The sequence below is a fragment of the Amblyraja radiata genome, chromosome 40 (genome assembly GCF_010909765.2).
Source record: "Amblyraja radiata isolate CabotCenter1 chromosome 40, sAmbRad1.1.pri, whole genome shotgun sequence".
Lineage (NCBI taxonomy): Eukaryota > Metazoa > Chordata > Chondrichthyes > Rajiformes > Rajidae > Amblyraja > Amblyraja radiata.
The window spans coordinates 6432476-6504564 of record NC_045995.1 but is presented as its reverse complement, the minus strand read 5'-3'; the positions used below and the strand labels follow the sequence as shown (position 1 = coordinate 6504564).

The window sequence follows — 72089 nt, the reverse complement described above, 5'->3', positions numbered from 1 at the left end:
ACCGCAGTGACCCAGAGATGGAGAGCAGGAGGAGGTCCACGATCCTACTCTTCACCATATCTGGCAGTTTCATTATTCTGTGGTTATTGTCTGTTGTCGATTTCCTTTATTACACAATTGGCGGAACTGATCCCGGTCATTACAACTATTCCGAATACATATTTTCACATTGCGGAGCCATGTTGACGGCTTTAAGTTGCTGCACCAATACGTTTATTTATGGGGTTACTCAGTCGAAGTTCAGGGAGCAGCTGATCAACGGAGCGAAGTATCCGTTCACCTTAATGAAGCAATTGATAAATAAACCATCCAACTAAACAACCAGAATTGCCTTGTTATTCGAAGGCGTAGCGGCGGGGAGAGTAACTAACGAATTGAATTGAATTCAATTCAATATTGATTCCATGTCATTTGAACCTCAGTGAGGCTCAAACGAAACTCCGTTTCTACAGCCATACAAACAAAACAAATCCTACAAGACACACATACAATTCACTTCACACCAATATCCATCACAGTGAATCTCCTCCTTACTGTGATGGAAGGCTAAGTCTGTTCTAACCGGGATCAAACCCGCAGGGAAAGACAGGTATTCAGGAAACCAGCCGCTCGGCCCACCTAACTGCTGCCGGCCATCAAATGTGCAACTTTAACTAATCCTACACAATTCCAGTTACCTCTTCCAATGTTCCATCAATGCTCCACCGGCCATCCTACTCCGATTCACCCGCTCATATCGGTATTGCCGACATTTGACATTGCCGACATTTGACAGCGTCCGGCGCGTTCGCGATAAAAAAATATATATGAAAACTGATAAACGGGAGCCACCCAATAGGTGAACATGAACCCAAGGAGAACATCCAACCTTCATGCAGACGGCACCGGTGGTGAGAGTTACTGGAACGTGTTATCTTCTCCCCATAATTCACAAACAGAACTACCATGGCAGACCCATTGTTTCTGCCAGCTTCGGCCCCACTGAATTCATTTCCACACACCTGATCCATTTCCTCCCGACCTATGTCCCAGACGCCACACACGTCGTTCGTCTCTACAATTCCTTCCGTTTTCGATGCCCTCACTCCCTCATCTATGAACATTCAGTCACTCTGCACCTTCTTACCACAGCAGGAATGCCTTAAACCCATCTGATTCTTCCTCCACCGCAGAACAAGTCAATGTCCCTCTACCTGCAATTTCCTCCACCTGGTGGGGCTGGTCTTTAATATCCACAATATATCCTTCCACTACTCCCACTTCCTCCAAATCCAGGGCGTGGGACCCAGCACTCGCATGGGCCCCAGCTATGCTTGCCTCTTTGTTTGGTTTTACGAACAGTCGGTGTTCAAGGCCCTATCCCCTATCTCCAGCCCCACTACATTGACGACTGAATCGGGGATACCTCCTGCTCCCATGCTCGCGGACTTCATAACATCACCACAATTTCCATCGTGAACTCGAATTTATTTGGACCATCCCCGACGTCTCCTTTCCGTTTCTTGATCTCACCGCCTCCATCACATAAGATAAACTATCGCTGAACATCTATTGTAAACATACTGACTCCCACAACTATTTCGCCTGCACTTCTTCCCATCCTGACTCTATACCATTCACAATCAGCACCGCGCTCGCGCCCTTCCCACTCATCCCTTGATTACGCCATCCCCAAGAGCTCTATCTAACTCTCTCTTGAAAGCATCCAGAGAACTGGCCTCCACTGCCTTCCGAGGCAGAGAATTCCACAGATTCACAATTCTCCGGGTGAAAAGGCGATTCATCATATCCGTTGTAAACGGCTTACACCTTATTATTAAAACGTGGTCCTGGTTCGGAATTCCCCAACATTGGGAACATGTTTCCTGCCTCTTGTGTGTCCAATCCCTTAATAATCTTATTGTTTTCAATAAGACCCCCCTCATCCTTCTAAATTCCAGTGTATACAAGTGCAGACGCTCCATTCTTTCAACATATGGCAGTTCCGCCATCCCGGGAATTAACCTCGTGAACCTACGCTGCACTCCATCAATAGCAAGAATGTCCTTTCGCAAATTCGGAGACCAAAACTGCGCACAATACTCCAGGCGTGGTCCCACTAGGGCCCTGTACAACTACAGCTTGACCTCTTTGCTCCAATACTCAACTCCTGTTGCTATGAAGGCCAACAGCTTTCTTCACAGCCTGCTGTACCCGCGTGCTTACTTTCAGTGACTGATGAACAAGGACACCCAGATCTCGTTCTACTTCCCCTTTACCTTAATTGACACCATTCAGATTCGAATCTGCCTTCCTGTTCTTGCCACCAAAGCGGATAGCCTCACATTTATCCACATTAAACTGCATCGGCCATGCGTCTGCCCACTCACCCAACCTGTCCAAGTCACCGTGCATCCTCATAGCATTCCGCTCACAGCTCACACTGCCACCCAGCTTTGTGTCATCTGCAAATTTGCGAATGTTACTTTTAATCCCTTCATCTAATTCATTAATGTATATTGTAAATAGCTGCAGTACCAGCACTGAGCTTTGCGGTATCCCACTATTCACTGCCTGCCATTCTGCAAAGGGACCCGTTAACCCCTACACTTTGTATCCTGTCTGCCAACCAATTTTCTATCCATGCCAGTACCCTACCCCCAATAAAATGTGCTCTAATGTTGCCCACTAATCTCCTATGTGGGACCCTATCAAAGGTTTTCTGAAAGTCAAGGTACACTACATCCACTGGCTCTCCCGTGTTCATTTTCCTAGTTACATCCTCATTAATTCTGGAAGATTAGTCAATCTTGATTTCCCCTTCGTAAATCCATGCTGATTCGGACCATTCCTGTTACAGCTATCTAAATGTTACAGCACCTGCAGTTCCTTTTGTCTCCTATTGTTCCAGTGCATTTTCAGTCCTCGTTTGCAAAGAACATTGGAAGGGTCTGATGAAGGTTCTCGACCCGAAGAGCCGCCCATTTCTTCTCTCTAGAGATGCTGCCTCACCTTCTGAGTTACCCCGGCAATTTGTGTTTACATTAGAATGAAACATATGTTCAATACACCACACACACGCTCATCGTCTCTTCAATTACTTACGTTTTCCAGGCCCCCATTCCCTCATCTTTGCCATGTGCCATTGCCAGTATCCAGTCACTCTGCACCTCCATCCCCCATCAAGAATGTCTTAAATCTCTTCGTTTCTTCCTCGGCCGCAGAACCAGACAATTTCCATCTACTAATACACTCCACCGCCAAACAGAGCTGGTCCTTCGCCAGAACAACTTCTCCTTCAACTCCTCCCACATCCAAGGCATATATGTGGGCAGTGGCATGGGCCCCAGCAATGTCTGCCTCTTTGTAGAATACGTCAAACAATCACTGTCCCAGGCGTACACTGGCTCTATCCCCGAACCCTACCTCCGCTACATTGACGACTGCATCGGTGCTGCCTCCTGTACCCATGTAGAACTCACTGACTTCATCAACTTCACAATTAATTTACATCCTGCACTCGATTTCACTTGAACCATCTCCGATTTCTCTCTCCCGTTTATGGATTTCACCGTCTCCACCGCAGAAGACAGATTATTTACCGAAATCTACTACAAACCTAATGACTCCCATAGACTACACTTCTTCCCACCCTGCCTCCTGTAAAGACTCTAACCCCTACTCCCATTTCCTCCGTCTACACTGAATCTGCGCCCAGGATGAGGTTTTCCACACTAGATCATCGGAGATGTCCTCATTCTTGAGGAAACGCAGGGACCCCTCTTCGATTATAGATGAGACTCTCACTCGATATCCAGCAGTTCCGCTCTTCCTCCCCCTTCCCCCACCTTAACAAGGGTAGAGTCCCCCTTGTCTTCACTTTCCACCCCATCAGCCGTCGCATACAGCATTTAATCCTCCAACACTTTCCCCACTTTCAACGGGATCCCACTACTTGCCACATCTTCCCATCTCCACCCCTTCCTACTTTGCCCAGAGAACGTTCCCTCAGCAACTCGCTGATCAATTCGTCACTTCCCACCTAAATAATCCCCTCCCCAGGTACTTTCCCCTGCAACCGCAGGAGATGCAACACCTGTGCCTTTACCTCCCCCCTCGACTCCATCTAAGGACCCTGATAGTCCTTAGAATGAGTCGATGGAGCCAGATATTCACTTGTGAGCATCAGTGATAGGATGAGATTTTTTATACTGACGAATTGTAGTGTTTATGTTGACCTCCCCCAACCTAATCTACTTTTTTTCCGCTGTTCCAGCATCAACTTCTGTATAGCGGCGAGACTAAACGCAGGCTCGGCGATCGTATCGCTGAACACCTCCGCTCAGTCCGCCTAAACCTACCTGATCTCCTGCTTGCTCAGCACTTAACTCGCCCTCCCATTCCTAATCTGACCTTTCTGTCCTGGGCCTCCTCCATTGTCAGTGTGATGCCCAGTGCAAATTGAAGGAACACCACCTCATATTTCGCTTGGGCTGCTTACATCCCAGCGGTATGAACATTGACTTCTCTAACTTCAAATAGCCCTCGATTACCCCCCTCTCTTCACCCCGCCCCCTTCTCAGTTCTCCCACCATTCGTTCTGTCTCTGACAAAATTCTATCTTTGTCCTGCCCACTCCCCTGATATCAGTCTGAAGAAGGGTCTCAATCGGAAAGGTCACTCATTCCTTCTCTCCATAGATGCTGCCTGTCCTGCTGGTTTACTCCAGAAATTTGTTTCTACATTAGAATGAGACAGATGGATTGACAGATGAATACCAATAAATCGATCAGCCGAATGGTTAGCCCCTTGTGCACCCATTTCTGTGTCTGATCATTGAATGACAATATCAAGCGTCATATCACACAGAAACATGCCATTCGGCCCAGTTCATCCATGCCGATCAAGATATCCCAATTACGCTCGTGGCCTTATCCAGAATGTGGCCCAAACCCATTTAAACCTTCCCCGTATAGGCGCCAAACCGTGTTTACAACGATGTTCTGTTACCTCCCTCGATTAATTCCTCTGGCAGCTAGTTTCATATACCAAACACACTGTGTGAATGTTAGGAGAGGGAGGCTGGGAGATACATTTTGAGAGGCATAGATTTCAGAGGCATACATTTTGAGAGGCATAGGCAGCCACCACCAGGGGCGCCGCACGATTGGCAGCTCCGCCAACATTCTGTCTGTTTTTTCGTCTGTTTCTTTAGATTTAGTGTGTTTTAAAAGTTTGTGTACATGTTCTCCGATTTGTTTTATTTAAGAAAGAAATGCAGATGCTGGAAAAATCGAATGCACACAAAAACGCTGGAGAAATTCAGCGGGTGAGGCAGCATCTATGGAGCGAAGGAATAGGTGACGTTTCGGGCCTATGATGGTCTTTGTGATAATGGCCTGGTGCTCGTCTGTGGGGGTCATGGCCCAAGGATAAGTAGGAGGATGTGTCTGAGAGTTGACGCCTGGCCTCAGAGCGGTGGAGTTCAGCGCGCCAGACTACCGGAAGAAGTGCTCCACATCGTGGCGGATGCGTAACTCATTGAGGCGGGGACGAAGATCATTGCGGGGGACAAAGGTGAGGCCTCTGCTGAGGACAAACCGTTCAGTATCAGAGAGGGGGAAGTCAGGGAGATGATGAACACACGGCAAGGACGGGTGTTGGGGCTGGAGGAAGGCAGGTAAGTGGACGGAAGCCGATGCGATGTCTGGTGGGGGGGGGGGTGATAGGTGGTCAGGGAGGAGGGGGGCGACTTTAGTGCGGGTAGGGAGGAGCTGGGGTCACATGGTACAACGGGGAAGGAGAGGACCCAGTGGCGGTCCCGCTGAGGCAGCAAGGGTCGGCGTAATCGGTGAGGCGGCGATAGTGGGAAGTACCGGTGAGGCAGCGAGTTTCGACGTCTAGGTGAGTAGGTGAATGTCGGCGACGGCGGCGTCTTCGGTGGTCCGGGTCTGAGATCGATCAGGGAGGCGGTGAGTGTCGGTGCTGCTCTTCGTGGCAAAAATGGCGTCGCGGGACTGGGTCCCGTGGTGCTCTGGCAGGCGGCGCGGACCAACGTTGGGGCCCAGGGCTTGCAGGCGGTCGAGTTTACGATCCTTGGTGGAGTCCAAGTAGACCTGGAACCATTTGTTGAAGGCGTGGATCTGCCGTTGGATGAAGTAGAGTTGGGGTTCATTGCACGTTTGGGTGAGTGAAGTCCGAAGTTTCGGGAGAGTCAAAGTGAGGTCCTGCTGGAGCCGGCGCATCGCAGCCAGAGCAGATTGCAGGGCACGAATGGAGAACTGCCGTGTAAGGCGGCAGATGGCCTGTCAGAATCTATAGTCCGGGTTGGGTCCGAACTGGTGTCCAAGCCACCTCACATCCTCTTCGCCTCCTCCATGCCTTCTGTTTTCCAGGCACCCACTCCCTCATCTTCACCATGGTGTCCAGTCACTCTACACCTCCATCCCCCATCAGGAGGGTCTTAAAGCCCTCAGTTTCTTTCTCGACCGCAGTACCAACCAATCGCCGTCAACCAATACACCGCTCCGCCTAGCGGAGCTAGTCCTTACCCTCAACAACTTTTCCTTTGACTCCTCCCATTTCCTCCAAATCCAAGGTGTAGCTACGGGCACGCGCATGGATCCCAGCTGTGCCTGCCTCTTTGTAGGGTACGTCAAACAATCCTTGTTCGAGGCGTACTGTGGCCCTATCCCCGAACTCTATCTCCGATACATTGACGACTTCATTGGTGCTACTTCCATGGAGGAGGCCCAGGACATTAAGGTCGGATTCCGACTGGGAGGGGAAGTTGAAGTGCTAAGCCACCCGGAGATCATGGTGGTTAAGGCGAACTGAGCGGACGTGTTGGGCGAAGCGATCGCAAAGGCTCCGTTAGTCCCACCGATGAAGAGCAGTTGACACCCAGAGCAGTGGATGCAATCGATGAGGGTGGGGGAGGTGCAGGTGAACCTCTGCCTCACCTGGAAAGACTTGTATAGAGTCGAGGGGGAGGTAAAGCGACAAGTGTCGCATTTCCTGTGGTGGCAAAGGAAAGTACCAGTAGACGGGGAGGTTTGGGTGGGGAGGGACGACTTGACCAGGGAGTTACGGAAGGAGCGGTCTCTGCGGAAAGGGGAAGAGATGCGAAGATGTGGCCAGTGATGGGATCCCGTTGGAGGTGGCGAAATTGTCGGAGGATTATTTGTTGTATGTGACGACTGGTGGAGTGGAAGTTGAGGACAAGGGGGACTCTGTCCTTCTTACGAGTGGGGGGATGGGGAGTGAGAGTGGAGCTGCCGGATATAGGGGAGATTGATTGGCGGTACAGGCTCGAAGGGCCGAATGGCCTACTCCTGCTCCTATTTTCTATGTTTCTATGTCATTCAAAAACAGGTTTGAACGAAATTTCGTTGCCATGCAATCATAACAGTAAAAAAGCAACAAAACACTGATGGTAAGTACACAGACTCTGCGACCGGAGCCCTCAAGGTCGATTCCAGTTGGAGGCCGCCAGCTCCTCGATGGTATGCCACAGCGTAAACGCAGATACAACACGGAAAAAGGTCGCATCTCTGTTGAAGATTGAGATTTAAAAACGTCTCAGATTAGCAATGTTGCGATTAACTCCATGTGAGAACTATTAGCTTTCACTGAGAGTGTGTGCAGAACAAGTCCAGTTACAAGGCACAGCAAAGGCGGCGCAGTGGCTTAGGCCCTGCATAATGGTATAGCGATAGAGCTGCGACAGACACACGAGTTTGATTCTGACTACCGGTACTATCGGCACGGAATATACATGGTCAGCCCATGGCCTCGTAGGTTTTCGCCGTGTGTTCCGATTTCCTCGTCAACTCCAAGACGCCCGGGTTTGTAGTCTATTTGGCTTTGGTAAACATTGTAATTTGTTCATAGTTTGTCGGATATTGTTAGTGCACGGGGTGATTAATTATCGACACAGATTCTGCGTGCTCAGTTTCCTGTTTCCGCGCTGTACTTCTCAAGTCCAAAGTCTAAAGTACCTGCTGACGAGGTCAAAGTCTTGTTTGTTACTGTAGAACTGTTATTTACCAAGGGTATGTCAGCTCACTGAGAAGGCATGTACCAAGACTGTCTCGGGCCAGAACCGATGTTCAGTACAAGGTAAGGACACGGAATATATTGGGGAACGGTACCGAATTGATAAAACGGCAATTGCCAACTCGGTGTTGCTCGAAAGTGTCGCTAGGATTAATCGTCGATTTACACCTAAATAAGCGTTAATAAATTATGGTGTCGTGGGAATCAGCGGAATATCGAGAGGAAACATCCATTCGGCCTAACTTTCCCATTTCGGTCAACATATTTCAGCCACATTATTTTGACCTGCCTGCGTTTGGCCCATATCCCTCTAAACCTGTCTGTACGTGTTGTTTCTCAAACGTTGCGATAGTCCCAGCCTTAACCAGCTCCTCTGGCAGATCGTTCGATACGCCGACCACCCATTGTGAGGATTATCTGGAATGTTTCATTCCAATGTTCCGATAATCCATTCTTGATTTTGTCATGAAGAGGGGCCGAGGGATGACGGCGGAGGGTGTATACAATCACATATAAGGTGTTTAAGAAGGAACTGCAGATGCTGGAAAATCCCAGGTACACAAAAATGCTGTAGAAACGCAGCGGGTGCAGAATAATTTATGGAGCGAAGAAAATAGGCATTTGTATATTATTGTATATTATATGTATAAGTATATACAGATTATTGTATACAATCACAGATAAGGTAATTGCCACAGGATAAGACTGTATTAAACTTAAGGGCACACGTTTGATGTGAGACGGGGCAGATATAAAGACGATATGAAAGGTAAGTTGATGACACAGAGGGCAGTGTGTATGCGGAAGAGGCTATCAGATAATGTGGCTGAGGTCAGTACAAGGTGTGGTTCAAACGTTTGAACAAATCCATGAATAGGAACATTGAGGAATATGAGGCAAACGCAGGTAATGGGTTTAGCTCTGGATCGCTACCTGAGCTACCAGAAAATTGGCATTCGTGCAAAAAGATTAGAGTTTAACGTTGGCTCAGAAATTGGTGTGAAACAAATGGGGTTGAATTCGTGCGTAACAGATTGGTGTGGGAGATGTGGGATTGATATTAACATCAGTATTGGGGAAAGAAGGACAGACCTCGCGTGAAACCTACTGAGACCAGGATCCTGATGAGTAGCACACATCGGCTCTAAGTATGTTGTTCACTAAATAGCGGAAAGTGGTGGAGGTGGGGAGGGGGAGGGGGTACTGGTGTCTCAGGAATAAAATGTAAAACACAAGTTGAGAAAGGGATAAGAGTGTAACGTTTGGCAACATCGGAGCGGAGTCCGGAAGAGGGGTAACTAAACGGTACTGAAGGTTTTATATTTGAATATACACCGTAGAGGAAACACGGTGTTTGAGCTTATATGTGGTCAGAAAATGGCAGGATTGTGGGCGCCATAGACTGACGGTTGAAAGAGAATCAGATCAGCTGGCTTAACACGCTAATCCACAAATCCTATCAAAAGCAGACAGATGGGCGAGGGATGGGGTGGTTCTGTTCATGACAGCTGAAGTCCAGTGCTCAATAACAAATGAAATAAGATCAGAAACATATTCAATTCCTGAGAGTAGATTTGAGAAGGGTAAAAAGACCCTGATGGGAGATATGTGCAAGGCTGTGAATAGCGGTCAGCGTGTAAGGCACACGGTGCATCAGGCAGGATTTAATGATATGCAGATAGGCTCGGACATGACGCCGGTGCTGGATCTCACGAAAATTACTTTGTGGATGGCCTAGGAAATTGCGCTTTAGAGCAACTCGTATTTCAGCCCACTAGTGAAATGGCAATTTTGAACCTAGTGCTATGTAATGAACCAGATATAATTTGGGGCTAAAGTTAAAGGAACCCCACGGAGGCTGTGGTCGTAATATGATACAATTCAATCTGTATTCTGCGTGGGAATGGCTGAAATCCTATGTATCGGTATACGGTTGAGTGAAGGCATCGTGGAGAAACTTGTTAAATTTGTTTAGTATGAGGCTCGAGCTGAAATGACACTAGAGCAACAATGAATGGACTTTCTGGGCGTAATTCGGAAGACGCGGGATCTTTTCGTTCCGAAGAAGATACGTTGACCAAGTGGAGAACAAGGCTGACAAAGGATGCCAAAGATAGCATAAAATCAAAAGGGAAGGCACATGATATGGCAAAGTGTACCGATAAACTAGACGATAAACTACCGAATTTGTTGACGGAATATTGGCGTAGGCTATTTTCTAAATGTGGAAGTGGATTCAACAATCGAGATGAAAAGGAATTTCAACATTCCGGTACACGGTTCCCAAAAGATTAATTTATAGATTGGGTCGGTAATACGGAAGGCAAATGCAATGGTAGTATTCAATTCGGGAGGATTCGAATGTAAAAACGAAGATGTAATGGCGAGGGTTTATAAGCCGTTGTCAGAGCACATTTGGGAGATATGCTGGCGTTGACGAATGTCCATGAAGTTTACGAGAATGATTAGGTTAAGGTATGAGGAGTGTTGATAGCTCAGGCCCTTTATTCTGGAGTTTTGGTAGATTGAGGGACTATCTCCATGAACGTCACCATATAACGAAAGGACGACACAGAATGGACATGGAAAGGATATGGCTGATAGTTGTGTGGGGGTAAAGCACCATATGCCACAACATCTAAATAAAAGGATATACCTTTAGAATAGAGACGGGATTTGTTTAGCTAGATCTTTGTGAATCCGTGGAAGCTATTGACCCAGACGGCTGTGGAAGCAGTGATTGGGTAACTTCAAAGATGAGGTTGGTAGGTTCTTGATTAGCAAGGACTTTTCAGTGTTATTGTGAGAAATCAGGAGAATAGGGTTGAGAGGAAAATGATCGGCCATTTTTACCCCGAAATGTAGAGCAAACACTATGGGCAAATTGGCTAATTCTGCGGCAATTCATACCATCTAACCCGCTTCACCACCATCACCATCATTCCTGCCACGGGGGCGACCGAATCCGAGCCAGTATTTTTGTGTGAACGCCGCCTTATAGCTGTTTTTTCTCAAGGTGACCATGCTGATCACTGCAAGCTCCTGCGGCGGGCAGGGTGTGGAGGAAATGTGGAAAGCGGTCAAAGTCCTGTTTACTATCCTAATCAGGAACTGTTATATCCGCCGTAAGTGCTCCTTGCTTGCTCACCGTGATGGCAGATAAAGCTGAATTACACAGGCTGTGAGCAACAACCAACAAGAGCTCAATACCAGGCAAGGGCACAGAATATATTGGCCGATGTAACTGTTTATTGCAAACCAAGTCATCCAGCACAATGAACCTGTGTAGTGGTTCGATTATCTCGATAAATCAGAGAAGTAATAATTGACCTGCAGGTAAATGGTTGAAAAATTACCATTTATTTCCAGGAGAAATGTACGTTAAATATCCCCGAATCAATCTCGCCGTGGATCAGAGATTCATATATGTTCAGAATGTCGTGTTTCCGTAGGGTCCACTGGCACATTCAATTACTGCTCAGATGGGAACAGACACTGAGAACATCTCAGAGAACAGTAGTGAGTTCTCAAAAAAGTCGGTCCATTCAAGCCCTCAGCATTGCATACTGGTAAACACTCTGAGACGCTAAAGTGTTTAAAAGATTCGCAGCACAACACTATTCTTATATTCCCACGACACAATGAGTATTTGTGGATTATACTCCCTTGAAACAATTCACAGTTGATTAATAAATCTGTATCCTTTCATTTCTAAGATTCCCAAAATCACCTTTAAACTCCTGTTTCCGTTACTACACTATGTTTGTACTGAACATGATGCCGCGTAATCTGCCTCGATATCATCCATATTTCTCAACTTCTTGCATTCCATACGCCTACCAAAAGGACTTTTAAACGCCACTATTGTTTCTGCTCCTACAACCACCACTGGCAATGCGTTCAAGATTCCCACCAATTTCTATAAGAAAACTCCCCCGCTTATCTCAAATATACCCGCTCTCATCTAATAGGTATGCCTATATGGGCATTTATATCTGGGAGGCAGATTCTGACTGTCGATCTATTTTCTATAATTCTTACAAGTCATACCCCAATCTCCAAGTTACGATGAAAACAATTTAAGTATGTTGTCAATCTGGAAAGGTTGTTGTCAAGCTGGAAAGGTTGTTGTCAAGCTGGGAAGGATCATCTCAAGATGGGAAGGGAATATTTCCGAGGACTAGAGGGTCTGTGTTATAGAGAGAGGTTGAGTAGTGTGGGATTCTGTTCCTTGGAGCACAGGAGGATGAGGATAATCATATTGAGGTGTATATAATCACGAGAGGAATGAATTGTGAGGATGCACGGAGTCTCTTTTCCTGAGTAGGTGAATCGAGGACCAGATGACATAGGTTTAATTTGAAGAGGAAACATATTGGATAGGAGTCTTTATAGGGTAAATATTTCACACAATGGGTGGTGGGTGTGTGGAACAAGCTGCCAGTGAGGTAGTTGAGGCAGGGAATATCCCAACATTTAAGAAAAAGTTAGACAGGCACATGGATAGGACAGGTTTGATGAGACATGGGCCAAACACGGGCTACTGGGACATGTTAGCCGGTGTGGGCAGGTTCGGCCGAATGGCCTGTTTCCACGCTGTATCACTATGACTCTATGACTCAATGACTCTATCAATGTATCTGAAACCCACTAGTCTCGGCAACAATCATGTAAACCCCACCTGCACCCTCTCCAAAACCTGCAAATCTTTACTGTAAATAGCCAACCAGAACTGCACCCAATACTCTAAATGCGGCCCACCCAAAGTCCTATAGAATTGATTCCTGACATCCTAACCATTATACTCAATTTCCAGAGTAATGAAGGCAAACCATACGTCTTCTTTACCACTTATTTACTTGTGCTGTCACCTGTGGGGGTGTAAGAACGTCACATCCAAGACCCCTCTGTACATCAATGGTGTTGAGGGTTTCATCATTAACTACAAATTATCTTCCTCCATTCAACCTCCCAAAATACGACACCTTACACTTGCTCGGATTAAACTCCATTTGCCTTTTATCCGCCCATTTATTTGCTGTAACCTATAACCCGCTGGATATTTTGACAGCATGCCTCATTGTCTGCAACTTCTCCAATTTTCGTGTCGTCAACAAACCTACACACCAACCTAACTAATGGACGTCTTGGTATTTAATATATACTAATTAGAGGTTATTGACGAGTTTGGCAAAAGTGATAAAAGTAGGTTTGATCCATCAGTGACTTTCGTCCATGTCCTTGGTTCGGGTGCCATCCCCGGCGCGCTCGGCCGGTAATGACGGCCTTCGTCCTGTAGGGAGACTGGAGCGGCACAGGAACCCTCAGATTATTTAGAATGGAATAAATCCTCTCTAATGCCTGATTCTCAGAGAGTCGGCAGAATTAGAACAAAGTTTGAGATCTGTTACGACAAGCATCGCTCATGATAAAACAGACTCTCCAAACGTCACGGTGCGGTGTAGGTGCCACATTGTGTATTGTCGTAGAGTCGTAGAGTCGTAGTGCACGCAAAGAAGATATTCTGCCCAACCTTTCCATGCGGACCACTGCTCCAACTAAATTCGACCCACTTTTCCCGCGTTTGCCCTATATGGCTCTGAACGTTTCCTCTCCATTCACTTGTCTGAATATATTTTATATGTGATAATTGCCGCTATCTCGACTACTTTCTCTGGCAATTCGTTCGAGATACCAACCAGCCTCTATAGCCACTCGTGTACATGTTGCGTCTTCCTCCTATCACCTTATAACTATGTCTTCTAGTGTTGGAGATTTCCATCTTGGGTAAGGTTTCTGACGGTCACGAGTAATTGCATATTACCACGAGTAATTGCATATATTTCTATGACTTCACCCCTCAAATTCTGACGTTCGAGAGATAACAACCCAAGACTATCCAAACTCTACCTGGAGCTGTATCATCCACTCAAAGCGGCATTCTACTAAGCATCATCAACACCCTCTCAAATGTTTCCCCATCTTGACTGTAATGGGTCAACTGCCTGATTACACCTACAAATCCGTCTGTCTAGTCTTCTTGGTCCGAGTAAGTCCCTGTCGATATTGGGGAAGTTAAAGCCCCCTCGACAATAACACTGTGTTACTCGCTGTCTTCTGTATATGATCCTTGACCTTCAGTTGGAAATCGGGCGCCCTATAATATATTCAGTTTAAAATAATTGCTCCTTTCTTATTTTAGAGATCAACCCATCACGTCTCAGTGGACGTACCCTCCTGTATGACATCTCGGAATACCGCCATAGCATTTTCATTGATTAACGAAAGTATTCGTTTAATTTAGTTTTTCGTTTTAGAGATACAGCGCGGAAACCGGCCCTACGGCCAGCGAGTCCGCACTGGCCAGCGATGCCCGCACACGCTATCCGACACACACTATGGACAATGTTACAATCATACGAAACCAATTAACTGAAAAGCCTGTACGCCTTTGGAGTACGGGAGAAAACAGAAGATCTCTGATTTAACCCACACAGGTCACGGGGAGAGTGTACACATTATGTACAGAGAAGTACAGTCCTTTACCCAGAGAAGGCGAATCAAGGGAGAACACACACTGCGTTACTGCACTGATCACATCACACTATCGCCGTCACCCATCTCCACCCCTCCACATGGTATATGGAACGAGCTTTCAAAGGGTTTATTCCTAGAGGGTTATGTGACGCTCACAATAGACAATATACAATAGACAATAGGCGCAGGAGTAGGCCACACGGCCCTTCAAGCCAGCACCGCCATTCAATGTCAACATGGCTGATCATCCACAATCAGTACCCCGTTCCTGCCTTCTCCCTATATCCCCTGAATCCGCTAGCTTCAAGAGCCCTGTCTAGCTCTCTCTAGAATGTTTCCAGGGAACCAGCCCCCACCGCCCTCTGAGGCAGAGAATTCCACAGACTCACAACTCTGTGTGAAAAAGTGCTTCCTCATCTCCGTTCTAAATGGCTTACACCTTATTCTTGAACTGTGGCCCCTGGTTCTGTGCTCGCCTCACATTGTGGCCTCAGTATTGTCTTTCCCACAGTGGGGATCAGTTTCAGTATTGCCCCATCCACGATGTAGGGCTCCTCGGTACTTTCCCTCCCACATTGCAAAACGCCTTGTGTGCAGTTCTCCTTCCACCGTGGGACACTCTGTCAGTGATACCCTTCCAGAAAGGCAGACACACACTGCTGGAGTAACTCAGCGGTACAGGCAGCATCTCTGGAGACAATGTAGATCTACAACATACAAGCTCCATCACCGGCCTATTGCCATTGCAGGGAATTATTGATCTGCCACCTACATCTCTTATGTGATCTTCGTTTCGCACATTGCTTAATTTGCTAACAGAATTGAATCTGAAACGAGACGACGGGAACTAATTTCACAACATATTTTATTTCCCAGCTGAAATCTTATGACATTTCACTCTGGTGATGTTACTGAACTTCGAAACGCACGAGGCAGGACGCAGCAGAGAGGCAACGCAGCTCTACAGGTGAGCTGGTAAAGAGACAACATTGTACTCTGAAGCGGCAACGTACGAGACTGGCGCTGTCAGAGAGGCAGTGACATTTGTCGGTGCTCAGAGCGATTGCTTTGAATTATGATCGTGGGACAGCTGAGCGAGAAGGTCAAATTGTTTTTGACGTTTGCTGCCGGGGTCATAGAGTGCCTCGGCTTTGCGGGTGCGATCCAAGGCTGGCCTTCCCTGGTCTTTATGCTGAAGGAGGAAGGCTACTTCGCTGACCTCTGTATCCCTCTGTACAACTCCAGCGATCCTGGGACGAGGAATTCTACTGGTGAGTGACCGGGACTAGTACAGGTGGAGAAGGAAGTCGAGGTGTCATTGTAAATGAAAAGCAAGTCATCAGATGCTGGAATGTCGGGCAAAGCATGAAGTGCAGCAGGGACTTTGGGGAGCAGGCAACCTTTATGGAGAGAATGGGCATGTGACGAATTGAGTGGAAGCCTTTTCCCAGGGTTGTGGTTGGGGGGGAGTAAGAAAAGATCGATGAGTGCTGGGGCGAAGTCGTTGCTGGATACATTTGAAGAGTGTAGAGGGGGGGGGAGATTTATTGACCGGTGGGTGGAGTAATTCACTGGTGAGTAGGAAAAATGAGACAATTTTATGTAAGGTGAGCAGAGATGTGGAGGAGATGCAAATCCGGAGGCGGTCTAGAGGTAGGATGTGACGTGAGGTATTTTGAAGAGGGGAAATTGATTAAGTTATCTTACGGTTTAGTTTCATTGTTGTCAGGTTTACCGAGGTACAGTGGTAAAATGTGTTGCTGTACAAATTTGTTTTGCTATCCCACAAATCAGGCAATACTATACCTAAATATTGAAACGTAAATCAACTTGCAGCTTTATAGGGTTTCGGTTAGGTCGCAGTTGGAGTATTACACTTGCGGGTCGCCAATTCAGCAAGGATGTCGAGACTTTGGAAAGGGTTCAGATGAGGGACATCGGGTTGCTGCTCGAATTAGGGGATATTCGTTACAGGGAGATGTCAGACAGATTGGCATTGTGTTCTCGTAAACTCTGGAGGCTGTGAAAAACCCTGTAGAAGTTTATAAAATCATGAGAGGCATAAACACTTTAGTCAGTCAGAACCTTGTTACCCCGGATGGAAATATCAGATACATGAGAGAATAATATTCCCTCTCCAGAGAAGAAAGCACACCAACGCCTCTACTTCCTTACAAAGCTGATGACAATCGGAATGTCCCGTAAATCCTCACCAACATTTACACATGCACCAAAGAAAGGATTTTTGTCTCTTTACCAGCTTTACCAGAAAGAGCCCAGACTATCATACAGGCGAATCTCTATTGATACCTCACGCTGCCTCGGCAAGGGCAGCAGCATATGCAAGAACGAGTTGCACCCTGGCCACTCCTTATTCTCCCCTCTCCCATTAGGCAAAAGGTACAGAAGTGTGAAAACACACAACTTCAGATTCAGAGACAGTTTCTCCCCAGCTGTTATCATGCAAGTAAATCATCCTACTCCAAACGGAGAATGTTTTTGAGCTACAATCTATCACGTGGTTACCCTCGGGCTTTCCTTGATTGGAATTTGCAGGCTTTACCTTGCACTAAGCATCACCTCCTCATCGTGTATCTCTACACTGTAAATTGTAATCTATTGTAATCATGTATCGTCTTTCTGCTGACTCGACCACTTTCAACGAAAGCTTTTCACCGTGCCGAAGTACACGTGATAATAAGCTAAACTGAACTGAGTTCGAGTTTAGAGAGGCAAGGTTTAATGGATATCCGCGGAGCATATTCTTTACAGATGAGGCGGCGAGTGTCCGGAACACGCTGTCAGTGGCCTTGGCTGATGCAGAGTAAATAATGATATTTGAGAGACTTTTGGACGGGCCATTGGGTATGTAGGGACCGGCGCGATATAAATTATGTGCAGGCTGATAAGATTTGGTTTTGGCATTAACACAGACAATGTCGGCTGAATGGCCTGATCTGTACTGTACTTCATTCAATATTCTATTCCTCTATAAAATGTTATGTACTGCTATCAGGTCTCCCTTTAAAATGTCCTCCCACCTTTAAACCCACATCGGCCTTTTAATTTATTACCCTCACTCATCTGTGGAATTATCTGCCTCAGAGGGCGGTGGAGGCAGGTTCTCTGGATGCTTTCAAGAGAGAGCTAGATAGGGCTCTTAAAGATAGCGCAGTCAGGGGATATAGGGAGAAGGCAGGTAGGCGGTACTGATTGTGGATGATCAGCCATGATCACATTGAATGGCGGTGCTGGCTCGAAGTGCCAAATGGCCTACTGCACCTATTGTCGATTGTCTATTGTCTATTATCTCCAACGCGCTCCCTCCTCTACGGAGGACCTGTATTCCACTGTATTTCCCTTTCCCCGTATCGCACCTGCGCTGTCCGTTCCTTGCTCACTCTCCACATTTCTCTAATTGTCTCTCTCTCTCTCTAACGCGTTCTCTCAGTGGACTGTGATTCGCAGGACGAACGCTTCACCCTCATCTTCACCATTGCCGTTTCGACCATGAATATCGCGACTGTTGCCAGCGGGGCTCTGCTCGACGACTGCGGAATCATGCCAACCCGCTTCCTGGCCATGTAAGTCACTCTGGGCACCGGGTCAGTGGTTACTGCACCTTCGCAAAGGGGTGTGAGTGGAGGCTGTGTGCGTAACACAAGGTTCTTTAGGACGATAGACGTAAAACGGTCGAGTAACTCAGCGGGACAGGCAGCATCTCTGGGGAGAAGGAATAGGTGACATTTCGGGTTGAAAACTTTCTTCAGACTAGGAGGTTATTTAGGAGGATATGCCCGGAGTCGCGTTGCCCCATATGTTCCGGCAGTAGAGCAAGAGGCTGAGAGGTAATCGTATGTGACGGTATAAAATCATGATGAGATTAGAAGTGACTGATGTACATGATTTTTTCACAATGGAGTCCGAAAATAGAAGGCATAGATTTAAGATGACAGAGAAAAACATTTAGCAGGAACATGAGGGGCAAATCTTTCTCACATATGGTACAGGGTACGAGAAATTAGGTAGTGGTTGAGGCAGATGCAAACTCTTACTGGAGAGCGATTGCAGAAGTAAACTCTTACTGAAGAGCGATTGCAATAAGGCAGCCATCGAACCCAGCCATTCGATCATGGATTACTTTTTTAATCCTTCATAAACCTATTCACCTGCCAACTCCCCGTAATCTTGTACGTTCTTGCTCATTAAGAACCTCTCATTCTCCGCTTTAACAATGCACGATAACATAATTTCCACAACCCTGGGTGTGGCAAAGAATTGTGTAAATTCACCACCATCTGGCATGTATTGGAAATTCTTCCTCATATCCAATCTTAGGCATGTCGTTTGATTCTGAGGCTTTGTCCTCTGATCCTAGGCACTCTCTCTAGTGGAAGCATCCTCGGCACATGCACTCTATATGGATCTTTCTTTTTGTTCGCCTTCCATCACGATGAGGAATGTGGTGAATCTTTATGTTAAAATGTATTTTGTGCGTCTTGTTGCTTTTTATTGGTTTTGACTGTATGGCAAATCAAATTCTGCGTATGTTGTAAAACACACTTGGCAAGTAAAGTATGATTATGATTATGATTCTTCGATGGGGATGTGCTGACCGGATATTTGATCAGCAGGTTCATAAGATCGTGGAGTTCTACAAATATTTAACGGTGCAGTAAGGAGTTAGCAGAGCCGCTGCCTCGCTGCGCCAGAGCACCGATTTATAATGACATCAGATGCTGTCTGGGTGGTGTTTTCTGTTTCACCCCATGACGTCATGCATTTCTTACCATCACCGGTTTTCCCCACCCACATCCCAAAAACGTACGCAGTGATTATAGGACAGGCGACGGCCATTGTAATGCGCGTCACTACCTCGCAGAGGTGAACACATTATTTTCAGCTCTGGATAATGTCAGTGTTTGGACATTTAACGAGACAAGGATGTGTGGGCTTCGAATCACAGAGTACTGAAAAGGAGCCGCCGGCCCAACTAGTCCAAATGATCAAAATGCCTCATCGAAACTGGTCGAATCTGATTTTTTGGCCGATATCCTTTTCAAGATTTACTATTCACATATGTGTCTTTTAAATGCTTTCACAGTAACTGCCTCAAACACCTCCTCGGGCAGTTCATTCCTTATATCCAACATACTTTGATTATAACGGTTGCCATTTAGATCACAACTCGAATTACACCGACGTCGTTTGCTTCTTGATTTTCCGACCCAGGGGAAACTCCTAACATATATTTGGGTAGGTCATTTAGGACTGAAGTGAAGAATTTTTTTAAGCCCGAGAGTTGTGCATCTGAAGAATTCGGAGTAAAATACGTAGAGGATTTGCCTAACTAATCAATGAGAACGTCACGGCGGCTTCAGAGAGGGTATACAGGAGGTTACATTATACGTTGAACTCAAAAATAGCATATGAGCGATTGCTCCAATGCGATTATATTATAGGCCACCCAATAGCTAGAGGCAGATGAACGATCAGATATGTAGACAGCTTGTCCAGGATATTGTAATAGGTGACTCTAAGTTCCCGAATCAGGTCAAGAGGATTAGACGCAGCCGAACGCGTACAATGTATCCAGTAACATTTCCTTATATAGTATGGGGATAGTACGACCCGAATAGTGACTATACTGGACCTTGTTTAGGGAAACCACCCTGCACACATCACTGATGTTGCGATGGAAGAGCATTTTGGAAATGGTGAACACAAATGTATATGCTTTAATATTGTTCTGAATAGGGTTAGGTTGGAAAGGTACTAAATTGGGCTAAGGTAGATTACAATGACATTAGGTAGGAGCTAAGGAGGATAGATTGGCAGAAATTGCTATTAGAAAATTCCACAGATGACACGTTGGAGTCTTTAAAATGCCATTTGATCAAAGTGCAGGATCAGCATATTCATGTAAAGGATAAGGACGATAAGGTAAGAGGAATGATGATGGCCAAGGAGGTTGGTCCAAAGTAAATGGAAGCGAATGTCGGGTGTAAGAAGGTGGCATCAGACGGGGCTTATGAGGGTTATAATCGGAGTAGGAAACAAATCAAGTGGGCGATTGGAAGGGCCAAAAGGGGCCATGACATGTCATTGGGTATTGTGTTAATGAAAATGCCAAGCCTTTATATACGCCCATGACCGCTCAGGGACAAAGGAGGAAATATGTGATTGATGTAGCAAGATGTAGGCGAAATACTAAACATGTACTTTGCATGTATATTCACCGAGGAGAATTAATTGGAGGACAGCGAGATCCGTGTGGAGAAAACTAAAAGGTGTAATCGAGAAGGAGGTGTTCCGGAGGTACTTCAAGATCATTAAAGATAGACTCAAAATAGTGGAGTAACTCAGCGGGACTGGCAGTATCACCGGACAAATGTAATGGGAGATATTTAGGGTCGAGGCGGTTCTTTGTCCGTTGGACCTGATGAGACCCATCCCATGATATTGACCGATGCGATATGGGGGGGGGGGGGCATTGCTGACGATTTTTGCTTGTTTTCCAGCAATAGTAAAGGACTGGAGAACTGGAGAGTGGTAATTGTGATCCTTTTGTCGAATCAGGGAAGTAGAGAGGATCTAGGAAACTAGAGGACAGTAAGCCTCAGGTCAGTGGCAGGTAGATTGTTGGAGAGAAATATTCGTGATAGAATTTACTCCCATTTGGAAAGGATTGGGCTGTTTGGGGATAGCCAGCGGTAGGTCGTGGATCGTCGCGGTAGGTCGTGTCATACTGTCTGGGAGGAGATTTCCGAGGAGGTGACGAAAGAGGTTGATGAAGATAGTTCGGTAGATGTTGTATACTTAGATTGAAGTAAGACCAATCTTTGATTAGGACGCTCCTGGTAGGCTGATCCAGAAGATGCGGATGTACGGTATTCACCAGGTCGTATGTATTCAGAACTGGCTTATTCATATAAGAGAGAGGAATGTGGTGGAAATGTAACCATTTTTGGCTGTACCGGTTTGTGGCCAGTAGTACACACCACACCCACACACACACACAAGCAACACACACACACACCACACACACACACACACACACACACCACACACAACACACACCAGCAAACACACAACCACACACACACACACATCACACAACACAAACCACACCCTCTCACCACCACACACACACACACACACACACACCACCCACTCACACACACACACACACACACACTACCACACCCACGACCACACACACACACCACACCACACACGGAGCTAGCAGACCCGTGAGTAATTTAGATTGTGGGGGGATGTAGTTCAGCTGCCCAGAAAATGGCATAGCAATTGTAGACACAGTTTAACCCGAGTAAGTGTGAAATGGTGTATTTCAAGTAAGTGGAGACAATGCCAGTAACGACATGACAATTAACAGCATTGATCTGCAGAGTGATATTCCAGTCCAAGTTTGTAGATTAATGAATGCGGTGGCACAAATAGCGAGGGTAGTAAAGAAGGCAGATGGAATGTTTGCCTTCATTGCTCGAGGCATTGTATATAATAGTCAGGAAGTCATGATACTATAGGACTCGGGCCTTATTTGGAGTTTTGCGTGCAGTTCTGGCTCTTTAATCACTGGAAAGATGAAGCGGCCTCAGAAGGAGCGCAAGGGACTTTGCCAGTATGCTGCGTGTATTAAAGGGTTTCAGATAGAAACATAGAAACATAGAAACTATGTGCAGGAGGAGGCCATTCGGCCCTTCGAGCCAGCACCAGCATTCATTGTGATCTTGGCTGATCGTCCCGAATCAATAACCAGTGTCTGCCTTCTCCCCATGTCTGATTCCGCCAGACCCTAGAGCTCTATCTAACTATCTCTTAAATCCATCCCGATACCGCGAGAGTTTTGATGGTCCTGATATCTTTTTTTTCTGGCACAGCAGAGCATGCGGGGACAATTAATACAATTATGTGGGGCACGAATAGGGTAGACAGTCAGATCATTTTTTTCCCCACGATGTTTTCAATAGTGGAGAACATAGATATAATGCTCGAGAATGGAGCGTTTAATAGAGACTAGACTAAGGGGACCCGTCGGGTCCCAGCTCTACACGAGCGTGATGGTCTCTCAACGGAATTTTCCACCTCTCCACTAATTCCAATATTACTGGACATTGCGGGTAGGGGCTTTCAGGAGCGCTAACATTGGTGTTGTGGAACGAAGAGGCTGGTTTCCAGAGGACTAGCATGGACATTGTGGGCCGACTAGATTATTGGGCTGCAAGCTCAGTCACAGGTCTGGCAGCTCAGTTACTCACGCCTGGCGGGCTGGCAGCTCAGAAACCTCCAGAGATTTTGCACTAAACAGGTGACCGACTCTGTGAGAGAGAAGGAGGTGAGGTTGGACAATCAATTTTAGACATTTGCATATTTTTTTACAGATGAAATTAATGAACGATGAAAGGCTAGGCTTGCGTGGATCTCTGGAGCGTTAGTATGGGTGTTGTGGGCTGAAGGGACTGGTTTCCAGATGGCTAGTATGGACATTGTGGACTGATTGAATTATTGGACTCGTAGTTCAGTGAGTCATGCCTTGTGGGCTGGCAGTTCACTAAGTCGTGGGTGGTGGGCTGGCATTTCAGTCACTTCCAGCTGGTGATCTGGCAGTTCACTGACTCATGCCTGGTGGGCTGGCAGTCCAGTGACTTATGGCTGGTTGGCTGGCTGTTTACTTACTCGTGCTGATTGGCTGGCATTCCAGTCACTCACGGCCAGTGGGTTGGCAGTTCACTCAATCACCCCTGCTCCCTTCACCCCCCCCCCCTCCCACTCTGCTCCTTCCCATTCCCCTCTCTCCATGCATTCAATACATCTCCCCTCAACGCCCTCCCCCACCCCATACACTATTAGTGGCTCTCGGACAGCGCGGCTTTTCATGCCCATTAGGTGCCCATTATGATGAAGGATACGCAGGCATGGCAAGTGGAAAAAGGATTTATTAAATTTAAAATGTGAATGATTCTTAAAATATAACACCAATTTAAATGTTAAATATGAGATTAATTAAGTTCAGCTCTTTCTTGTTGTGTGTCTTGTGTTCTGCTGATCACTGCCTCTTGATGTCACTTTGCTGTTGATACAAAAGAGACAATGTTCATATACAGAGCTTGAGCGGTCACATTTTAACAAAGAAAATCTTAGAATTTACCTCAAAAACTATTTCAGTACAGGGCAGCCAACAAATCCATTACACAGCACTTCAAGCAGAATGAAGGCCTGCCAACATATCCAACCTCACAGCACTTCAAGTAGAGTGAAGGCCAGCCAGCAAATCCAATCTCACAGCACTTCAAGCAGAGTGCAGGCCAGCCATCCAATCCAGTGTCACAACACTTCAAGCAGAGTGCAGGCCAGCCAACAAATCCAATGTCACAGCACGTCAAGTGGCTTGCAGGTCAGCCAGCAAATCCAATGTCACAGCACATCAAGCGGAGGGCAGGCCCGCCAGCAAATTCAATCTCACAGGACTTCAAGCGGAGGGTAAGCCAGTCATCAAATCCAATCTCACAGCACTTTGGACAGAAATCCCTTGATTCTTGCAATATTTTTTAGATGGTAATAGGCAGATCTGGTAATGATCTTTATATGCCTGTTAAAATTCAAATCCGAGTCCATAACTACACCAAGGTTTCTGGATTTGTCTGTGGTTTTCAGTGCAATTGAGTCGAGTTGAGCACTCACATCTAGCCTTGTTTTTTTGGGACCAAAGACAATAATTTCTGTCTTATTTGCATTGAGCTGGAGGAGGTTCTGGTTCATCCACTCATTTATATGTTTGACACATTGGCTCAGTGAGTCTAGGGGACTATAGTCATGTGGTGAAACTGCGACATATAGTTGTGTGTCATCGGCATAAGTGTGGTAGGATATGTTAAATTGCCTTATGATCTGAGCTAGGGGGAGCATATAAATGTTGAACAAAATGGGCCCAAGAATGGAGCCCTGAGGAACCCCGCATGTGAGTTTTGTACGTTCAAAATTCACAGCACCTCAAACGGGGTGCAGGCCATCCACCAAATCCAGTGTCACAACACTTCAAGCGCAGTGCAGGCCAGCCAGCAAATCCAATGTCACAGCACCAAGCGGAGGGCAGGCCATACAGAAAAGCCAATGTCATAGCACTTAAAGCGGATTGTAAGCCAGTCAGCAAGTCCAATGTCATAGCACGTCAAGCGGAATGCATGCCAGCCAGCCAACCAAATGACAAAGCACTGCAGGCCAGCCAGTAAATCCAAACTCACAGCATTTCAAGCGGTGTGCAGGCCAGCCAGCAAACGGAATCTCACAGCACTTCAAGCGGAGTGCAGGGCAGGCAGCAAATCCAATCCAATAGCACTTCAAACAGATTGCAGGCCAGCCAGCAAATCCAATCTCACAGCACTTCAAGCGGAATGCAGGGCAAGCAACAAATCCAATCTCACAGCACTTCAAGCAGAGTGCAGGCCAGCAAATGCAATCTCACAGCACTTCAAACACAAATACACACTCATCCTCCATCTCAATACACACACACACACACACACACACACACACACACACACACACACACACACACACACACACACACACACACACACACACACACACACACACACACACACACACACACACACACACACACACACACACACACACACATATATATATATATATACTCACCCACACATACAGGCACACACACCCTCCACCTCACACACAGTCACACACACAGAATCACACACACACTCACAAACACTCACACACACACATACACTCATACACATACACTCATACATTCACACATACACACACATACACGCACACACACAACTCACAAACACACATTCACACATACACTCACCCACACACTCACACGTACTCACACACACACGTACACACATACGCTCTCACACGCATACACTCATATACACACTCATTGACTCACAAACTCACACATACACACGCTCACACACACAGACGCACACACACATGCACTCACACACACAGACTCACACACACATACACACACATACACTCACACACACACATACACACACACACAGACTCACAAACCAACATGCACTCACACACACACACACACACACTCTCTCACACACACACATACACTCACACACACTGACACACACACATACACTCACAAACTCAGACTAACACAGACACACACACTCACACAGACACACGCACACACAAACTCGCACACACACATACACACACATATATATGACAGTACACTTTCTTGAATCTAGTCACACGGCTGAGCGCGGCCTCTCCATTGTGGGGCTACCGCAGTCAGCGGCACTTCCTCAATCAGCGTGACCTCTGCACTTACCAGAAATTACGCAATCAGCGCGACCTGTCCATTAAGCGGAAGTCACATAATGAGTGGGACATATGGACTGAACACAGTCGGACCTAATAAAGCATTTATTCCTTCAAAACACAATCGGACCTAATAAAGCATTTATTTTTTACAAACAAAGACGGACCTAATAAAATATTTATTAATTCCATACACAGTCGGACCTAATAAAGAACGTATTCCTTCCAAACACAGTCGGCCCAAAAAAAGTATTATTCCTTCCAAATACTGTCGGACCTAATAAAGCATTTATTCCTTCCAAACAGTCGGACCCAATAAAGCATTTATTGTCATGAAGGGCTGACATTTATGATTAACACAGCACATAAATGATTAACACAACATCATTCATTGCAAGCACATTGCTGGCTAACAAATCATTTATTGCAAGCACATAAAGGATTAACAAAGCATCATTCATTGCAAACACATTAAGGGTTAACAAATCATTTATTGCAAGCACATTAAGGGTTAGGAAAGCTTCAATCATTGCAAGCACACTATTGGCTAACAAATCATCTATTGCAAGCACGTTCAGGGTTAACCAAGCATCATTCATAGCACGCACATCACTGGCGAACAAATCATTTATTGCAAGCACATAAAAGGTTAACCACATAAAGCACATAACCACATAAAATACCTAACCTCATAACGACATAAAACACATAAACCACATAACCACATAAAGCACATAAAGGGTAGACCCACAGTTCAGTAGACCCACAGTTCAGTAGAATCACAGCAGATTGACAGTGTGGCCACTCCCTCGTGATCTTTCAGAGTGACTGACGCACGTCCAGGCATCCGGGGTTTTATAGTCCTGCCCCCCGGAAGGGGCGTTACTTTCATCGCGGTGATTGGCAGGCGAGAGGACCAATCAGCTGCTCTCAAGATGTTTTAAACACTCATAACTTTTTTTATTTTTCCTCGAGGCGGGCTCAGCGGAGGAGGACTCTGAATAAGATGGCCAAACATCACAGCGATACAGGGTAGCGTTTTTCTAAAAATCAATATACAGCGGAAACAGGAAGTGGGCAAGATGAGCCGTTTAATTATATAGATGTGCGAAGCAAGTTTATTTAACACAGAGATTTGCGGTGACTTTGGAACACCCTCCCAGTCATGGTGGAGGATGCTGAACCGATAGTGGTGTTTAAGAATATTTTAGATGGACACATACATTTGAATGAGATACAGGGATCTGGATAATATATTGACAGATGAGATCAGGTTAACTCGGCATCCTGTTCGGCACAAACATCGTGGGCCGACGTATCTGTTCGTGCGCTGTACTGTTCTGTGTTCTATGATCCAGTTCCATGGTCCAAACATGACATGCCCTTGAATATAAGAAAGGCGTTACGTTAGACAGAGTGCAGATTTACCAGAATACAATCTGGGCCTTCAGGCTTGAGTTAAAGGAAAAGGATGGATATGTGGATGTTCTTTTCTTTGTGGCAGACCGATGATCTTAATCAGGTATGCACGATATGATGGACATAGATAAAGTGATGTTCGACAACACTTTACTCAGGGTGGACCGTTCTTCAAACAGTCTAGGTCTTTGTGATAGTACCTCTTGGTGGCGGTGAGGGAAAGCGGGCCTTTAAAGTTGGATTTGTGTTTCCGCAGCTTCCTCTACACGGTAGGCAACTTAATGGTCGCTTTTGCCACTACGGGTAAGTGACACTCAACTCTGTCTGGGGAATCGTGCATTTATCTCAGCGTATGGTTATCTCCATCGTATCGTCAGTCTGACAGTGTTATACATGTGAATGTGCTCATTGATGTGTGGGCGTGCTTCCTTGTACGTGTGTGTACGGATGTGTGTGCCTAAGTGGTTAATGTCTGTGCGTGCGTTTACTCCGTCTGTATGTGCTTGTATATGTGTCTGTGCATGTGTGTGTGTATCTGTGTGTACATGTGTGTGTATGTGTAGGTGTGGGCCTATGTCTGTGTGATGTGGGGGTGTTGTTGTATGGTTGTATGTGTGTGTATGCGTGTGCGCGCGCGCGTGTGTGTGTGTGCGTGTGTGCGCGTGTGTGTGCGAGTGTGTGTGTGTGCGTCTGTGTGCGTGTATGTGTGTGTGTGTGTGTGTGTGCGCATGTGTGTGCGTGTGTGTGTGCGAGTGTGTGCGAGTGTGTGTGTGCGTGTGTGTGTGTGCGAGTGTGTGCGAGTGTGTGTGTGTGCGTGTGTGTGTGTGTGTGTGTGTGTGTGTGTGTGTGTGTGTGTGTGTGTGTGTGTGTGTGTGTGTGTGTGTGTGTGTGTGTGTGTGTGTGTGTGTGTGTGTGTGTGTGTGTGTGTGCGCGCGTGTGTGTGTGCGCGCGCGAGAGAGGTTGATTGAGAAAGAGGGTGTGTGCACCCACGTGAGGAATACTTGCTATCGCATGCCCCTGCTCTCTGCCTCCTCCTCACCCTCACTCTCTGTTACAGCCTCGGCTCTGTTGCTGTTTCCTGCTGTCACGTTAATAGGAGTGGGAGGAATGTTGGTGCTCACAACAAACATAAAGGTATTCTATGGTCATTCGTCCGGTTTTAACAAGAAATCTTCGCGATCATAGAGACATAGAAACATTGAAGATAGGTACAGAAGTATGCCATTAGACCGTTCGGCCCATCGAGCCCGCACCGCCATTCAATATGATCACGGCTGATCATACAATATAAGTATCCCATTGCTACCTTCTCGCTATATTCCTTGATTCAGTTAGACCAAAGAGCTGTATCTAACTCACTTGAATCCATCTATCTACCTCTCTCTAGAATATAGGGTGAATAATAAATGCAATAAGAGTCGTGACGATTAGTAGCAGGGCGACAATCAGCTGAAGAATAGGGTCAAGAATTGGCAAATAAAATAAGTGTGACGTGTTAAATGTGGCGATGTTAATCCCCGGCACGATCTTCATAGTATACTGTAGCACCCTTTAGAGGGTTGTAGTGCAGAAGGATCACGGGGTACAAGAGCACAGTTTACCCAAAGTGGCGTCACTAGAGGTACATAGGGTGGTGAAGAACGCTATTGACACGCTTTCTCGGTTCGGGAATTGAGCATACGTCATTACATGTTACTACGAGATGGTACAATGGTAGAATATGCTGCTGAGGCCACACTTAGAGTATTGTGCTCACATTTGGTCACCCTGCAGTAGAATATATGCTATTATACTGCACAACATGGACAAAACGTTTACGGGGATGTTGCTAGGACTCTGAACTACAAAGATATGATGGGCAAGCTAGGACATCATTCACAGAGGTGCGGCCCTCCCTCACAGTGACCTCTTGGACAGTGTGGCACTCCGTCAATCCTACTCCCACCCACGATATGACGCTCACGCAATACAGCTGTCCATCACTGCCTCTCCCACAGTGCGGCTTTCCCACAACAATACCCTTTCCATAGTGCGGCACTCCCTGAGTACTACCGGCCCGACAGGCCTGTACTCCCTCAGTACTGTCCCTACAAGAGTTTGAGACCAGTACTGACCTTTGACAGTACGCCACTCCCTGTGTGCTGCTGCTCCAATATTACGGCATTTAGTTAGTCTGCAAGCTGCACTCCATCTCCCACACCGTGGCAGACCCTGAGAAATATACTTGTAATAACTAAAACGACTCTAATGGTCGAAAATGCCGTTGCAATCGCGCTGAACCTGCCACTGGGGAATTGGAGGCGTAGGTGTGTAGGTTTGGCAAGGTGTACAGGGTCCGCAATGAAGACCGAACATATTCCGTCCTCTACTGATTGGGCGTGGGATAGTGTTGAATGTTCTTGGAGCTTCTGTGCGGCCTCAATGTCTGTTTACTTTGCATGGATCTGTAGGCTGGAAATCTGTTTGGGAGGAATCGCTCCACAGTGATCACCTTGTACAACGGAGCCTTCAATTCCGGTGCAGCCGTCTTCCTGCTGGTCAAGGTGAGGAAAGTGTCAACAAACAGCCTTAAAAACGCTTCCCGAAGTGAGGGGTTTAGCTGTGGTATTTGTCTGGTGGTACTACCGTTGTTTTCCTTGGGTCAAGAACATTTAATTGAATTTAGGCTGGAGAAAAAGTTGAGTGTTCGTTCAAATTCTGAGGGTGCATGTGGCAGGTTTATAGATTTCGGGCGAAGAAGGAAGGGTGGGGGTGGTTCGATGTGGAGCAATATTATTTCAACCGATGTCGGACAGAAAATGCTGGAGTAACACAGCCGGCGAGGCTGCATCGCGGGAGGAAGTGGAAGATACGCTTAGCGACCATTCTTCATGCTGATTGTGCAGGGTGTGTTGCGGGAGAAATCGGGAATCTATTTGAGAGTGGCGGAACAAATCGTAACCAGTGTTTGATTGGCTGATGAGCGGACAAAGGCTAGAGGTGAAAAGTAGATAATGGAAGTATTAAAGGGAACAAATTAGAAAAGGCAGAAGGCAAGCAATTCAATTCAATTCAATTCAATTCAACTTTATTGTCATTACACAAATACAAGTATAGGTACAACGAAAAGCAGTTTAGCGTCTGGTCATAGTCATAGTGCAAGGTAGTAGAAGTAAAAATAAAAATACAAAGTTGGCATACACTAAAAGTTTAAAAAAATACTGGTTAACAATGTGTGGATTGTGGATGAATTAAAACTGATACATAGGCAGATAACTGTATACAAGTGGGAGAGTCTAAAGATAGCTAGCGTCGGGACTACGAGTTCAGCAGTGTAATGGTGTTGTTGAAAAAGCTGTTCCTCAGCCTGCATGTGCGAGACCTGAGGCTCCTGTACCGCCTCCCTGATGGGAGGAGGGCAAACAGTCCATGGTTAGGGTGAGAGGGGTCCTTGATGATTTTCCCGGCCTGTCTCAGACACCGTTTTCGGTGGAGGGCATCCATGGCAGGGAGCGGGGCACCGATGATGTGCTGAGCGGTTTTCACCACCCGTTGTAGTGCCTTCCTGTCAGCTGCGGTGCAGCTGCTGTACCATACCGTGAAGCAGGTGGTCAGGATGCTTTCGATGGTACAGCGGTAAACGTTGGACAGGATCTGGGGGAAAAGGTGAGCTTTCTTGAGCCTCCTCAGAAAGTAAAGGCGCTACTGCGCCTTTTTGATCAATTTGGTGGTATTGAGGAACCAGGACAGATGTGTACCCCGTGGAATTTGTAGTTGGAGACGCGCTCCACCTCAGTCCCGTTTATGTGGATGGGGGTATGTCTACCCCCTCTGTTCTTCCTGAAGTCAACAATTATTTATTTCGTCTTCTTAGAGTTGAGGACCAGGTTATTGTTGGCACATCAGGCTGCCAGGTTCTGGACCTCCTCCCTATAGGCTGATTCGTTGTTGTCGCTGATCAGTCCTACCACCGTGGTGTCATCGGCAGATGTTATGATGGCGTTGGAGCCATACTTAGGGATGCAGTCATGGGTGAAGAGGGAGTAGACGGGAGGGCTCAGCACACAGACCTGTGGCACGCCGGTGTTCAGTGTTACACTGGAGGAGGTGAGGTTGTTGATCCTAACAGACTGTGGTCTGTTGTTGAGGAAATCCAGTGTCCAATTGCAGAGGGAGGTGGTGATGCCAAGTCCGTTGAGTTTGGTGATCAAGCTGGCGGGGATGACAGTATTAAAGGCGGAGCTGAAGTCGATGAACAACAACCTGATGTAGGAGTTGTTGTTGTCCAGGTGGGTCAGGGCAGAGTGTAGGGCCGCAGATATGGCGTCCTCTGTAGACCTGTTGGTCCGGTAGGCAAACTGGTGGGGGTCCAGTGTGGGGGGAGGCTGGCTTCGAGGTGAGCCAAGATACGCCGCTCAAAGCACTTTGCGATGAGTGCCACTGGGCAGGAATATATTGGTGTCAGATATTGAAAGAGAAGGGTTGAAAGAAGAGTGAAATAGACAAAACAGACGAAGTGAAGTTGGAAGAACGAGGCAGTGGAATTGGAAGTGTGATAGTGGGAGAAACGGCTGCACGCTACAGAGCATACTGCATAGAAAAAGACAGTACTGGAACGGGCTCTTCGGCCCACAATGATTTTGCTCAACATAGTGCAACGTTCAACGGATCTCTTCTGCCTGTGCAGGATCCATGTCCCTCTATGCCCTTTGCCATACATAAGCTTTTCTAAAAGTCTCTCAAACGGTACTACCATGTCTGCCACTAACTAATACGACCCGACAATGAATTACACGCCCCTACTCACTGTGTAAAAAAATAACTAGCCAATTATCCATCTATCTTTCCATCCATCCACCCACCCATCCACCCATCCATCCATCCTTCCGTCTGTCCGTTCGTCCATCCGTTCTTCCGTCTGTCTGTCTGTCTGTCTGTCTGTCTGTCTGTCTGTCTGTCTGTCTGTCTGTCTGTCTGTCTGTCTGTCTGTCTGTCTGTCTGTCTGTCTGTCTGTCTGTCGGTCGGTCGGTCGGTCGGTCGGTCGGTCGGTCGGTCGGTCGGTCGGTCGGTCGGTCGGTCGGTCGGTCGGTCGGTCGGTCGGTCGGTCGGTCGGTCGGTCGGTCTGTCTGTCTGTCTGTCTGTCTGTCTGTCTGTCTGTCTGTCTGTCTGTCTGTCTGTCTGTCTGTCTGTCTGTCTGTCTGTATGTCTGTCTGTCTGTCTGTCTGTCTGTCTGTCTGTCTGTCTGTCTCTCTGTCTGTCTGTCTGTCTGTCTGTCTGTCTGTCTGTCTGTCTGTATGTCTGTCTGTCTGTCTGTCTGTCTGTCTGTCTGTCTGTCTGTCTGTCTGTCTGTCTGTCTGTCTGTCTGTCTGTCTGTCTGTCCGTCTGTCTGCCGGTCCGTCTGTCTGTCCGTCTGTCTGTCCCAGCAGGAATCCAAATGATTTGGACGAGGGGATTGAAGGCTTTGTGACCAAGTTTGCGGATGATACGAAAATAGATGGAGGGGCAGGTAGTGCAGAGAAAGCATGGACTCTGCCGAAGGACTTCGACAGGTTCGAAGAGTGGGCAGAGAAGTGGCAGATCGAATATAGAGTACCAAAGTGTGGTGTCATGCAGCATGGTAGTAGAAATAAAGGCGTGAACTATTTTCTAATTGTGCTGAGAATCCAGAAATCGGAGGTGCAAAATGACTTGCGAGTGCTGGCGCAGGATTCCCAAAAAGTCCAGGGTGGTTGACTAGAATGATCCCAGGAATTAGTAAGTTAACATCTGATGAGCGTTTGATGGTACATGGCCTGTACTCGCTGGAGGTTAGAGGAATGAGGAGGGACCTAATTGAGACATCCAAAACAGTGAAAGGCTTGGATAGAGGATGTGGAGAGGATTTTTCCACGAGTGGGAAAGTCTAATGTTCCCGATGTTGGGGGAGTCCAGAACCAGGGGCCACAGTTTAAGAATAAGGTGTAAGCCATTTAGAACGGAGACGAGGAAACATTTTTTTCTCACAGAGTGGTGAGTCTGCGGAATTCTCTGCCTCAGAGGGCAGTGGAGGCGGGTTCTCTGGATGCTTTCAAGAGAAAGCTAGATAGGGCTCTTACAAATAGCCAAGTCAGGCGATATGGGGAGAAGGCAGGAACAGGGTACTGATTGGGGATAGAAACATAAACATAGAAGTTGGTGGAGGAGTAGGCCATTCGGCCCTTCGAGCCTGCACCGGCATTCAATATGATCATGGCTGATCATCCAACTCAGTATCATGTACCTGCCTTTTCTCCATACCCCCTGGTACGTTTAGCCACTAGGACCACAACTAACTCCCTCTTAAATATAGCCAATTAACTGGCCTCAACTACCTTCTGTGGCAGAGAATTCCTGAGATTCACCACTTTCTGTATGAAAAATATTTTTCGCACCTCGGTCCTAAAAGATTTCCCCCTTATCCTTAAACTGTGACCCTTTGTTCTGGACTTCCCCAACATCGGGAACAATCTTCCTGCATCTAGCCTGTCCAACCCCTTAATAATTTTCAGCCAACTAAGATCAGCCATGATCACATTGAATGGCGGTGCTGGCTCGAAGAGCCGAATGCCCTACACATTGTTTATTGTCTATTGTCTAAGACTAGAGTTCATAGACTCAGAGAAAGCACGTTATTTTAGGAAAGAGATGAGGAGAAATGTATGTAGTCGGAGGTTGGTGCATCTGAGGAATTATTTGCCATGTAAGGCTGTGGGCGCCGTCAGTGAATTAATCAAGGCAGAGATAGATAGATATTGATTAGTACAGGTGTCAACGTTTTTGAGGAGAAGGCAGGAGAATTGGGTTAGAAGGGAGAGATAGATCTGCCATGATTGAATGGCGGAGTAGACTTGATGGGCCGAATTGCCTAATTCTACTCCTATTCCTCTGACCTATGACCCGATCCCCGCGGAGTTCCATTGTTCACAGACCTGCAGCCTGAATATATATCTTCCACCACAAACCTCTGTCTTCTCGGACCTGCCCAGTCCCGAAATCATATGATCGTCATCGTGAATCCCGTACATCTTAATCTTCTGGGTCCAACTACCGCGAATGAGTACTTAGATTTGTCTTCTGTTTCCCACATCCCCCATAAGCCTCACTGGTCTATATTTCCCTGGCTTCTCTCCACTTCCCTTCTGAAACAAATACATAAATTGGCCCCACTGATGCCATTTCCTGAAACATCACATACGATTTATTTTTCTCCCTGAACAAGTTTAAAACATCCTAGCATATCCGCGGTTGCTTTACATTGCCACGGGTATCCGATCCCTGCTCCTTACAGGAACATACTAATCCCGTACTTTGATTAGCTGGCCATTAAACGACTCCTGCATGTGATCTGTGGACTACCCCAATAGCAGCTGTTCCTAATCTACCCTCATTGGAATCTGAGTAATTTGATTAATTGCTCTTGCCCCAACTACGTGCATTCCCCCCACCGTACCGGTACTTATTAAAACATTATAAATACAGAGGGAGTTATGATTAGTATCTACAAGATACCCATCCACAGAAACAGCGAACACTTGGCCAGGCTCGATTCCTAAGCATGGTCCAGCATGAGGGTCCTCGGGTCGAAACACCCATGTTCTGTTTGAGGAAACTTTCTTGGAAGTTATAGGAGAATTAATGTGAATTTTTGGAAAGATATGAAGAAAGCGTATGGCCAGATTTTACATTTCATGCGGATGCAGTAGAGCGTTTCTTGTAAGGGACTAGTTTCAGTGAGTGAAACCAAGAAGTTTCAGACGGAGTGATCTCCATCGAAAGCGAAAGCGGCGTGACGGGAATATGTGACAAGTGGCGGGATGGCGTTGCGCGTGTACGTTGTGATTGGTTCGGAGCCGATTGACAGTTAAAGGTGACGAATCGGGGGTTCAAAACGGATGTTGGAACATTAGATAGAGGGGGAAGGGGAGATAAAGAAGGAGAGAGAGGGAAGGACAGAGAGAGAAGGAGAGATGCAAGTAATTACACGGTAGTCAGAGATGAATGAGGTCACAGTGTTCAGTGGAATATTCAAACAGACCCGTGAATGGCCTCTTTCTGTCTGTTCATCGCGTCCGTAAGTCCAGATAAAACTGACCGGGGCAAGTTGTACTCCTCCGACGTTGGAGGCAATTGGTGCCCGAAGACGTTAGTGACGGGACACGGTGTATCAGGTGGGCCACGTACCGACACCGCTGAGAGTTAATACGGCTGGAAGCGGTTGGGGAAGGGTGCAGATCCAGAACAAAGAGAGGGTTGGATGAAGGGCAAGAGATGGGAACGGAAACAAAAGAGTCGGGCCGGAAGACAGCTTGAATGGCCAAAGTGTACGCGATGGGGGGGGGGGGGGGGGAATGAGACAGGGAGAGGAGGAGGTGTCAGACACGTGGACATGGAGGGCGGAGAAGGAGGGAAAGGGTAGTCATAGATTCATGGAGCACGGAGGCAGGTCCGTTTTCTCATCTAAGATTCTCCATTTAACATTGTCCCTTTTCGTGTTGTTCGGGACTGGAAGATAGCGATGAGAAGCGTGTATACATTTCGGGGAGAGGCGGTCGATGAAGCGAAGGAGCGGTGGAGAAATTAGAAGGGCGGCACCGAGGGCAACGGCGGCGGAATATGTGGATTGTTTGTAGTCGGCAAGGGCGGGGTAAGATCAACGGATACAAATAGCTGAATCAACTCTCACAGTGTGTGTATTATGCTTATCCCCGCTCCTACTCCCCGCCCCTCACCCAGGTGGCGTTTGAAGCTGGATTACCCCTGAAGTCGATCTTCCTCTTCATCAGTTGCCTGAGCGTCCTGCAGATTCTGTTCACGGTCTTTCTCCTTCCTTGGAAATACATACCATATCCACTGCCGGAGGGTTACACCTACGGGTAAGGTGCAAGATTGGTGTTGAGTGATTTATGCATGTTAGTTCCAAGCAGAGTAATTTCAAAGTAACATTAGCAGATGACAAAAAGCTTGGTGGCAGTTTGAACTGTGAGGAGGATGCTATGATAATGCAGGGTGACTTGCATAGGTTGGGGGAGTGGGCAGATGCATGGCAGATGAAGTTTAATGCGGATAAATGTGAGGTTATTCGCATTGGCAGCAAAAACAGGAAGGCAGATTACTCTCTAAATGGCGTCAAGTTGGGAAAAGGGCAAGTACAAAGGGATCTAGGGGGTCCGTGTACATCAATCTATGAAAGTATGCACGAAGGTACAGCAGGCAGTGAAGAAAGCGAATGTCATGTTGACCTTTATAACAAGAGGAATGGAATATGGGAGCAAAGAGGTCCTTCTGCAGTTGTACAGAGCCCTAGTGAGACCACACCTGGAGTCTTGTGTGCAGATTTGGCCCCCTAATTTGAGGAAGGACATTCTTGCTATTGAGGGAGTGCAGCGTAGGTTTACATGGTTAATTCCCGGGATGGCGGGACTGAAAGAATGGAGCAGCTGGGCTTGTACACTCTGGAGTTTAGTAGGATGAGAGAATATCTCATTGAAACATATAAGACTGTTAAGGGCTTGGACACACTAGAGGCAGGAAACATGTTCCCGATGTTGAGGTAGTCCAGAACCAGGGACCACAGTTTAAGAATAAGGAGAAAGCCATTTAGAACGGAGACGAGGAGACACTTTTTCTCACAAAGAGAGGTCAATCTGTGGAATTCTCTGCCTCAGGAGGCAGGTGGAGACAGGTTTTCGGGATGCTTTCAAGAGAGAGCTAGATAGGGCTCTTAATGATAGCGGAGTCAGGGGATGTGGGGAGAACGCAGGAACGGGGTACTGATTGGAGCTGATTATCCTTGATCAGATTGAATGGCGGTGCTGGCTCGAAGGGCCATATGGCCTACTCCTGCACCTATTGTCTATTGTCAGATAACTAATCGCTGCATTAGTTAATTTATTGTGACAATAGCAGTGATCCGCATATGGAGATGCGACTGCGCATGTGGAATAAGCGGTACCCAGACTAGGATACAAGAAATAAAACCCTGATCTTGGGATATATAGGTATGTATGTGTGTATAGGTGGAACAAGTCCGATAAAATGGCGCATCTGGTAGAGCTGATATCGAAGAACGCCAGAAAACGCCGTTCAATACAGAACCGTTTGCTGTTCATGTAGAATTTGCATGTTCTTTCTGAAAGCGGTTGTGTCTCCCCCGGTTCCTCCGGTTGCCTCCCATATCAGAAAGTCGTGCGGGTTTGTAGATTAATTGGCCTCTGTGCAATTCTAGGGAGTGGGTAAGAACGCTCAATGACAAAGTATCAGTGTGAACGGATGATCGGTGGCTGGAGATGACACAGTGAACCTGTTTTCACGCGGTATCTCTGAAATATTACAATTAAACGTATGGGACTGGAGTGAGCAACATACGGAAATCTAATTTACACGAATGCGGGGAAGAGATGGATGATTATTTAAGGTTAAAGTGCAAGGCGAAGTGAGTTACAGACTCGACTTCCTGGAAGAAATGGATCTACTGCAGTTGTACAGGGTCATGGTGAGACTTGAGTATTGTGTACAGTTTTGGTCTTCTAATCTGAGGAAAGACATTCTTGCCATAAAGGGAGTACAGAGAAGGTTCATCCGACTGATTACTGGGATGGCAGGACTTTCATATGAAGAAAGACTGGATAGACTCGGATTGTACACGCTAGAATTTAGAAGATTGAGGGGGGGTCTTATAGAAACTTACAATGTTTTAAGGGGTTCGACAGGCTAGATGCAGGAAGATTATTCCCGATGTTGGCGAACTCCAGAACAAGGGGTCACGGTTTAAGGATAGGACGGAATTCCTTTAGGACCGAGATGAGAAAATCATTTTTTATACATAGAGGGATGAATCTGTGGAATTCTCTGCCACAGAAGGTAGTTGAGGCCAGTTCATTGGCTATATTTAAGAGGGAGTTGATGTGGCCCTTGTGGCTTAAGGGATCAGGGGTATGGAGAGAAGGCAGGGATGGGATACTGAGTTGGATGATTAGCCATGATCATATTGAAAGGCGGTGCAGGCTCGAAGGGCGGAATGGCCTACTCCTGCTCCTATTTTCTATGTTTCTATGTTTCTAACCGTGATTGTCGCGCTGCCAAGAATATTGCGTTATAATATTAGGTTGATTCAATGGGGAAGAGGTGGGTAGGGGTTAGGGGCTACCGGGTACCAAATCCACAAACGCAAAGTTATTCTTCACGCATGGGTTGAAAAAACACAAAGCACCTTTTATGTTTTTTTAGGACGGATGGTAGATAAAATAAAGAGGCGGAGGACTTTGGGGCTGTGGGTATTATTCGAGTATTGAATGTTCATACCGTGAAACTGCAAGCTATACAAACGGAGTTGAGATGCTACTGCTCAAGTTTGCGTGTGGCCTCACTCTGGCAATGGGGTATCCCTGGACAGAAAGGTCTGTATGGAAATGGGAAAGAGTAAAAATGTTTATCATACAGGAGATACAGTAAATCTTACCGAATCGAGTGCGAGTGATTTTTGTCCAGCAAGCATTAAATACGACAGTATGTATATTTAATTGTTTACAAATGTATCATTCCACACGCGTCACGAAATATAGAAACATAGAAAATAGGTGCAGGAGGAGGCCATTCGGCCCTTAGAGCCAGCACCGCCATTCATTGTGATCATGGCTGATCGCCCCTATCAATAACCCGTGCTTGCCTTCACCCCATATCCCTTGACTCCACTAGCCCCTAGAGCTCCATCTAATGCCCCTGTCTCACTTAGGAAACCTGAACGAAAACCTCTGGAGACTTTGCGCCCCACCCAATGTTTCCGTGCGGTTCCCGGAGGTTGCAGGTGGTTGCCGGAGGTTGCAGGTAGTGGAAGCAGGTGGGGAGACTGACAGAAACCTCCTGGAAACGCCGGGAACCGCACCTTGGGTGGGGCGCAAAGTCTCCAGAGGTTTCCGTTCAGGTGTCCTAAGTGGGACACGGGCACAACTCTCTCTTAAATCCACCCAGTGACTTGGCCTCCACTGCCCTCTGTGGCAGGGAATTCTATAAATACACATCTGTCTGAGAGAAAAAAATTGTTTCTCACAGTCTTAAATGACCTCCCCTTTATTCTAAGACTGTGTCCCCTGGTTCTGGACTCGCCAAACATTGGTAACATTTTTCCTGCATCTAGCTTGTCCAGTCCTTTTATAATTTTATATGTTTCTATAAGTTTCCCCTCATCCTTCTAAACTCCAGTGAATACAAGCCTAGTCTTTTCAATCTTTCCTCATATGACAGTCCCGCCATCCCAGGGATCAATCTCGTGAACCTACGCTGCAAAGCCTTAATCACATGGATGTCATGGTACACCAGTCATTGAAAGTGGGCATGCAGGTGCAGCAGGCAGTGAAGAAAGCGAATGGTATGTTAGCTTTCATAGCAAAAGGATTTGAGTATAGGAGCAGGGAGGTTCTACTGCAGTTGTACAGGGTCTTGGTGAGACCACACCTGGAGTATTGCGTACAGTTTTGGTCTCCAAATCTGAGGAAGGACATTATTGCCATAGAGGGAGTGCAGAGAAGGTTCGCCAGACTGATTCCTGGGATGTCAGGACTGTCTTATGAAGAAAGACTGGATAGACTTGGTTTATACTCTCTAGAATTTAGGAGATTGAGAGGGGATCTTATAGAAACTTACAAAATTCTTAAGGGGTTGGACAGGCTAGATGCAGGAACATTGCTCCCGATGTTGGGGAAGTCCAGGACAAGGGGTCACAGCTTAAGGATAAGGGGGAAATCCTTTAAAACCGAGATGAGAAGAACTTTTTTCACACAGAGAGTGGTGAATCTCTGGAACTCCCTGCCACAGAGGGTAGTCGAGGCCAGTTCATTGGCTATATTTAAGAGGGAGTTAGATGTGGCCCTTGTGGCTAAGGGGATCAGAGGGTATGGAGAGAAGGCAGGTACGGGATACTGAGTTGGATGATCAGCCATGATCATATTGAATGGCGGTGCAGGCTCGAAGGGCCGAATGGCCTACTCCTGCACCTAATTTCTATGTTACTATGTTTCTATGTCGTTTTACAAATTAGGAGACCAAAACTGTACACAATACTCCAGATGTGGTCTCAACAGAACCCTACACAACTGCAGAAGAACCTATTTACTCCTACACTGAAATCTTCTCGTTATGAAGGCCAACATTCCATTAGCTTTCTTCACTGTGATATGTGATAACCTCACATTTATCTATATTATGTTGCATCTGACCACTCACTCAACCTGTCCAGGTCACCCTGCAACCTCCTAACATCCTCTTCACAGTTCACATTACCACCCAGCTTTGTGACAACCGCAAACTTGCTAGTGTTGCTCCCAATTCCATCTTCCAAATCATTACTATATATGGTAAACAGTTGCGGCCCCAACACCAAGCATTGCGGCACTCCACTCGCCACTGCCTGCCATTCTGGAAAGGACCCGTTTACTACCACTCTTTGCTTCTGTTCTGCCAACCAATTTTCTATCCGTGTCAACACCCTACCCCCATTACCATGTGCTCTAATTTTAGTTACCCGTCTCCCGTGCGGGATCTTCTCAAATGCTTTATGAATGTCTAGATGCACTACATCCACTGACACCCCTTCGTCCATTTTACCTGTCACATCCTCAAAAAATTCCAGAAGAATAGTCAAGCATAACTTCCCTTTCATAAATCCATGTTGAGTTGGACTAATCCTTTTACTGCTATCCAAATGCCCCATTATTACCTCTTTAACTCCAGCATCTTTCCCACCACCGAAGTCAGGCTAACTGGTCTGTAATTACCCGTTTTCTTTCTCGCCCCTTTATTGAAAAGTGGGATAACATTAGCTATCCTCCAATCCACAGGAACTGATCCTGAATATGTTGAACATTGGAAAATGATCACCAATGCGTCCACTATTTCTACAGCCACCTCCCTGAGGACCCTGAGATGCAGACTATCAGGCCCAGGGGATTTATCATTCTTCAGTCCCATTACCCTACCCAATATGATTTCGAGAAGCGAGTGTGTGTCAATCTTAATGTCCCGCCCGTCCTGTCGTTTTTGAGTTCCCTGCGTTTGGGCCTCATCCTTCTGAATAATCTAAAACCTTTGCATCCCTGTATCTGTCCAACTATTTTTTAAATGTCTTTATGGTACCCATTACCACCGCGTCTCATTATAATAATAGCCCTTCAGTCCTGGTAACATACTTGTGACACGTTGTTCAAACCCTTCCCACTTGGAAACATCCTTCCGCTATCTGGGCGACCAGAAATGCACAAAATACTGCGAGTGTGATCTCACCAATAACTTTTACAGTTGAAACCTGATTCAGTAACGCCTGTGTGTATTACGCCGACCAATGAAGAAAAGTGCGCCAGGTATCTTCGCCACTCTTTTTTAACAACATCGCCCCTTTCATAAAAACTATGCACGGATATCCCAATGTGCCTACAATGCTCTACAGACCCCTCTCGTTTAGTACTCTTGCCCTGCCGTGGTTTAGTTTACCAAACCGCATCATCTCGCACATGTCCGAGTTAAACGTCATCAGCCAATGATTGGCCCAATATTCCAGTTGATTTATATTCTGTCGGAATTGATGTTCAAAAAAGTAACTTAGAAACAATCAGTTCGCCCCATAGATTTCACGGCGCCATCGATTCACCGATGCAACCAGTTCTATCTTATCGCATTTTTAATCCCCTCCCTACACACGAGGGGCACTTTACAAAAGGCAATTTCCCAACAAAGCCGTGCGCGTTTGGGATGCGGTTGGAAACTGGATCACACGGAAGAAACTCATTCTGTCACAGGGTAAACCTGCAAATTCCACACACAGACAGCAACCGAGATTGCGGCTCAGCTCCGGTCTTTAAAGCTGTGAGACGGCAACTTTAGCAGCTGCGCCATTGTGCCATAACCTTAGAGAGCTGTCTTCATTGTTCATTGTCTCACCGATTCTGGTGCTATCGACAAATTTACTAATCGCAGCGTGTTTGTATTTAAATACGTAAAGGTTCCTTGCAGGTGGAGACTAAGCAGTTTTAGTAGCCTTTGGGACAGGGCATAGTTTAGGGTTCCATCTTGTGTGTCCGGACGTGATTTATAACAGGAATGACGTGCATGAAAAATGTAATGTGGCGTTCTTGAAAATCACTGTAACATTATATAATAACCTTATAATTCTTATCTTCCACCCCGTTCCATTACATCTCTCCTTCTCTATCATCCTGTATTACCGTCTGTCCTGGTGTTATTTGTGCTGTTCTGTCTCCATCCAGCGTGAAGTTTGAGAATCTCAGATTTTTGCGACGTCGGAAGGAGACGGCTCCCCAGCGAATTCCAAGCCTGGGAACTGTTCGGATTGAAGGAGACGGGGAGGAGAGCAGGGTTGACACGGGAAGACGCACCATGGAGGGGGGCAAGAGGAGGGAATGTGGAGTGAAGCACGAACTGGCGGAGGGAGTCCTGGGAGTGAGCAGATGTGAGATGCGACACGCCACCGATCTTGTGAGCGGGAAGAGTAGAGACGGCCGAATGGAGGGGGGAGCACCGGACCCGGTGAGAATAGCGGCTAATGGAAAAGAACTGTCGAGTGCCGGAGGACATCATCAGCACAGCAGAGCGCAAGGTGAACAGGTCTACCATATACCGCCACTGCCTCTCATCCCACGACAATGCCTCTTCCTTTCCGTGTATCTCCATCCACTGACTGCCTTCCGAAAGGGTGATTCTCCTGTCTTCTCCGCGCCTCATCTCGTATTGTTCCCTCCATTCCTCCATCAACTCTTACAGTCCCTCTCCTCCGCCCAGAGTACCTTCCGCCCCCCCTTCCTGCATTTCTTCCCGACGCTATTGTGCCTGGCACAACCCGCACTTTCGCAATTGCTCCCTCCTGCATTCTCGCCACTTGTCTTGAGATTCACTTCCCCACCTGCTCTCCCATTATCGCTCCGACAACCTAACTCTTGCCTCCAACTCCCGATTCATCTGGCCTTCCTATCTTGCTTCCGCACTCCATCAGCTCCAGTCTCCTTATCTTCATTTATTTTCTTCACCTCCTCCCTACATCCCTGCACGTTCTCCTCACGAATGCAGCTGAATCGTGATCCATAACGCCATGTGGTCCTGCTTCCCTATGTTCCAGTTCTCCCTTCCACCAACCTCACCGGACACTCTCTCCCTTCCGCCTGTGGCCTCCTTCCTGCTTCCCCTCGCACATCCTTCACTATTTCCTGTTATTACATAGAAACATAGAAACATAGAAATTAGGTGCAGGAGTAGGCCATTCGGCCCTTCGAGCCTGCACCGCCATTCAATATGATCATGGCTGATCATCCAACTCAGTATCCCGTACCTGCCTTCTCTCCATGCCCTCTGATCCCCTTAGCCACAAGGGCCACATCTAACTCCCTCTTAAATATAGCCAATGAACTGGCCTCGACTACCCTCTGTGGCAGGGAGTTCCAGAGATTCACCACTCTCTGTGTGAAAAATGTTATTCTCATCTCGGTTTTAAAGGATTTCCCCCTTATCCTTAAGCTGTGACCCCTTGTCCTGGACTTCCCCAACATCGGGAGCAATTTTCCTGCATCTAGCCTGTCCAACCCCTTAAGAATGTTGTAAGTTTCTATAAGATCCCCTCTCAATCTCCTAAATTCTAGAGAGTATAAACCAAGTCTATCCAGTCTTTCTTCATAAGACAGTCCTGACATCCCAGGAATCAGTCTGGTGAACCGTCCTATTTCCGTCCTACCTCTCCCGCTGCAGGTTCACTATTCACGGAAACGGAAGAGGAAGTTCCCACTTTCTGGAGCTGCGTCTTTTCTTGGCTCTTCCTCACCAACCTGCTCTGGTTCTCGCTCATTCAGCTGCGCAACAACATTTTTTTCGGTGCCCTGAACACCTTGCTCAATCTCATGCTGAACGGTGACACCGAGCAAGGTAAGCGCAGAGTGGCCACTCGAATACTTTAGGAAGAGGGAACAACGGAAGGACGAGGGCATCGACGTGTTAACTTGTGCAGGAGAAGGAGGGGTGAGAGGAGCGCAGTATAGAAAACGGGAGAGAGGAGAAAATGGATTGTTTAGACATTTTAGAGATGACAACGAGATTGTTGGAGCAGGGATTGGGGGGGGGGGGGGTACAGCGAAGAAAGGTGTCAAATTCCACGGCGGATATCGATCTGCAATAGGATTGGACGAATACATGGCAGATCCGCGCAAAAGTGAGGTGCTACACCTAACGAGGTTCAATGCAAGGAGATGGTATACAGGCGATGGCAAGACAATGCCATTGATTTGCAGTAGATTTTTGGATCGAGGATCAACGATCCTTGAATGTGGCAGTACCAGTGGACAGGTAAAGCAGGCATACATTATGCTCGCCTTCATCGGTCGACATATTGTATAGGAGTCACGATGCGGCTCTCTGATACTTGAATTAGATCGAATTTGGAATGCTGCATGTAGTTCTGGTCGCCCCACGGCAACAAGGAAGTGGCGTCTCCGGAGAGGATGCAGAAGGGGTTCAGCAGAATACTGCCTTGATCTGATAGGTATATGACATTATGAGAGGTTAAACAGGGTAGACAGAACATTTTTGCCAAGGTGGAATTATTGAAGATTACGGGAATTAGCGTTGTGATGAGAGGGGTAACGTTCAAATGTGATGCGCGCGACCAGTGTTTACACACAGAGAAGTGGGTAGCAGTGAATAGTCAGAGTTGTTGGTGGACGCAGATACGATAGCGACATTCAAGAGGGTTCTAGATAGGCGCATCACCATACAGGGAACGGGGGGAACATGGACCACGTGCAAGCAGATTAGATCAGCAACAACGTCTTTATATGTTGTGGGCCGGAGGGCACGTTCATGTATTGTGCTGCGCTGAGTGCCATATCCTATGTAATGGGTAGCGACGGATATTCATATATGCAATCTATCCCCAATTAGTGCAGATAAGTTGGAGATACAGAAACTATACGCGCTGAAATGTGGGGATGTCAGTAAGTTGTTGGTTACCGCAGAATGCCGCCCTCCCTCTCGAGAGGCTGGTCACCTGAGTCTCCTGACTGAAACCCGGCTATGCAAATATCCTTGAATCTAAAGGGTAAATGGTCGAGCTCTCGTTAAGAGATGCCTTGGTATTTTTAATGATGTAAAATCAATTACCACTCACTTGTCATGGAATGAAATAGTGGTTGAAGGGTATTGTTCTGGAAGGAAGAATGTGACTGAGTTCCGCGGACATCTAAACTGGACCTTTGTTGGTTGTGATATATAAATGACGCGCGTAGATGAGGATGGGCTGGTTAATATGTTTGCAGACGACACCAACATTGGTGGAGTTGTCGATGGTGAGCAAGTCTGCCAAAGTATACAGTGGGATTTAGACGAGTATAAATAAGACGAATTTAGATAAGGGCCTGGGCTATAGGGGGAGATTGAACAGTCTTGCATGTTATTTCCTGGGTCACAAGGGTAGACTTACAGTGGTATTTAAAACCATCAGGGAATAGATAGGGCGAATGAACATCGCTTTTCCCCAGAGTAGATGAGTCAAACACGAGGCCGCTTAGGTTTAAGGTGAGAGGTGAAAGATATGCTAGGAATTTGAGGGACAACTTTTTTTTTGCACAGGGAATGATGCATATCTTGAATGACATGCCGGTGAAGTAGTTGTAGCAGGTAGAACAATTATATTTTAAAGATATTTTGACAGGCGCGTAACTAGGAATAGGTTGGACAGACATTGGTTAGAAGCGGGCAATGGAAATAGCTTGTATAGGACATCGGCATGGATGTTTTCGGCCGAAGGGCCTGTTTCTATATGTGTGACCCTCTTGCAATCGCTTACGATTGGCGTTTAAAGAGCATCTTTGGCAGAAAAGACTGTCCATTCCTATCCTGGTGGGTTCTTTAGCTTGTCCCGGTTACTTGAATGTGGCCCATGACCATCGCAATGTATTCTGTTTCTCCCATCTCTCTTCATTTCTTTATATTCGACAAAACAGCTCCCTAATCTTTACTTCCATTTCACAGTCAGCAAGTTTACAAACGCCTTTGCCATCATCCAATTGTTTAGCATCTTCTGCGCCCCCGTAAACGGCTTAATTATGGATCGACGCAAATTGAGATGTCGGCGTTTGGACTCAGTCTCAGGTAATGCCAGGGCGAGGCGACATTCAGCATCGATAACTTGACCAAGGACCCGGTCGAATTTCGTGTTTGCATAATTTAGCGACACCTGTCTTCCTCTGCCTCTTTCTCTCTGGCCAACCTCATTCAGATAAAGAACCCATATGGTCTGCACTCCTTCACGGGTCCGGAGATTGAATATAAGAGCTAGGAATCCACGTTACAGTTTTACAGGATTTCTGTTGTAGAGTCTTAGAGTTATGCCGCGTTTGAAGTAATTCGTACAGAGCTCATCATCCAATGAAAGCAAGAACAGGTAAATTTGGAGAGGGTCCAGAAGAGGTTTAGCAGAATGTTGCTTGGATAGGGGGTTATTTGCTGCAAGAAGTGGTTGCACAAACTTCGATAGCTGTCCCGGGAGCGCCGAAAGGAATACCTTATTGAAGTATACAATATTATGAGAAGTGTAGATGAGATACACAGTCCTAACTGTTCACACAGTTCACACAGGAGCAAATGTCAGACTGAATAACATAGCTTCAAGCTGATCAGGGTGAAGTGTAGAGGGGGTTAGATAGGAACATAGATATGCAGTGACTCGTGGGATATATACAGACAGATAGATTAATTTATCGTGGCATCATGAGCAGGGCCAGTTGCTGTGCTGTATTTGTCTTTCTATATTCTGGAGTTCATTGGCAGAATCTAATCCTTTAGGTGTCTCTCGCCTTGGCTCCACAAGGTGGCTCACGCGTCCTCGCCTCAGTCTCGATCATAGATTTTGACTCTATCGCTCGCTACCTCTGTCGCCACCTCACTGCCGCATTCTGGCACTCGGACTCACCCACATTTTCACCTCTCGCTCAATCACACAGACTCAAGTACATTCGATCTCACCTGATCAGACAGAGCACGACAAAAGCTTTTCGATTTACCTCGTTACACGTGACTATAATAAACATAAATGCAAGTCCCACCATTGACACCACCGTGCCAAAACAGTCACGCACACGTTGGCCAAGTCACTCTCTCACGCATTCACGTACATTCCTCAGTACTCCCCCTTTCCGCTGCGAACACTCGTGTTCCCCATTCTAACAATCCTTATGTCGTGCTCGCCTTGGCCCTTCCTCTCTCTATATATATATATTCTCCCTCCATCTCTCTCGCCTTCCGAGTTTGTTCTCGCTCCCTTCCTCACTTCCGCTCTACCGAAGTACTTTCTCCACCCTGTGTCGATCTCTGTCCCTTTGCTAAACTCATCCCACTTCATCCTACCCACCCTCTCTCTCGCACTCCCTCCTCTCGTTATTCATCACTCCCAATATTTCGTCCACCGACGCCTACTTTCGCCATTCCACTACCCCTCACCCTCGCCCTCCCATTCTCAGTTTCTCGCGCTCTTCTTCTTACACTGTCGTTATTCCTCATCCTCACTTTCGCTGTGCCACCATCCTCTGCCGTGTTCTGCTACACCCACTTACTCTCGCCCTCCCTCTCTCTCACTCACGCCCTTGCCGCCTACTTCGCCCTGCCACTCTTCCTCTTTCCCCCTCCATCCCATGTTTTCCCCTCCCTCTCTCCAGCCTTGTCCCCCTCCCTCTCGTCTCCCGCGCTCTCTTCCGCCTTCCCTTCCATCGCCTACGCGACGCTCTGCCCCACGTTCAGTCCCTCTCTCTCGCCCTCGCTCCTTCCCTCAACCCCTCTCTCTCATACACTCTCTATCTATATCGTCATCGGATCTGCCATCTCTCCCCCCGGCTTGCCCCTCATCCCCACAATAAAGCTGCCACTGACTTCCTCTAAACTCCCACTACTCCTTGGAATCTCTCTCCGCACTGTCTCACCCTCCCCACCCTAACCCTACCGCGCCTCTGCAGTATTTAGGACTCAACGACGTACCATTTCCTTCCCCTATCCCCTCATGTTTCTCCACAGGTTCGGATGCCTGCAGCAGACTGGCAGAGATGGAGGCTGCGGTCCTCCCTATCGCCCTCACCGTCACTCTCTCGGTCCTGTTGTCTCTGACTGCCGCAATCCCCGTACCAGAGCTTCAGTACTTGACGTTTGTTCTGATAATGATCAACGGCGGCTTCCTCTATGGGGGGGTTTCCGCGTTTCCAACCATCACGTAAGTTCCGAATTCGGCTTGGCGCCACTGTGCATTCAGCAATGCTCGGTATGTGAGATGCTGTATTGGTACACATAGACTTCTTAAAATTTCTAAATTATGAGTTGGAGCTGAAATCCTGGAGATCGGAATCGTGCGTGTGAATAGGAAGAGGGGGGATTGCAGGGTGCAAGTTGGGCGGTAGATGATGGGGCAAAATTATCACCAGATTTTGATGGTGCACAATGACAGAAGATTCCAGCGGAATATTAGCAGAATGTGTGCGTGGCACATTCTGTCGCACGAATTCGTCCACATTGAATGACGAGGGCAAGGGGTTGAATGTTGTCTACAGTATTTGCAGTTCCGCTCTCCGCATTAAAGGAAGGTTGTGAGGGGTTTGGAAATGGTACAGAGGAGGTATACCAGAGGGCTATCTGGATTTGGGAGAGGGGACAATAGACAATAGACAATAGACAATACGTGCAGGAGTAGGCCATTCGGCCTTTCGAGCCAGCACCTCCATTTGATCGGGAACATGGGGTGATATTCGGTACAGGAAGAGGTTGGGTAGACGAATTGTTTTCTCGGCAACGTTAGAGTTTGCGGGGAGACCGGTTAGAAGTATATAGAATCATATAAACTATGATCGGGTAGACAGTCAGTCAGAAGCTTTTCTCCAGGATGGAAAATCAAATAGTATATGACACAGCTTGACGTTGAGAGGGGCAACGTAAATCACATATGTGGGGAACTGGTGGTCATGTTTGTGTGGAATGTGCTGCGGAGTTCGTGATTGAGGCAGATACGAGTTATAGAATAGCTCATTTGACGACACCTCTTCCTACCCTGCCTCCTGCAAAGAGTCTATCCCCTACTATCAATTCCTCCGCCCACGCCGCATCTGCGCCCAAGATGAGGTGTTCCATACCAGGACATCTGAGATTTCCTCATTCTTTACGGAACGAGGGTTCCCCGATTCCACCTTAGATATGGCCATAACTTGGGTCTCTTCGATATCCCGCCGCACCCCTCTTGCTCCCCCTCCACCCAGTAGCAACAGGGGCAGAGTTCCCCGCGTCCTCAACATTCATCCCATCAATAGCCGCACACAGCACATAATCCTCCTATATTTTCACCACTGGCCACAGCTTCCCATCTCCACCTCTTTACGCTTTTCGCAGATGCCGTTCCCTCAGCAACTCGCTGGTTAACTCGTCTCTTCCCACCAAAACCATCCCCTCCTCAGGTACTTTTAACTGCAATCGCAGGAGATGCGACACTTATACCTATACCTCCTCCCTGGAATCCGTCTACGGACGCCGACAGCCTTTCCAGGTGAGGCAGGGGTTCACTTGCACTTCCATTAACCCCATCCACTGTATCTGCTGTTCCAGGTGTGGGCTCATATAAATCGGTGAGACGTAGCGCAGCCTCTGCGATCGTTTCGCTCAACTCATTCGTTCAGTCCGCCTGGACCTACTTCATATCCCGGTTGCAAAACACTTTAAATCCCCTTTCCATTCCCACTCTGACCTGTTTTGAATTGTTGCATTGTATTCAATTTATTGTCATTATCTCATAAGAGACAACGAAATGGATTGTCCTTACAGTCAGTAACATAAAAATATATGATAAATAAATAAAACATATTAAAAATAGCATAAACACAGAAGTCCACGACACAATATAACCCCACAGTGGCACCAAAGTTAAAGAAGGTACCATAGTCCAGCCAGCCTCACCGCCGATCTTCCCAGATGTTCACCCGTGGCTCGAATAATAGTCGCGTCCTCTCCAGGAAGCAACTGAAGGACGGTATCCCCCCTTACCGTACCCTCTTCCCTCACATAAAGACATTAACAAAAACACAGAAAATGTACTTGAACATAACAAAAGAACAAAAAGATACCGGACTGAAGACGGAGGCAGCTAGCACCAGCGCCACCTGATGTTCAGTACAGGACTGCGATCCACCATTCTGATCTTCCTCACCCAACGAAGGGCGAAGCTGTGGTTCCTAGGCCTCCATTGGCAAAGTGAGGCCAAACGCAAACCGGAGGAACAACATCTCAGATTTCGATTGGGCATCTTACAGCCCAATTGGATGAATATTGATGTATCTAACTTCAAGTAACCCCTGTATCCAATCTCTCTCCATCCATCCCCAACACACGTTGTACCAGCTTCAAAGTTGTCTAGTTGACTCCCATTTTCTGTACTCGTTCTCAAACAACTAACAATGGCCTGTTTCCCTTATCATCGTTACATTTTTGCATGTATTTTATTCATTTTTTCATTGTATCGCCGTCTATATCTCTCGTGTCTCTTTCTTCTGACGCTCAGTCTGAAGAAAGGTTTCGACCTGAAATTCCTCCTCTTCCTTTTCTTCAGAGATGCTGACTGACGCGATGAGTTACTGCAGCTTTTCGCGCCCAGAATTCAGGTGAAATCAGCATCTGTTGGTCCTTTTTACACATTCATTAAACAAAAAATGGGCAACTTATTTCCACATAGAGTGTGGGCGTGCGAAACGGCTGTCAGGGGAAATCGCAGGCGCAGGTACAAGTACAAGCTTTAATACATATTTGGGCAGGTGCATGGTTAGGAACAATTATATTCAGATTCCCTTTTAGAGAGGTATCGGGCAAGAACATTCAAATGTAAGCAGGTCAGGGGGGCATGGTCCTGTTGTGCCAAATGACCTGTTTCCGGGTTGTATGTCGACGCGAGTTAATACCAACTCGATGTTGGACCAACTCGCCTGTTATTGTGAAATATATTGGCTGCAAAGATTTGTATTCCTTCTTTTCTTCTCGACAGCTTTCCGCCATGCCACTTCGGAAAACTGTACGGGACAACAATGGCCCTGGGCGCCGTGATCTCTCTGTTGCAATATCCTTGCCTCATCCTCGTTAACGGTCCGTTGCAGCACAATCCGCTGTATGTAAGTAGCAGAAGCCCAAGGACTCTCCGTAACGCGAGTCTGTCTATCGGCCATCCAGAGAGATGGGTGGATATACAACAACAAAGAGGTAGACTCCCAGCTGGGATATTGTGTCATATTCCCATATCCGTACTGTAAGACGGATCGGAAAGCTCTTCTAAGGATACAGACGTAATGACTGGAGATAACCTTGGGGATACTGATAGAGCTAGTTCTCTTTCCCTTAGAGAAGAGATGGTTTTAAGGCTAGACATAGACAACCTCAACCGTTAAAACCTTTTCGCGGTGTAAATGAGGAGACTGGTTTCTGGTGATTGCATGGGTGTCCGGAGGGGCATAGATCGACGTCAAGGAACAAATCAGCATGGGCTTGCGAGTCTGAAGTCTCTGATAGTCCTTCCAACTCGCAAATCTCAATGATATAAATATAAAGTCAAGTTGTCTGCGCCGGGTGAAAGTTCCTATTAGCGCGCACGAAACGTGATGAGTAATGTAATTAAGATAGAAAATAAGCAGAGGAGATTCATAAGCTTGCAGGACGGTCTTAGTGACTTCAGGTTCGATAATAGTGAGGTTTCCTTCTTCGGAGCCGGTGAGCCTGAGGGGTGACCTCATTGAGATAAGCAAGAACACGAAGAAATTCAGGTTATTTTCCATGAGTAGAGGATTCAAAAGCTATGGGATATTTTGGCACAAGATGACAGGGGAAATATTCATGCGGGACCGTGAACGTAACATTTTCACTCAGTATCTGGAACGACCTCCCAGAGGAAGTTATAGACCTATTAGTTTGACGTCAGTGGTGGGAAAATTAATGGAAAGGATACTTAGAGATAATATATATAAGCATCTGGGTAAGCAGGGTCTGATTAGGAACAGTCAACATGGATTTGTGCCTGGAAAGTCATGTTTGACTAATCTTCTTGAATTTTTGAAGTGGTTACTAGGGAATTGATGAGGGTAAAGCGGTCGATGTTGTCTATATGAACTTCAGTAAAGCCTTTGACAAGTTTCAATTGTTGGGTATTAATCGTGGAGTATCAAGATGGATTCAAAAGTGGCTGAATCGGAGATGCCAGAAGTTATGCTGGATGGCTGTTTGTCAGGTTGGAGGCCAGTGACTAGTGGGGTACCTCAGGGACCTGTGTTGGGTAGACTGTTGTCTGTCATAAACATCAATGATCTGGATGATGGTGCGGCAAATTTGATTAGTGAGTATGCAGATGATACTAAGATAGGTGGTTTTGTGGATAATGAAGTAGCTTTTCAAAGTCTACAGATAAATTTAGGCCATTTGGAAGAGTGGGCTGAAAGATGGCAGATGGAGTTTAGTGCTGATAGGTGTGAGGTGCTACATCTTGGCAGGACAAATCAAAATAGGACGTACATGGTAAATGGTAGCGAATTGAGCAATGCAGTTGAACAGAGGGATCTAGGAATAACTGTGCATAGTTCCCTGAAGGTGGTATCGCATGTAGATATGGGGGTAAATAAAGCTTTTGGTGTGCTGGCCTTTATAAATCAGAGCATTGGGTATAGAAGTTGTGATATAATGTTACAATTGTACAAGGCATTGGTGAGGCCAATTCTGGAGTATAGTGTTCAATTTTGGTTACCAAATTATAGGAAAGATGTCAACAAAAAGGAGAGAGTACGGAGGAGATTTACTAGAATGTTGCCTGGGTTTCAACAACTAAGTTACAGAGAAAGGTTGAACAATTTAGGTCTTTATTCTTTGAAGCGCAGAAGGTTAAGGGGGGACTTGATTGAGGTCTTCAAAATGATGAGAGGGATAGAGTTGACGTGGATAGGCTTTTTCCATTGAGAGTAGGGAAGATTCAAACAAGAGGACATGATTTGAGAATTAAGGGACAAAAGTTTAGGGGCAACATGTGGGGGAACTTCTTTACTCAGAGAGTGGTAGCTGTGTGGATTGAGCTTCCAGAGTAAGTGGTGGAGGCAAGTTCGATTTTAGCATTTAAAAATAAATTGGATAGGTATATGGACGGGAAAGGAATGGAGGGTTATGGTCTGAGTGCAGGTAGATGGGACTCGGTGAGAATAAGTGTTCGGCACGGACTGGAAGGACCGAGATGGCATGTTTCCGTGCTGTAATTGTTATATTGTTATATGGTTATAAGTTGCACAATCGGATACAATAACGACTTTTCAAATACGTTTGGATCGATGTGTAGATTTGAAGGATTTAGAGGGGTATTGGCCAATTACATGCAAATGGGACTCGCCCCGTAAACCTACTTGGTCGTCATGGGCAGGAGAACGAATGGCTCGTTTCTGTGCTATAGAGCTGGATGATTCAGAGATTCTAACGAGCGATGCTGATTTGGAAGCATTTTCGTGATAGATGGGAAGAAATTTAGCAACAGTTTAAAAACCGAACTTGATGAACACCTACTGCTTGGAATCGCACTACGTGGGAACTGTGGGTTTCGTATGGGCAGGCGTTGCAGTACATTTCGTGCAGAACGCACAGGACATTGCTTGAAGGTGAGTGGATGGAAATTCAAGGGAGATGTGCTGGGCAAGTTGCTTAACACGAAGGAACACGCTGCCCTGGTTGGTAGCGAATACAGAATCTCATTCTGGCTTATTGGGTTAGTTCCATTTGCCTGCATTTGTCCCATATCCCTCCAAATTCATATGCATGTATTTGTCCAACTGTGTTTGGCGTAATTGTACTGTCGTAATTTGCCGCTACTGTAGCTTCATCTGACAGCTCGGTCCAGACGTTGACTCCCGTCTGAATTAAATGTTCCCAATGTTGGGCGAGTCCAGAACCAGGGGCCACAGTCTTAGAATAAAGGGGAGGTCATTTAAGACTGAGGTGAGAAACATCTTTTTCACCCAGAGAGTTGTGAATTTGTGGAATTCCCTGCCACAGAGGGCAGTGGAGGCCAAGTCACTGGATGGATTTAAGAGATAGTTAAATAGAGCTCTAGGGGCTAGTGGAGTCAAGGGATATGGCGAGAAGGCAGGCACGGGTTATTGATAGGGGCCGATCAGTCATAATCACAACGGATGGCGGTGCTGGCTCGAAGGGCCGAAGGGCCTCCTACTGCACCTAGTTTCTAGGTTACTATGTTTAAAAGGTAGTACCGTTCAAACATTTAGAGAGGCGCATTGATATGCAGAGAACGGAGTGTATCACGCGCAGCCAGAGGTCAACTTAACTGGTCATGTTCAGCACGGCCACTGTTGGCTGAAGTGCCTCCCCCTGTAATGTTCTATGTTCTATATTCAGCTACTGTGACTGGTGTGTTGTCATTCACTTCTCGTTTAGGGAAAGAGTGTATCTTGTTTACTCTGTCTCATGTCCATTCCTATGTTCCATTTTCGGAGGTGGTACGGGTTGGAAATTAGAGTCCCGCCATCCTGTGACCCGGTGTTTGGTCCAGTTTGCTGTTTCTCCTCATTCCACCTGCTCATTTATCTTTATCTCCCTCCTGCTTCAGTTGAACATCGCGTTCATCGCCCTGGTAACCTTGGCCTATGCCCACCCAATCAACGTCTACTTCTACTGCCATCGGGCCAATTCTCAAAGGGCAATGTGAAGCCACACGTGGTCCAAGTGCCTACTTGAAATACAAGGGCTGGATTACGTCACTGATCCATATATGCGCACACAAAAGAATATATACAACTTTCTAAGATTTCAGATGTATTTAACTGAAAGGAAAATATGGAATAGTTTAAAGGATTGTGATCTTCCAAATGTATTGACAAATTTATCTTCGCTGAGGTACATGCACAATGCAAATCTCAGCGGGGTCAGAACCACATGGAGACAAACATATAAAATATACGCGAATTATATGTGAATTATATAAAGATTAATGGATGTAAAATTAGTTTAGAATCTTAATCAGGTTTTAGATGTGTTGTGGAAAACTCGCATTACACAGTAGTTTTCTCCAGATGTTCGGTAAAATTAAACAACGAGTGTTTTTTAAACAATGAACGGTGGAACAATTAGTCAGCAATTAGCAAATTTGTAAGAATCCCTTCGAATGCTCATGGCATTAACTGGTTTAATATCGGGGTAATATTGAAGTTTATCCAAGGAAAGGGGAGCTTTTATGTACTACACACCTTGCAGAGGTGCTGCCTCACGGAGACAAAGAACAGGGTTCGATCTTGACCTGAAGTGTTCGCTGTGAGGAGTTTGACAGCGCATGCTTCACTCAGGTATTCCGCTTAGCCTCTCGCATCCTCTTTCACCTGTGCGAGATTGATTACAGAGTCCGCCATTGTGCCCATGTACTAATTATTCATGAGTAATGTGCCAATGTACTAATTATTCATGAGTAATTATGGATCCTGATAGAACCATATAAAATGAGAGACAAGAATTCGGTACATATTCGGACCATTTTGTTTCCGAGGAAGCGCACATCAAAGGGTACATGAACTGGAATATTGAGCAAAATACTGGACCACGCACATTCTGTCGGCGACATGTCGCGCAGCTGATGGAGTTATTGTCTCAAACCGACAATGACTGGTTGGAACTGGGTCTTGGTGCTGAGGGGTTGGGGGTGTTTCAACTTATCTGTATGATCGTGTAATTTCCTGCTGATGCTGCAATTTCCTCCCACGTTCCAAGTTGGCGTTTAGAGGTTAAATGGCCGTTTTAAAACTGTACGTGGGATACTGGGAGTGGACACGAATGTGGGGTACCATAGCGCTAGTGTGACCAGGTGATCGATGGTCAGCGCGTGGACTACATGGTCCGAAGTGTCTATATCCACACTCAATATTTTAATTGAAAAACACTCTTCCCGTCCTATGGTGTCCGTCCCGGTGCTCAGCCAATTCTCCCACTATCCTGTTATTGTCCAACATTCACACCCTGCTCCATCCTCCACCACTCCCCACCCCCCACCCCCCGCCTTCCGTTTCCCTCCTCACTTCTTCTTTTCTGACACCCGTTGGACCTTTTCCAGCTCTTGTGTTTGTACCTTACTCCATCGATCAGGCAATCAACGACTCATTCAAAAAGATCCAATTATCCTTTGTCTGAATTTGGCCAGCCATCGCCTCTCTTTTATTGTTTATGCTGAGTGTCTCAGCTGCAATAACTGTCGGTAGAGTGAGAAGAGCAAGTAAGAATCTGTTTTTTTATATTGAAAAAGTTGTTTAGAAATCGGCGGGAGGAAGTTAAAGTGCTGCTTTGTCAGAGTTGCGAATTGTTGAGCAGGACATTCGGTGGAGCAGGCGTACGATAGGCTTAGTTGGCGAATGTGCCGAGCAAATAAATATGAAGCAAGAAAATCGTTGGTATTGTGTCTGCTGCAGAACATTTGGCCGGGGGAGAAGAGGAATCAAGAATCTGCTTTTTAACAGACAAATGATTTTTAAAATCGTCGGGAAGAAGTTACAGCGTTGCTGTTTCAGAGTTACTAATTGTGGAGGAGGGACATTAGAGTGGAGCGGGCGTCCAATAGGCTTATCTGGAGACAGTTTGTTGCAAAAAATTAGGAAGCCAGTGTAGCGAAGCGGCTTGTTGGGAGCGGCCGTGTTGACGTGAAGTGCCGCGTTCAGGAAACGTTCATCTTGAGGCTTTGAGCGGGTGGCTTCGGTGAAGGGCCGAGGAGAGAGGAGGGGACCTGTGAGACCCAGAGCAGCAGCAAGTAGGACGTTTCGCGAAAATTTGCGAGATACGCAAAGGAGACATGCAGCATCACGCAACGTGCTGCAGCTGCACGATGTGGGAGCTGGTGGACACATTGGTGAATCGTGGTGACCACGTCTTCAGCGAAGGCTGGTCGATTGAAGAACTCAGACTGAAAGGGGGCGCCGTGGAAGCTGAGCGTCAAACGCATCGGCACATCAGGGATGGCGAGAATTACCTGGACCCTGTGTTTTTGGAGGAAGTTACGCCCGCAAGAACAACTGCTTCCAACGTTGTCCGGAGTGACGTAGACGGTGTTACTGCTGGTGCGCAGGCAGGGGAACAGATGTGAGGACTGAGTTGGAGGACTGTAGGAAGGATGAGCAATTTGACCAGGGCACTGTGGATCGGGGGAGGAGGGGGCATTCGATAGGGAACTGTGAAGAAAAACGTAGTTGGCATCGGCAGGGCCTGATTTACAGCCAGATTTATCAGTTCTGAAACTTTTTAGATACCAAAAAAAATCAAGAAAAAAAACAAATAATGCCTTACTGTTGAAGAAAAACATTGGGCAAACGCAATAATTCCCAATATTTTCAAAGCCCCGATGCCAGCCGCTATGCCCCAACGCCAGCCGCTATGCACCGACGCCAGCAGCTATGCCCCGACGCCAGCAGCTAAGACCTAACGCCAGCCGCTATGCCACGACGCCAGCCGCTAAGCCCTGACGCCAGCCGCTAAGCCCCCAAGCCAGCCGTTAAGCCCCAACTCCAGCCTCTAAACCCCGACGCCAGCCTCTATACCCCGACGCCAGCCTCTATACCCCGACGCCAGTCTCTATACCCCGACGCCAGCCTCTAAACCCCGACGCCAGCCTCTATAGCCCGACGCCAGCCTCTGTACCCCGACGCCAGCCTCCAGAACTCGACGCCAGCCTCCAGAACTCGATGCCAGCCTCCAGAACTCGACGACAGCCGCTAAGCCTCAATGCCATCCGCTAAACCTCAACGCCCGCCGCAAAGCCCCAACGCCAACCGCTAAACCCCAACGCCAGCCGCAAAGCCCCAACGCCAGCCGCTAAACCCCAACGCCAGCCGCAAAGCCCCAACGCCAGCCGCTAAACCCCAACGCCAGCCGCAAAGACCCAACGCCAGCCGCTAAACCCCAACGCCAGCCGCAAAGCCCCAACGCCAGCCGCAAAGCCCCAACGCCAGCCGCAAAGCCCCAACGCCAGCCGCTAAACCACAACGCCAGCCGCGAAACCCCAACGCCAGCCGCTAAACCACACCGCCAGCCGCTAAACCCCAACGCCAGCCGCAAAGCCCCAACGCCAGCCGCTAAAGAACACCGCCAGCCGCTAAACCCCAACACCAGGCGCAAAGCCCCAACGCCAGCCGCTAATGGACAACGCCAGCCGCTAAACCCCAACGCCAGCCGCAAAGCCCCAACGCCAGCAGCTAAAGGACAACGCCAGGCGCTAAACCCCAACACCAGGCGCAAAGCCCCAACGCCAGCCGCAAAGCCCCAACGCCAGCCGCTAAACCCCAACGCCAGCCGCAAAGCCCCAACGCCAGCCGCTAAACCCCAACGCCAGCCGCAAAGCCCCAACGCCAGCCGCTAAACCACACCGCCAGCCGCAAAGCCCCAACGCCAGCCGCTAAAGGACAACGCCAGCCGCTAAACCCCAACACCAGGCGCAAAGCCCCAACGCCAGCCGCTAAACCCCAAAGCCAGCCGCTAAACCACAACGCCGGCCGCAAAGCCCCAACGCCAGCCGCTAAAGCACAACGCCAGCCGCTAAACCCCAACACCAGGCGCAAAGCCCCAACGCCAGCCGCTAAACCCCAACGCCAGCCGCAAAGCCCCAACGCCAGCCGCAAATCCCCAACGCCAGCCGCTAAACCCCAACGCCAGCCGCAAAGCCCCAACGCCAGCCGCAAAGCCCCAACGCCAGCCGCTAAACCCCAACGCCAGCCGCTAAACCACAACGCCAGCCGCTAAGCCCCGACGCCAGCCGCTAAGCCCCCAAGCCAGCCGTCAAGCCCCAACTCCAGCCTCTAAACCCCGACGCCAGCCTCTATACCCCGACGCCAGCCTCTATACCCCGACGCCAGTCTATATACCCCGACGCCAGCCTGTAAACCCCGACGCCAGCCTCTATACCCCGACGCCAGCCTCTGTACCACGACGCCAGCCTCCAGAACTCGACGCCAGCCGCTAAGCCCCAACGCCAACCGCTAAACCCCAACGCCAGCCGCAAAGCCCCAACGCCAGCCGCTAAACCCCAACGCCAGCCGCAAAACCCCAACGCCAGCCGCTAAAGGACATCGCCAGCCGCTAAACCCCAACACCAGCCACAAAGCCCCAACGCCAGCCGCAAAGCCCCAACGCCAGCCGTAAAACCCCAACGACAGCCGTAAAGCCCCAACGCCAGCCGCTAAACCACAACGCCAGCCGCAAAGCCCCGACGCCAGCCGTAAAGCCCCAACACCAGCCGTAAAGCCCCAACGCCAGCCGCAAAGCCCCAACGCCAGCCGCTAAAGCACAACGCCAGCCGCTAAACCCCAACACCAGGCGCAAAGCCCCAACGCCAGCCGCTAAACCACAACGCCGGCCGCTAAACCCCAACACCAGGCGCAAAGCCCCAACGCCAGCCGCAAAGCCCCAGCGCCAGCCGCAAAGCCCCAACGCCAGCCGTAAAGCCCCAACGCCAGCCGTAAAGCCCCAACGCCAGCCGCTAAACCACAACGCCAGCCGCAAAGCCCCAACGTCAGCCGCTAAACCCCAACGCCAGCCGCTAAACCCCAACACCAGCTGCCATGCCCCAACGCCAGTCGCTAAACCACAACGCCAGCCGCCAAGCCCCAACGGCGGCCGCCAAGCCCCAACGCCGGCCGCCAAACCCCAACGCCGGCCGTTAAATCCCAACGCCAGCCGTTAGTACCTCCACCAATGTAAAGCACTTTGGTCAATGAGAGTTGTTTATTAAATGTGCTATATAAGATTCGATTAGATTAGATTAGATTAGATTATACCTTTAATAATCCTTTACAGGAAATTACAGTGCCACGACAGCTTCAAGACAGACATAACACCACACATTTCCTCAAATGGCTTCCATACTTAACAAGTTAAAATACAAGTTAAAATACAAGTTAAAATACAATTAATTTAAAAAAAAGTGCAGTTATTTATGCGCATTATATAACCTTAAATAAAAGTGACTTGACTTGACCAGCCGCTAAACCCCAACACCAGCCGCTAAACCCCAACACTAGCCGCGGTTGGATCGTCCAGTGACAGGCTCCAATGACAAGTCCACGTGGTGGGGCTTAAAGTCAGTCTTGAGCAAGGCCGCCAGCTCCATGATTTTTGCTCGCAGTGGCGTATTAACTTGTCTGTATAACGATGTCTCTCTGGCTTTGGTCTTTAAGTAGATGGTACAAAGGTAAGAATCCATTTAGAATCCTCAGGTTTAATGGGGATAAATCGTTAGGAAAGATTAACCTGGAGAGATAGTCCCCAATGGCCAAGTCTAAAAACAAAGGCACTCAGCAAGTCAGGTACCATCTACCTGAACATAAATGGACAGAGATCATTTCAGGTTCGGACCCTTCACACAGATGAAGTGGGGTGTGGAAAACTGGAAGAGGTGGGAGCTGGATAAATTGTGGCAAGTGATGGGTGGATACAGAGGAGGGGCGATTGGCAGATATGTGGAGTAAGTGACAATGAAAAGAGACAAATATTGTCAGATAAGTAGAAGAGCATTGAAATGCAAAGCCAGAGGGAGGGATATGGGTGGAAGGGAAAGAGGGAAATCGTGGGGATGGAAGATATAGACAATAGACAGTAGGTGCAGGAGTAGGCCATTTGGCCCTTCGTGTCAGCACCGCTCGCTCGAAGGACAGATGATCGTACAGAGGGGAAAAGAAAGTTACAGAGGTGCTGGGGAAGTGTGCTCACCAGAGTGGGGGTGCAGGAAAGAAGAGGGCTCCCCCAGTACTCTCCTTTCACATCAGAGTCCAATACTTCCCTGTCCCATTATACTTACACATCCCGCTGGCTTTACATTTCACACCCCTCCTTCTGACACATTCTCTCCGCTTGTCACCTCTATCCTTTGTCACTTATTCCACCCATCTACTAATCACCCCATCCCCTCACCTGTATCCACCCTTCTTTGCCCGGCTTTTCGCTACCCCACCCTCTTTCCCAGCTTTCTCCCCCTACTCCAGTCTGAAGGCTTCTGATCAAATACATCTGCCCATTTCATCCACAGATCCCTGAAACTGAGTACTTTTGCTCAAGATTCCAGCACCCTCCATGCAAGAACCTTCTCCAAAAAATTTGGAAAAGCCATCATTAATTTAACACATTTATCCCATTAAATTGAAGAGGGTTGGAAATAAGTGCCTTATCTTACTATGACATCCATAAAGACTAAATCCAGGTAGACTTGAAGTTATGCTGAAAAATAAAATTAACATACCATTTTAATGTTCGAAATGTTCCAACGTCCTTCACTACAAATAGACAAAATGCTGGAGTAACTCAGTGGGTTGGACAGCCTTGGGTGTGAAGATTCTAGTCCTCAAGGTAAAAACATCTGGACAATGCCTGGAGAAGGATCTCCAGTGTGTCTCTGCAGTAGCGACTCCTACAGGTTGGACCAATATTAAGGTAGTCTAATATTTATTGTCCTGTCCCACGGCATGAGTTAATTCCAAGAGCTTTCCCGAGTTTAAAAAAAATCAAACTCATGGTAAGCACAGAGAATGAACGTCCGAGCTCGGGGACGTCTCTTAGCGGCTCGTAACGCTAACGGCAGGTACTCAGGAAGACTCCCTAATGGCAGTTAAGCTCGGGAAGACTCTTGAAGATTTTTCAACGTGTTAAAAAATGTCCACGAGAGCCCTGAGTACCGACGAGCGGGCATTACCGTAAATCTCCGAGTTCGAATCAGGGCAAACACGGGAGAGATCTTGGAATGAACTCATACCGTGGGACATGGCTTTTAAACTAAAATTCTTTAAGGTCTGAAGAGTCCCAATGCAGAATTACCAATCCATGTTCTCCAGCGATGTTTCCTGACCATCGGCGTCAAACTAGTGTTTAAGGAACTGCAGATGCTGGAAAATCGAAGGTAAACAAAAATGCTGGAGAAACTCAGCGGGTGTGGCAGCATCTATGGAGCGAAGGAAATAGGCAACATTTTGGGCCGAAACCCTTCTTCGGACTTTTTTTAAACGTGGCTGTGGTATCTGGTCTGGGTTAGGATGCGGTCGTAGAATTGGAGGGAAGGGGGAAATCACAGAGGGGGGGGGGGGGGGCAGTGAGAGAGGAAGTCGTTAAACTGTCTTCGGAGGGAGGAGGAGAACTTCTTCAAAGTAGGCATACCTTGAGGAGATTTCGCAGTGTCAAAACTAGGTCCATATATCAGATGAGCGTGCAGGGCAGCGGATCAACATGCAGTGGGAGTGTTGACCACAAATCGGAGCGACCCGTTATACGAATTCACTGCACGGAGTGCTGTCTACAAATTAGATATAATTGTTCTCTTTACTGCAAAATGGTTCTTTATTACTCTGTGACCCGTTTTCTTTCCCCATAATATACCAATTGCCCAGATGCCAATTTTGGTAAAAGCCCTGAAACCAGGGAAGATTTGGGATGAAAATCAAGGAAATACAGGTGCTGGTATACAAAAAATAGACAGCGCTAGAGTAACTCAGCATTCAGCATGCATCTCTGGAGGACATGGAAGGTGACGTTTCACAGGGTGCTGGAGTAACTCAGCGGGTCAGGCAGCATCTCTGTAGAACATGGATAGATGACATTTCGGGTCAGGACCCTTCTTCACATTGTACTAAAAGAAATACATTAAGACCAACTAAAATATGGGTGGCACAGCAGTCGAATTAGTGTCTTACAGTAGCAGAGATCAGGGTTGGATTATGATCTCAGGTGCTGTCTGCAGAGTGTGTATGCTCTCTCTGCGACCAGAGATTTTCTCTGGGTATCTACTTTCCTCCCACATACCAAAGATGTGCAGGTTTGTAAGTTAGTCGGCGTCTATAAATTGTCCCTAGGGTAGGTTAGAGAATGGGTGATTGCTAGTCAGCATGGATTCAGTGGGCCAAAGGGCCCATTTCCATGCTATCTCTCCAAACTAGGGACTACTGGAATGGGCTGGATTAATAAATTGTAATTGGCTTAAAGTAAAGGCCATGAATATTAAACTCTAACATTAGCACTAATTTAACTAGGGAATATAACTAGGTCTAAACAGAGCTGGAGGTACTCAGTGGGTCAGGCGCCATCTGTCTGAACACAAAGTGGATGGACAGACATTTTGGGTCAGGAACCTTCTTCAGACTGATGGAGTAGGGCAGGGAAAGTGGGGAGAGAGAAGGGAGCAGGACAAAGACAAAGCCCGACGAGTGATAGGTGGATACAGGTGAGGGGGATGGTTTTGGCAAATGGATGAAGTGATAAAAGGCTGGAGGTTAAACGGAGACAACGGTTTTCAGCTAAGGAGATGGGGTGGAAGTTTGCAACCAATCCGCCCTGTTTCGACAAATGCAATCAACCCGGTGTGCATAATCAAATAAGATCATAAAGAACAAGTTGTCTTACAACTTTAGGCTGTGCACGCCATATGCAAGAAGATGAAGTAAGGCAGATGGGAGCATTGAAATGTAATGCCAGAGCGATGGATATGGGTGCAAGGGGAAGGAGGAAAATATAAGATTCAGGGATGAGAAAGGAGCGTACAGAGGGGTAGGAGCAGTGACTGAGGTTTTGGGGAAGTGTGGTCACCAGGGTGGGGGTGCAGGGTAAGAGGGGAGGTCCATCAGTATGCTCATCCAGCCCGACACCTGGAGGCCGTGGGGACGATGTTGTCGGTTACTGTTGCGATGAAGTCCGTGACTGCTTCCGCGAACTCACTGACGTCGCTGGAACTTGCTTCGAACATATGCCAGTCGACATCACTCAGTGCATCTTGCAGCATGACCTCTGACTGGTCGGACCATCGCTTTACGTTCCTCGTCTCTACCGCTTCCCGAACTATCCTCTGTTTATACTCCGGCAACAGGAAAATGGCAGCGTGGTCAGATTTTCCTAGGGGAGGGAGTGAAACGGCCTTAGAGCCTTTCCTAGACGGTGTGTAGCAGTGGTCCAAAGTCCTCTCCCCCCTGGTGGCACACGTGATGTGTTGGTAGAAGTTCGGCATGACCTTCTTGAGATTTGATTTATTAAAATCTCCAGCCACCACCATAGCCGCATCCGGTTACTTGTTTTGATGTCGACATAGCACATCGTGTAGGGCCGAAAGTGCCACGTCGGTGTCCGCCTGCGGTGGAATGTAGACGGCTGTGACGATCACTGAGCCGAACTCCCGGGGAAGGTAGAATGGGCAGCATGAGATTGTCAGGTGCTCCAGGTCAGGCGAGCAGGAACGGGAAAGCATCTTGATATTTCCAGGGTTGCACCAGTTGTTATTGGTCATGAAGCAGACTCCTCCACCCTTGGATTTCCCAGATGCTTCTGTTCTGTCAGCACGGTGGACATTGGTAAATGGTAATTGGTAGGGACTTGAAGAATACAGTTGAACAGAGGGATCTGGGAATAACCGTGCATAGTTCCTTGGAGGTGGAATCTCATATAGATAGGGTGGTAAAGAAAGCTTTTGGTATGCTAGAATTTATAAATCAGAGCATTAAGTATAGAAGCTGGGATGTAATGTTAAAATTGTACAAGGCATTGGTGAGACCAAATCTGGAGTATGGTGTACAATTTTTGTCGCCCAATTATAGGAAGGATGTCAACACAATAGAGAGAGTACAGAGGAGATTTACTAGAATGTTGCCTGGGTTTCAACAACTACGTTACAGAGAAAGGTTGAATAAGTTAGGTCTTTATTCTCTGGAGCGCAGAAGGTTAAGGGGGGACATGATAGAGGTCTTTGAAATGATGAGAGGGATAGACAGAGTTGATGTGGATCAGCTTTTCCCTTTGAGAAAAGGGAAGATTCAAACATGAGGACATGACTTCAGAATTAAGGGACAGAAGTTTAGGGGTAACATGAGGGGGAACTTCTTTACTCAGAGAGTGGTAGCGGTGTGGAATGAGCTTCCAGTGGAAGTGGTGGAGGTAGGTTCGTTGGTATCATTTAAAAATAAATTGGATAGGCATATGGATGAGAAGGGAATGGAGGGTTATGGTATGAGTGCAGGCAGGTGGGACTAAGGGAAATAAGTTGTTCGGCACGGACTTGTAGGGCCGAGATGGCCTGTTTCCGTGCTGTAATTGTTATATGGTTATATGGTTATTGAAGGACTCGGTTGGGCAGATAACCTGATCCGGAATCAGTGAGGTCAGCCATGTTTCAGTCAGGCAGAGGATGTTGCAGTCCTTTATGTCCCGCTGGAATCTGATCCTCGCCCTGAGGTAATCCAGCTTGTATTCCAGGGACTGGACATTTGTGTGTGTGTGTGTGTGTGTGTGTGTGTGTGTGTGTGTGTGTGTGTGTGTGTGTGTGTGTGTGTGTGTGTGTGTGTGTGTGTGTGTGTGTGTGTGTGTGTGTGTGTGTGTGTGTGTGTGTGTGTGTGTGTGTGTATGTTTCTATGTTTCTATGTTTCTATGTCTCTGTTTCTATGTTTCTATGTTTCTATGTTTCTATGTTTCTATGTTTCTATGTTTCTATGTTTCTATGTTTCTATGTTTCTGAACACTGAATTCGACTAGTTTTCCAACAGGCAGACCAACGAGAGGCTACATTGCAATATAGTTCCAACGCTACTTGTGTGTGTGTGTGTATGCATATCCATATATATGTATATGTATATGTTGTGGCGGCTCCCAAGGGTCGTGCCACCATAGTGTCGAACCCCTCGGCACAGGAGTGGTTCAGTCCGGAGGCGGCCCTTAGCCGGAGGCTTTAAAGGCAGGGGTTTGGGTGCCATCTTCCTCTCGTTTGGTCTTCCCTACAACCGGGAGGAACTGAATAAAAAGTGTCTCTCAAAACACGACTTCGTTCTTAATTCCGAGACCACGCACTACAATGGTGACCCTCGACGCTCCATTGGCGTCATGATGGAGAACAGACAAAGCCCTACCTCCTCATAGGCCGGCCCGGCCCTGTCTCTGGACGCGGTCTCCATAAAACTGCTCAACTTCTGGACCACCCGGCCGCTCATCTGGTTCCAGCAGGCTGGGGCCACAATTCTTTCCAAAGTGGATCTGGTACGGGGTTATAATCAGATCCCAGTTCACCCGGATGACGTGCCGAAGACGGCGATCATCACGCCATTCGGGCTTTACGAGTTTACTCGGATGCCGTTCGGCCTCAAAAACGCAGCACAGGCCTTTCAGCGCCTCATGGACGGGGTTTGTCGCGGCCTCGATTTCGTGTTCGTGTACCTGGACGATATCCTGGTGGCCAGCCGCTCGCAACAAGAACACTGTGCTCACCTTCGGCAGCTCTGTCAGCGGCTCAGCGAGCATGGTTTGGCCATCAACCTGGACAAGTGCCGTTTTGGGGTGAACGAAATTGACTTCCTCGGCCACCGCGTGACTGCGCAAGGCGCGGTTCCCCTGCCTGACAGGGTCGACGCCATCCGCCGGTTTTTGTCGGCATGGTGGCATTCTACCATCGATTCGTGCCATCCGCGGCCCACATCATGCGGCCCCTGTATCAACTTATGGCGGGTGGGCAGCACAAGAGCGTTGAGTGGACCCACGAGGCGGAGGCAGCTTTTGACGGCGCGAAGGAGGCCCTTGCTCGGGCCGTATTACTGGTACACTCGCGGGGAGATGCCCCGACTGCTCTCACAGTGGACGCCTCGGAGTCGGCGGTTGGTGCTGTGTTGGAGCAGCTGACGGGCGGAGGTTGGCGGCCCCTGGCCTTCTTCAGTCGGCACCTCAACCGTGCGCAGACCAAATACAGCGCGTTCGATCGTGAGCTCCTGGCTCTGTACCTGGCTGTGCGCCATTTTCGTTACTTCCTGGAGGGCCGCCCGTTCACCGCCTACACCGACCATAAGCCGCTCACTTTCGCCCTGCAGAAGGTTTCCGATCCCTGGTCCGCACGACAGCAGCGGCAATTGGCCTACATATCGGAGTACATGACATCTATCTGCTACATCAAGGGGAAAGAGAACCGGGTGGCCGACGCATTGTCCCGGCCCGCTATCAACGCCGTGTTCGAGGTGGCGCCCGGAATGGACTATTCTGCTCTGGCGGCGGCACAGCTCACGGACGATGAGGTGCCCGCCTACCGGACTGCCATCTCCGGCTTCCGCCTTGAGGATGTCCCTCTCGGTCCTGGGGGACTGACAATCCTGTGCGATGTGTCGGCCGGTCAGCCGCGCCCCATCGTACCTGCCACCTGGCGCCGGAGGGTGTTCGAGGTGATCCACGGACTGGCTCACCCATCAATCCGGGTGACAACGGCACTAGTGGCTGCTCGTTTCATGTGGCACGGTCTGCGCAAGCAGGTTGGCCATTGGGCTCGCACCTGCATTCCGTGCCAGACGGCAAAAATCCAGCGCCATGTCCGCGCGCCTCTCTAGGAGTTTGGTCTACCTCACCGGCGGTTCGACCATCTCCACATAGACATTGTAGGGCCTCTCCCGCCGTCCCGGGGCATCACCCACCTGCTTACAATGGTGGACCGCTTCACGCGGTGGCCGGAGGCCATTCCGTTGACCGATACTTCAACGGCTACATGTGCTCGTGCGTTGTCCGCGCACTGGATTGCTCGCTTCGGGGTGCCGGCGCACATATCCTCAGACCGGGGGCCACAGTTCACCTCCGAGCTGTGGTCAGCCATGGCTCGCTTGCTGGGGGTGCGGCTACACCACACCACGGCTTACCACCCGCAAGCTAACGGTCTGGTGGAGAGATTCCACCGGCAGCTGAAGGCAGCACTGAAGGCACGACTCTCCGGCCCGGACTGGATGGACGAGTTGCCGTGGGTCATGCTGGGCATCCGGACTGCTCCCAAAGAGGACTTGGCGTCATCATCGGCGGAGCTCGTTTACGGGTCGCCACTCACGGTGCCCGGGGAGTTCGTGCCGTCGGCGCCGGGGCAACAGGGAACGCCCTCATCCACCCTAAAGCGCCTTCGCGAGCAAGTTGGCTGGCTCGCACCCGTCCCGACGTCCCGCCATGGGACATTTCGCCCACACGTGCCATCAGCCCTCAGGGACTGCCCGTACGTCTTCCTGCGCCGTGATGCCCACCGGACTCCACTCCAGAGGCCGTACGAGGGTCCGTTCCGAGTGCTGGAACACGGGCAGTCGACTTTTGTCCTGTACATGGGGGGCCGGCCGGAGGCAGTGTCGATCGACCGTTTGAAGCCGGCACACCTGGACATTGACCAGCCGGTGCTGGTTGCCCAACCTCGGCCTCGAGGGCGCCCCCCTTCACGGCTCCCTCCGCCTGTCACTCCACCTGTCCTCCCGCCGGTCCCTCGTCCTGTCCCTCCACCTATGCCTCCGCAAGCCCCACGAGCGGCTAACTTCCGCACGCGGGCCGGCCGGGTCGTTCGACCGCCGGTGCGTTTCGTGCCTCTGGTTCTGGGGGGGGGGGGGGGGGGTCCTGTGGCGGCTCCCAAGGGTCGTGCCACCATAGTGTCGAACCCCTCGACACAGGAGTGGTTCAGTCCGGAGGCGGCCCTTAGCCGGAGGCTTTAAAGGCAGGGGTTTGGGTGCCATCTTCCTCTCGTTTGGTCTTCCCTACAACCGGGAGGAACTGATTAAAAAGTGTCTCTCAAAACACGACTTCGTGCTTAATTCCGAGACCCACGCACTACAATGTATGTGTATATGTATGCGTATATATGTATATATATGTATATGTATATATATGTATATGTATATATATATGTATATATATATATGTATGTGTATATATGTATATGTGTATATGTTTATCTATGTATATATATGTATATATATGTATACGTGTATATATGTGTGTGTGTGTATATATATATGTATATATATATACACACACATATACACATATATATATGAAAAAAAGAAGAAAGAAACTAGAGAAATATGTCGTCAAGTCACTTTTATTTACATAGCACATTTAAAAAACATCTCTCGCACAACGCCACGCGTTAGGCGTACATAGAAACATAGAAACATAGAAATTAGGTGCAGGAGTAGGCCATTCGGCCCTTCGAGCCTGCACCGCCATTCAATATGATCATGGCTGATCATCCAACTCAGTATCCCGTACCTGCCTTCTCTCCATACCCTCTGATCCCCTTAGCCACAAGGGCCACATCTAACTCCCTCTTAAATATAGCCAATGAACTGGCCTCGACTACCCTCTGTGGCAGGGAGTTCCAGAGATTCACCACTCTCTGTGTGAAAAAAGTTCTTCTCATCTCGGTTTTAAAGGATTTCCCCCTTATCCTTAAGATGTGACCCCTTGTCCTGGACTTCCCCAACATCGGGAGCAATCTTCCTGCATCTAGCCTGTCCAACCCCTTAAGAATTTTGTAAGTTTCTATAAGATCCCCTCTCAATCTCCTAAATTCTAGAGAGTATAAACCAAGTCTATCCAGTCTTTCTTCATAAGACAGTCCTGACATCCCAGGAATCAGTCTGGTGAACCTTCTCTGCACTCCCTCTATGGCAATAATGTCCTTCCTCAGATTTGGAGACCAAAACTGTACGCAATACTCCAGGTGTGGTCTCACCAAGACCATGTACAACTGCAGTAGAACCTCCCTGCTCCTATACTCAAATCCTTTTGCTATGAAAGCTAACATACCATTCGCTTTCTTCACTGCCTGCTGCACATGCATGCCCACTTTCAATGACTGGTGTACCATGACACCCAGGTCTCGCTGCATCTCCCCTTTTCCTAGTCGGCCACCATTTAGATAATAGTCTGCTTTCCTGTTTTTGCCACCAAAATGGATAACCTCACATTTATCCACATATTACTGCATCTGCCAAACATTTGCCCACTCACCCAGCCTATCCAAGTCACCTTGCAGTCTCCTAGCATCCTCCTCACAGCTAACACTGCCCCCCAGCTTAGTGTCATCCGCAAACTTGGAGATATTGCCTTCAATTCCCTCATCCAGATCATTAATATATATTGTAAATAGCTGGGGTCCCAGCACTGAGCCTTGCGGTGCCCCACTAGTCACTGCCTGCCATTGTGAAAAGGACCCGTTTACTCCTACTCTATGCTTCCTGTTTGCCAGCCAGTTCTCTATCCACATCAATACTGACCCCCAATGCCGTGTGCCTTAAGTTTGTAAACTAATCTCTTATGTGGGACCTTGTCGAAAGCCTTCTGGAAGTCCAGATACACCACATCCACTGGTTCTCCCCTATCCACGCTACTAGTTACATCCTCGAAAAATTCTATAAGATTCGTCAGACACGATTTACCTTTTGTAAATCCATGCTGACTTTGTCCAATGATTTCACCACTTTCCAAATGTGCTGCTATCCCATCTTTAATAACTGACTCTAGCAGTTTCCCCACTACCGATGTTAGACTAACTGGTCTGTAATACCCCGTTTTCTCTCTCCCTCCCTTCTTAAAAAGTGGGGTTACGTTTGCTACCCGCCAATCCTCAGGAACTACTCCAGAATCTAAAGAGTTTTGAAAGATTATTACTAATGCATCCACTATTTCTGGAGCTACTTCCTTAAGTACTCTGGGATGCAGCCTATCTGGCCCTGGGGATTTATCGGTCTTTAATCCATTTAATTTACCCAACACCACTTCCCGGCTAACCTGGATTTCACTCAATTCCTCCAACTCCTTTGACCCGCGGTCCCCTGCTATTTCCGGCAGATTATTTATGTCTTCCTTAGTGAAGACGGAACCAAAGTAGTTATTCAATTGGTCCGCCATATCCTTGTTCCCCATGATCAACTCACCCGTTTCTGACTGCAAGGGACCTACATTTGTTTTAACTAATCTCTTTCTTTTCACATATCTATAAAAACTTTTGCAGTCAGTTTTTATGTTCCCTGCCAGTTTTCTTTCATAATCCATTTTTCCTTTCCTAATTAAGCCCTTTGTCCTCCTCTGATGGTCTCTGAATTTCTCCCAGTCCTCCGGTATGCTGCTTTTTCTGGCTAATTTGTACGCATCATCCTTCGCTTTGATACTATCCCTGATTTCCCTTGTTATCCACGGATGCACTACCTTCCCTGATTTATTCTTTTGCCAAACTGGGATGAACAATTTTTGTAGTTCATCCATGCAGTCTTTAAATGTCATCCATTGCATATCCACCGTCAACCCTTTTAGAATTAATTGCCAGTCAATCTTGGCCAATTCACGTCTCATACCCTCAAAGTTACCTTTCTTTAAGTTCAGAACCATTGTTTCTGAATTAACAATGTCACTCTCCATCCTAATGAAGAACTCAACCATATTATGGTCACTCTTGCCCAAGGGGGCACGTACAACAAGACTGCTAACTAACCCTTCCTCATTACTCAATACCCAGTCTAAAATAGCCTGCTCTCTCGTTGGTTCCTCTACATGTTGATTTAGATAACTATCCCGCATACATTCCAAAAAATCCTCTTCCTCAGCACCCCTGCCAATTTGATTCACCCAATCTATATGTAGATTGAAGTCACCCATTATAACGGTTTTGCCTTTGTCGCACGCATTTCTAATTTCCTGTTTGATACCATCTCCAACTTCACTACTACTGTTAGGTGGCCTGTACACAACACCCACCAGCGTTTTCTGCCCCTTAGTGTTTCGCAGCTCTACCCATACCGATTCCACATCCTGCAAACTAATGTCCTTCCTTTCCATTGCGTTAATCTCCTCTCTAATCAGCAACGCTACCCCTCCTCATTTTCCTTTCTCTCTATCCCTCCTGAATATTGAATATCCCTGGATGTTCAGCTCCCAGCCTTGGTCACCCTGGAGCCATGTCTCCG

The 72089-nt window shown here is 47.6% G+C and overlaps 1 protein-coding gene across 1 annotated transcript; it reads left to right on the top strand.

Annotated features, from left to right (window-relative positions):
- The first annotated feature begins 23964 nt into the window (after positions 1–23964).
- Positions 23965–55075, top strand: LOC116967575 (solute carrier family 43 member 3-like). Its single transcript, XM_033014192.1, has 11 exons — positions 23965–24078; positions 27534–27639; positions 28394–28470; positions 29787–29879; positions 36067–36206; positions 42588–42937; positions 44077–44250; positions 46351–46470; positions 48385–48577; positions 51380–51503; positions 54977–55075. Exons 1-11 carry the CDS (start codon positions 23965–23967, stop codon positions 55073–55075), a joined length of 1590 nt encoding a protein of 529 aa, XP_032870083.1.
- The last annotated feature ends 17014 nt before the right edge of the window (positions 55076–72089 follow it).

Excerpts from the sequence above, each read along its gene's own strand:
- LOC116967575 (XM_033014192.1), top strand. The coding sequence starts at position 23,965 with ATGTCACAGCACGTCAAGTGGCTTGCAGGTCAGCCAGCAAATCCAATG. Across the intron at positions 36,207-42,587 it reads CCGGAGGGTTACACCTACGG|CGTGAAGTTTGAGAATCTCA; the intron begins GTAAGGTGCAAG and ends GTCTCCATCCAG. Across the intron at positions 48,578-51,379 it reads TCCGCGTTTCCAACCATCAC|CTTTCCGCCATGCCACTTCG; the intron begins GTAAGTTCCGAA and ends TCTTCTCGACAG.